Source organism: Henckelia pumila, chromosome 3, assembly GCF_033568475.1.
Source record: "Henckelia pumila isolate YLH828 chromosome 3, ASM3356847v2, whole genome shotgun sequence".
Lineage (NCBI taxonomy): Eukaryota > Viridiplantae > Streptophyta > Magnoliopsida > Lamiales > Gesneriaceae > Henckelia > Henckelia pumila.
The window spans coordinates 172,555,682-172,627,770 of record NC_133122.1 but is presented as its reverse complement, the minus strand read 5'-3'; the positions used below and the strand labels follow the sequence as shown (position 1 = coordinate 172,627,770).

General features: G+C 37.8%; 4 protein-coding genes, 2 long non-coding RNA genes and 1 pseudogene across 21 annotated transcripts; 5 read left to right on the top strand and 2 right to left on the bottom strand.

Annotated features, from left to right (window-relative positions):
- Positions 1–13,210: 13,210 nt before the first annotated feature.
- LOC140893064 (uncharacterized) lies at positions 13,211–36,289 on the bottom strand. Its single transcript, XR_012152998.1, has 4 exons — positions 36,128–36,289; positions 15,245–15,299; positions 13,476–13,638; positions 13,211–13,235 (listed from the first exon to the last, which is right to left on the bottom strand). It is a non-coding gene; the product is annotated as an uncharacterized lncRNA (long non-coding RNA).
- A 2,340-nt stretch (positions 36,290–38,629) lies between these two features.
- Positions 38,630–44,545, top strand: LOC140893565 (chorismate synthase 1, chloroplastic-like). Of its 2 annotated transcripts, XM_073302647.1 has the most exons (8): positions 38,630–38,766; positions 38,886–38,975; positions 39,207–39,284; positions 42,581–42,712; positions 42,836–42,938; positions 43,062–43,210; positions 43,872–43,956; positions 44,163–44,545. In XM_073302647.1, the coding sequence occupies exons 1-8, from the start codon at positions 38,686–38,688 to the stop codon at positions 44,390–44,392; spliced, it is 948 nt and encodes a 315-aa protein (XP_073158748.1). In that variant the 5' UTR covers positions 38,630–38,685; the 3' UTR covers positions 44,393–44,545. The 2 variants fall into 2 exon arrangements, with proteins under 2 accessions (XP_073158748.1, XP_073158749.1); XM_073302648.1 differs by lacking the exon at positions 42,581–42,712.
- Positions 44,546–48,813: 4,268 nt separating this feature from the next.
- On the top strand, positions 48,814–49,485 carry LOC140889966 (uncharacterized). Its single transcript, XM_073297712.1, has one exon. It carries the CDS (start codon positions 48,814–48,816, stop codon positions 49,483–49,485), a length of 672 nt encoding a protein of 223 aa, XP_073153813.1.
- Positions 49,486–49,593: 108 nt separating this feature from the next.
- Positions 49,594–50,238, top strand: LOC140889965 (uncharacterized). The gene is made up of 2 exons (XM_073297711.1): positions 49,594–49,732; positions 49,967–50,238. Exons 1-2 carry the CDS (start codon positions 49,594–49,596, stop codon positions 50,236–50,238), a joined length of 411 nt encoding a protein of 136 aa, XP_073153812.1.
- Positions 50,239–52,963: 2,725 nt separating this feature from the next.
- On the top strand, positions 52,964–53,344 carry LOC140889964 (uncharacterized). The gene has a single exon (XM_073297710.1). The coding sequence runs from the start codon at positions 52,964–52,966 to the stop codon at positions 53,342–53,344; it is 381 nt and encodes a 126-aa protein (XP_073153811.1).
- A 2,134-nt stretch (positions 53,345–55,478) lies between these two features.
- Positions 55,479–57,736, bottom strand: LOC140889963 (uncharacterized; annotated as a pseudogene).
- Positions 57,737–58,142: 406 nt separating this feature from the next.
- Positions 58,143–64,779, top strand: LOC140887540 (uncharacterized). Of its 15 annotated transcripts, none has more exons than XR_012151926.1 (13): positions 58,143–58,404; positions 58,840–59,070; positions 59,636–60,116; positions 60,182–60,282; positions 60,976–62,419; positions 62,549–62,667; positions 63,176–63,256; positions 63,444–63,518; positions 63,760–63,851; positions 64,067–64,168; positions 64,317–64,372; positions 64,471–64,513; positions 64,603–64,779. It is a non-coding gene; the product is annotated as an uncharacterized lncRNA (long non-coding RNA). The 15 variants fall into 15 exon arrangements; XR_012151937.1 differs by having other exon boundaries at positions 58,840–60,116; positions 60,976–61,066; positions 61,270–62,419; XR_012151934.1 differs by having other exon boundaries at positions 58,840–60,116; positions 60,976–61,066; positions 61,170–62,419.
- Positions 64,780–72,089: the final 7,310 nt, after the last annotated feature.

Genomic DNA, 72,089 nt, shown 5'->3' with positions numbered 1-72,089 from the left:
CTGAATCCGAATTCAGTGGTTTCCAAAAATGTACATCCCTATGTCATTTTAGGAAATCCTACTCCCTTACTCTTAAGAAGTCCAACTTCTTTATTCATTAAATTTAACTCTTTAAATTTAACTATCTCAACGGGGATTAAAACTCCATTACACTGTGTGACCCTCAATGGTTCAGGGATACAGCTAGCCGTGGGCTCACAACTCCTTGTGACTCGGAACAACACTTTCCGACTTGCCCAACGAATCATGGTAAAGCGCCTAGCAACATCGCCCCATGATTCCCTAGGTATCACTGATAGTGCCTACAAGAACCAGTAGATTTTGGTTAGCGTACAGTACGGTCCCTTCATCCATATATCCCGATCGAATCAACAATCATTGGTATATCGAGAGTCGCTCAAGATTCGATATCTATGCAATACATCTTGAAGATCAAATTAGTGACATCGCATGTGCTACTAAGAAACCATTTCTTAAATCACATCAAGTACTCTGGCCAGAGATTTGTCACACTAATATCTCCTCAGATCGCATAGGATATCCACACTCGCAAGTATGTGGTGAATCCTTGACAACAATGCATTGACTCCTATATGTGTCGTAACTGTACCCAATCTCGACACCTGATGACCCCCTCAGAGTCGGTAAACGAGTCAAAGCACAGTACTAGCATATAGAGTCTCCATGATGTTTCAAGTCGTAAGGACTAATGGTGTACAACCAAAACCGCGGACTTTATCCACTCGATAAGTGATAACCACTTGGAAAGTCCGGATAGGGTAGTTCGACTATTCATCCTATGAATATCCATTTGCATGCTTCGAACATCTCCATGTTCCCTACCAATGAAACGTGGTACTCCGCATCGCAAATGCTAGTCTCAAACTCGAGCGATCCTTATCCTTATTATCGGACGGCTCAATTGACTAGGAACGGTTTTAGAACATACAGTGACTATAAGATGTATTTCATGATAGACATCTCCATGTTCTACCACATCTTACATACACTATAGTATATTCAAGGTCTTTATCAAAACAACAATAGTATATCACAATATAACAATATGAAGTAATATAAAGTCATTGCCATAAAAGTGTAAATAATATTAAACAAAAGATTGTTTATACAAAGAGTCAACAAAGCCCATAGCCACACAGTTGGCTCACTGGGCACCCACTCTTACAGGAATTGTAACAGCCACATTGAGTATGCAGATTAATGTTGCATGTATCAGCCAAGGATTGCAACAGCTAGAAACCAAGAGGTTGTAATAGCTGAAATAATGAGGAATAATGGTTGTTAATGAACATTATTGGTCATGAATGAGGAGACCCTTCACCTGTTGATTTTTTCCTATAAATAGTGGCAGAAACCCCAAGGAAATCACACAAAATTCGAGCACCACCACTCCACATTTCGGGTTTCAGCTCTGTCATTCGAAGCAGCATAATTCTTGCAGACTTCTGTCCAAGTATTGAGCAGAATTTCTGTCAAGGTTGGAGCAGAAACTCTGTCCAAATTCGAGCATACTTCTTGTTCCAGTTTCAAGCAATCATCTACAGCAAGGCTAAGCCAAGAAGCTGACCGAGGTTGATCTAAGAAGCAGTGCCAAAGTTGATCAGGGAACCACATTTTCTGTCCAGAACCGAGCAACTCAAACTTCTGCACGATTTGTTATAAATCGAATACTGTAAGAGGGCTTATACCTATATATGTTTTAAAAACGTTCATGATCTTGTTTGTGAAAGTTCAATCGTACATCTCTTGTTTCATATGTCTTTGAATTATGTACAAGTTATTCCATGAAACTCCTTGTTATGCACTGTTAGAAATCAACTTAAGAAGTGGTAAAGAATTCTGAAAACATGATAAGATATTATATGGCCCTGATGCGGTGGGTTATAATAACAGTTTATGGCCTCGCCCCCTTAGGGGAGTAAAAATTAGGGACTGATCAGTAGCCATGATTAACGAGATGAATAACAGTGCTATGTCTAAGTTTATGTTCCATTCATGATATGTATTGATGCTCAGTTTCAAGTTTTGCCTTGTCTTGATTTATGTTGCGACATGTGTTGGAACATGCTCCCTTTGAACTCCTATATATATGTATATTCAACTTTTGCATGTACGATTGGCCCCCCTCTTGCTGAGTGTTTCCCAAAACACTCATCCCCCTTACTTCCCTTCCTAGATACCGAAGAGCAGTTGGATGATGATGAGCAACACACTTTCTGGGGTTGGTGATCAAGTCTAGAATGATGAAAATGCTAGCAGTCTTACTAGTTTTATTATCTTTTATATTTCGTTTCCGCTACTGTTATGTTTTGATATTGTAAAGACGTTTATGGATTTGTAAAAGACTGGTTGAAGGCTATTTTTACACTACAAGGCTTGTTGTTTTACGATTTAAAATTGTTTTTAACGCCGATGCTATGTTCCGATCTCGGGGCGTGACACACATGGCCCACAATGTTTGTCCTACAATTGGAACACATTGTTCTCGATTTAATAATATTTATCCCATCCATGCGTACTAGTTGTGCTCGATCCCTCACTGACTTGTTCTTAAAGATGTGTGAAATTATAGCAAATGTTAGTCCTTAAAGTCGAGAAAACATCATATTAAACAAGTTATGAGTTAGGATTTTGGACAATATACCCTTACTATATACATTGGGTGTCAATGAACATCCCCAAATGGTGCTCTCATTGGTTTATGGTCAATGTCTTTCTCCTACACCTTAGACAATGTAGAGCACAATACATTACTAGACAAACACTTGGAAAAAATTGGTTCCTATCAATCTCTAAGGATTGAAAACTCCTCTCCACTTGTGTCATGCAGTGTAGTATATGATTTTGGTGCATGTTAACATGGGCATGCCTTATTGTTCCTCAAATCAAAAATATTATTCTTTATAAGGCTAAGATTGTTCCTAATACATGAAATTTTGCTCCAAAGACACTTTCACTAGGAGTGTGTGATCCACATGGCCCACAATGTTTGTCCTACAATTGGAACACATTGTTCTCGATTTAATAATATTTATCCCATCCATGCGTACTAGTTGTGCTCGATCCCTCACTGTTTTGTTCTTAAAAATGTGTGAAATTATAGCAAATGGTAGTCCTGAAAGACGAGAAAACATCATATTAAACAAGTTATGAGTTAGGAATTTGGACAATATACCCTTACCATATACATTGGGTGTCAATGGACATCCCCAAATGGTGCTCTCATTGGTTCATGGTCAATTGAAATACATTGTATTCGATTTAATAATATTTATCTCATCCATGCGTACTAGTTGTTTCAATGACATGTCATCTTGTGCCTTAAATCAAACAAATTATTCTGAATATGTCTTGTCCAAATATCTGACATTTAGACCCGATATAAATTTCACTAAGAGAGAATGATCTCGATGACCCAAATGATAGTCCTCAAATTTGGGACAAATTGTGCTCGATTAAATCTAATGTGTCCTATTACCGAGTACTAGTTGTGCCAGAACTCACTAATCATATTCTATATGATTAGTGGTATTGAAGTACATGATTCTGAGTTATTTACCATTCCTTCTTAATTTTTCTAAATCTATGATACTTTTATCCTAAATTGAATTTGACAAAATATGAGTTTAATCCAACTTGTTTTATCCCAAATAGAGTTTTACAAAATAATTTAAACATACTTAAGTATTGTATCTCCATAAACCATAAAAGCATAGAAAGATTATACATGTTAATCAAAGTTGTTTTTCAGCATTCCCCTTTCGTGACATAAAATACTTGCAGCTACTCTTGCACGGTAGGTGTCCATCTTCACAGTCTTTTGATATGTTCACATTTCATCTGAGTCACGGGCTAGACACTCTACCCATATACATGCATAAACACCACAGTCAAGTGTTTCGCCTTGATGATGCATACGCTCCCTCAACACATCAGAGTCGGGTATGATGAAATTTGAATGATGATGAACCCAACCAACCAAAAAACGTGCCTTCAAAGATAAATATTATCAAAATACATTTATACAATTCACATAACATGACACAACGAAGACTCACCAAAGTTCTACATGCCCCTAGGCTGAACGAATCGGGAAGTGAATTCCACATTTTGAATATCCCTTCTTTTGCGTGAAACAGTAGCAGAAACCAATGCACTCTGCTATTGATTGGAAAAATGAGGTATTTGCATCTCTTAAACAAATCACCATTCATTTTCTGCAAAAATAACTTCGAGGCAGAAGAGAGTCGCGAAAAAAAGGAGCCGTAATCATTGTTTTGAACCTTCATTTTTTTTCCAAATTTTTTGAGGTGCTCAAACAATTCTGCCTGCAAACAAAAGATTAAGAAAATTGAAAAACTAACTCAAGTGTATAGTATATCAAACGTAAAACATTTAAATTTTACTAACCTGCACCAAAGTGTCCATGCAAAATATTTCATTTCCATTGTCCACACTGTATTTTTCCATCATGCGCATTTGAACATTTATAATCTCATGACTAACAATCTTACCAAACAAGAAATCACATAAAACGGACCCTGGTAAATGGACAATTTCGTCTTGCCAAACATCAACACTACAAGAAAATAAGAATTATTTTGTATTCAAAAAAGATCCCAAAAAAAAAAATTAAAAAATACACGATCTTTCAGATAAAAAGTCATACGCTATGTCATCACTCGAAAGATATTATGTCAGCAAATTTTTCTCATCGTCAGTGGCTTCTTCATGTCCATAGAAATCTGTCATGATATTCACAAGTCCAAGCCTTACTCAATTCGTTATCAGGTAGCTCCTCAACATCAATTACTTTATTTGCCTACGCCAGAATACACAAAGATGGTAAAAAACAATAAAGATTTTCAAGAATTAAAATATAGGACTTCAATATCAAATAATCAAGGTTAAAGTAGGTTCCTATCAAAGTCACACCTTTTTTCTGCCCTTCCTCTTTGGCGTGGTACTGGGTGGAGTCACGAACATTGACGATTTTCTTTTCTTTACCCGATCACCCCTCGTTCTGACATTATCGACAATAAAAGATTGGAAATTATTGACTTTCTCAACCTTCTCAAAATTATCGTCAGTCTCGTCCAGCCCACCACTTTTGTCTGAAGTATCCTCATCAATACGAATTTCAACCACATTGGTTGAAATATCACCCGCAGAAACATTATTCTCTTTAACCACTTTTGTTACAATATTATCCAACAACTTATCAATCTCATTCAGATCTTCACTACTACCGTCACATGATCCGTTAAGAGAATTCTCTCCATCGGCTTTGCTTTTTTCCATTTCCATGTCACCACTTTCTTCATTTTTATCCCTCTCAAGCTCAGCACCAACAACACCTTTTTCATCCCCCAAGTCATCAATACCTATACTTTTTTTCATCTTAAATTCGACACAAGCCACACTCTTTCCCTTATCCAATCCATCAGCACATACATCTTTACCCTTCTTAAATTCACAAATATCTGGAATTTTGGTCTCAACCAATTTCTGAACAACCTCACCTTCTTCATTCACATTTTCAGATAAACCAACACTTTTGCTCGTAACCATTTGGTCATCATCTGCCCTTTTTTCCTTCAACGAGTAATCAACAGAATTATGGATAGGCACATCAAAAAAATCAAAAAAATTACCACCTTGGTCATGTCTCAAAATCAACTCTTCTTCTTCAATTGTCTTATCGGCCCCATCAACACCGTCATCAGAACTCGGATCATTGTCAACTACAACATCCTTTCCTTTGCGATTTTGAGCAACTTTCTTCTCCAATACTACATTTTTTTTCACATCAAACAGCTTCCTCTTCGCTCCAACTCTTTCACGTTTCAACTGTGCACAAATGTGTTTCAACATTTTTATCTAAGCCATTTGTTTCTTCACTGTTTTGTCGAGTTCACAATTATCTGGACTGCCTCCTTGTTCCTTCAAAAGCGGCAACACCAACTACAATAATAAACAAATTATAATACAAAATGATTTTTTATTTCTAAAAATATCAAATAAAGGATGCTACTAGAATTACCTTGTTGTCCAATAACATTTTCTCTGGAAAGGGATATATTGACAAAACCTGATCCAAAAATAAATATATATATTAATGCTCCTACATTCAAAATAGGATAAGTAATATGAAAGATACCTTGGTTGAAGATATGGAATCGAAAACCGATTCAGCTTTGACAGCATCCAAATGGATCTTGCTTTTTCCAAAACGAAACAAACGAGGAAAGATATGAACACCACGTGGTACACCTAATGATGACACTCTCTCGTAAAACCAAGCCTAAGCCAAAAATTATATATTTAAACAAATTAAAAAAATTATATATTTAAACAAATTCAAAAAATTAATAGCATAATAACTGATAGAACTTAATACTCACCATCAATCCATCTGTGCAACCATCCAAGTAAAGTTTGCTTCCTTGATTATCTAATTCTCGGTAAAGAAACCGAAACGCAGCATCTCCCCAAGCAAACTTAAAAAATGTGATCAGATCATCCATATAAGGAAAAATAAAACCAGGAGTAATATAATTACCGGTGGAGAATATTACACAATTGAATACAAACAAAATAAACATCCGAACAAAATCATTAATGTCAGCTTCGACATTACTACTCGCAAGTGAAACAAGCTTCTTTTTTATAACAATCTTGTGAGTGTTGCTTATTTTTCCTCCGAAGTGTCGAGACAGGAAGCTTGATTCAAGCTTGAGGTCCAAATCAACTTGTTAACCTCTCTGATGCAAACCAAGCACGATGGAGAAGTCTCTTGACGTGAAAAGAATGGAAATATCACCACCAACAATGAAAGAGCACGAAGGGCTATCAAATCTTTCAAAGAGATAGTTTACTCTGCCACTACTCACAAGAAGAACTGACATGTCTATCCATTTACCAACTGGAGTATCATTTATCCTACTGAGTTGTTTGTTCCCTACAATCGGCTTCACCTCTTCCATGATTTTTTTACAATAAGTAGGGAAACATCGTGTAAATATTACCTTTCCACTATTCATCAACTCAACGTCATCATTTATCTCCTCTTCATCGGCCATTTCTAATATTTAAAAATTTGTACAAAATATTATCATTATCAAATCAAATAATAAAATATGAAATGGTCAAGAACAACCCAATCATATTTGGGAACAATTTACAATATATTTTCAAAAACTGGTCATTTGTCGAATTAGCTATATAAAACTATCCAATATAAATTCACAACAACAAAACCGTCAAATTTCATAACAAAATGTCATTCATTGAAAAAGATTGATGTTCTAAATCAAGATATACTTTAACAAACATCTTCAAGAACAAAATCCTAACAATTGGGGATAAAAATATATATCATGAAGAACTGTAACAAATAAATACGAAATTCAGAATAATCATTTCAATTTTTCGACAAAAATATCAATCAAAACATAACAAATTATGCAAAAAATAAAAGTACCAACACATTTGACAACAAAACCCTAAAAAATTGGGACAAAACGAAACTAGAAAAGATAATTTTAAAAATTAATTGAGACCAAAATTATTCATCAAAACGATAAAATTGTGGGTTACTCGCGAAAAATAATAGATTGTGGTCGATTTCAATAATAGAATACATGTTTAACCTGTTTCGGATTTCTTCTTCTTCTTCATCATCATATTTGACGATTTTTTTCCTTTCTCACTTTACCAGTGCCTGAACCTGACTTCTCTTTCGAATGTTTGCCTCTCCTCGTCATCGGTGCCATCATCAAGACTAAGCAGATTGTCGCTAAAGATCAGTGCTTTCTGTCGTCGAAGAAGAATTGGTTGATGAAGGAGGGAAATAAACGTCTGACTCTGATAATATTAAGTATTTTAAAAATGAAGAAATGGTATTATGGGGTTATCAAAGAAATTGGGGGTAGTTTTGTCAATTGGTCATGAATAGGGATCTCAAACATATTGCAGGCATTTGTCAGGGAGCTAGAGCACATAAACTCTTACACAGGGACTGAGGAATCATTTGAGATTGCTCGTGAGGATTTATCGAAACTTTTCCCTTATATATTCTTACATGAATATATTATTAATATAATGTGAATTTCCTTCACACATATTATAGAAGTTTGTTTCAAAGCTGGTTCTTACTGTCAAGTTTGCTTTCATTTCTCAAACTCAAACATAATTTGTTTCCGTTCTCCTTGTCAGAACAAAACTATGCTTGAATTCCATGATTCAAACAAAAATATTTCTGAATTTCCTGGACCCAATGTTTGTTTACGAATAAATTAAAATCAATAAAAAAAACACTAAAAATATAGTATTAATATGATATACGGAGTACTGTTTGATTTAGATTTTATACAAAAAATAAAATTTGGGTATAAAATTTGAGCAACTATATTTATATATACAACTGCAACACATGTTTGAATAATAAAAAATTATATATTAATATACCTAAAATAATTTATAATCCAATATCATATATTAATATCATATTTTTAATATTTTATACCATCGTTCAACTAATACAAACAAATATAAAATTAATATCAATACTTACACAAATATTTTATTATTCAAAAAACATACATGAATATCAACTTTAAAATAATTTATGTTCAAATATCATTATTAATATTGTATATATACCGTACACATCTTTCTGTCAAATTTTTTCTCTCGATATTATTCGTACTATCATTCACATACATCAATTAATCTCTCACGCTGTCGAGAATAATTTTGCTAAGAGTTTTATATGTTCGCGACCGTGATTTATTTGTCCATTTTTTAAATTTGTGTATATAGTCTATTAGACACAATTCTTTCGAATTATTGATCAGTTCTAAATTTGCACACGTGCATAATTATAAAGCATCGGCATTGAACTCACAATTTTATTTATTCAAATTTATTCACTGTTAAATTTCTTTCATTTATTTTCCTTTGTTACTTGCGTCAGTTATATACATGCAGGATAACAACTTTAATTTGTTTTGCGTAAATAATATTGGTGATCATATATGGCAAAAACTCATATGTGTTATCCATTAAAAAATATTATAATTTATGCCAAAAATATTACTTATTATTATAAATATGGGTAAGATTAACCCGTCTCACGAATAAGACTGTTTCACAAGAGTATTACTCATCATATATAGTACGTCTGCAAACTTCATATATCAGCTTAATATATAAGGGTTAATCCCTTTGTACCTTTTCCCACGTTTGTACAAATAAAAAATTTTATATGCAAAAGAAAAATTTTCAAATGGTTAAGAGTCGGTCTTATGAGTAACGATTTATTTGTATATTTCTCAATTGGAATTCGTGATCGAATTGTTCCAACACACATGAATGGGTCGCCCATGATTTCTAAAACAAACAAAACAAGTGGGTATATAATTAGTCATACGTAAAAGGAGGCCCAAAATCAAATAGTTAATTCACTGACCCGTTTCATTGTGAGGTCCGGGCCGCTTTTACCCGGTCCTTCGCAATTTTAATATTCTTTTGACCGAAAAAATGAGTTTTAACACATTTGAGGAGGTCGATTACGAGCACAAATAAATTGAATCGAGGCGAATGATGGTAAAATTTTAAGACTTGAATTTGGCTCGATAAGAGTATATCCGAGTTCGAACTCGAAATGAAGTTTGAGTTCGAGTTCAGCTCGAAACATTCGAACCTATTCGTGAGCTATTATTTGGATATATTATGGTTCGAAAATCTCAAAATGTTCGAAAATGTACGAAATGTATATATATATATATATAAGTATATTATATTAATTAAAAAAAAGAATTGGGAGAGGAAGAAAAGAGGATCTGAGCTTTTAATCGCGCTAGGGCGCAAAAATTTGCGCGCTCCAGCGCGACTTTGCGAAAAAAAAATTTAGTAAACTTTGCGAAAAAAAAATTAGGCAGGGTGCCTCGCCCTCGAGCAGGTGGAATTGTTCGCTCGAGCGCATCCAATGCAAATTTAAATGGGTGGGGCAGAAACATTCTCGCTTGAGCGGGAGAAAAAATAAAAATAAAAAGAGAAAAATAAAAATAAAAAAACGAAGGGTAAGGAATTAGTTCTCAATTTATAGTCTAGAGCTCGACTGTGATCCTCTCATTATTATTCCCGGTCAGTAAAGGTAGTGGTGTTAATCATCGGATCGAATTCACCACCCACGTAGTGCTTTAACCGTTGGGCGTTGACTGTGAACAACTCATCCTTGGCATCCTTCAAAACGACTGCACCCGAAGGGTATACCTTGGCGATCACAAAGGGTTCATACCATCTAGACTTTAAGTTTTCGGGAAATAGTCTCAGGCCCGAATTGTAAAGGAGGACTGCACCACCTTCCTTGAACTCTCTATGTCGTATACGTCTGTCATGAATTCTCTTTGTTCGCTCTTTATATGACAATGCCATATCATAGGCTTGATCACAAAATTTTTCTAATTGATTCAGCTCTAGCAACCTTTTCTCTATGGGACAAAACATAAAATGATGAAAGTTCTTTTTAGAAAAATTCATTTTTAAAGAGATTATTAATTTGTCGAGTATTAAAATATAGAGGTGTTACTGTACCTATATAAATCATACAACTTAGAAATCTGTAATTCGTTTGTAAATTAATATGTATGTTGATCTATTTTGTTTTAGTTGCATGTGCATGTATGTTGATTTGTATTCTTTTTTCTTTGAGTTGTATGGATATATATGTTTTACTAGTACAATTTAACATCTATTTCATTAACGAAACTAGCAAACTCAACATAATCAACCAATCCATAAACGTGTTTTAAATAATTCACAACAAAACATAAACATAATCAAAGTTTTTTTTTTCTTTAATTTGATAAACAACACACACACGGTACAGGAAAACGACACATCCACACAACAAAACATAAACATAAACAAAGTTCTTAAAGCAAAAAAAAAAAAAAAATCATTTAGGATTAAGAATTCTCAAAGTCAAATCTTAATTATTAATGTTGAAATTCAACCACGTAAATCACTCGACATAAAGTCCATTTATCATATATGAGGATAAATAACGTTCAAGATATGTATTGAATTCGAAGCACTTGCTACATACACACAAATTTGTGTGTGTGGGCCAAGGATCTCTTGGTCCCAAGATCAAATAGTGTTGAGTTCAAATCCCACATATCTATCTTGTAGATAGGAAATTCCCCAACACCTATTGTATTTTCAAAAAATAAAAAGAAGAAGAAGAAAAATATTGTGTGTATAATAATAATAATAATAATAATAATAATAATAATAATAATAATAATAATAAAATTCTTATGCTTAGCTAGAAATTCTTCTTTAGATTTTCCATATACTGCATTTATCTTGTATATAGTAAAAATAAAATAATATTATTTACTCAGCAGCTATAGTATTATTTGAGATCTCTCTTTCCATTTTGGAAAAAAAATGAACTAAAATTGGATTCAATTCGAAAAGGATTTAGACTAATTTATATTTTTGGTGAATTTTTTGTTTTGTTTATATATATATATATATATAAATATATCTGTGTGTGTGTGTAGATATAGATATAGATCTTGTAATATCATCTGAAAATAGGTTATACTGTTTGAAAATTTTGAATTTAACACTATCTCATAAAAAATCATGCTATTTTTTAAAAATATCTTGTTATATATTTTTTGATCTTATAGTGTAACATTGTTTTAAATTTTTTTAAATATATAATCTAAAATTATATTATATTGTGGTTTCAAAAAAATTTTATATTATATTATATTGTTAAAAATTTTATGTGTAACAATATATCGTAAAATATTTTGTTGTTTTTAAAATATGATTTTATATATTTTTGTCTTATTAGGTAACATTTTTTTAAATGTGTTTTGAATATATCATCTAAAAATAGATTGGATTCTTATTTTTTAAATAAGTTGAATGTATCATCTAAAAGGGGATTGTATTCCTTTTTTAAAAGATATATATATAATATATATGTCGTTTTATATTTTTTGGTGTCACGTAATATTTTTTTTAAATATACTGTTGAATAGATTATCAATTATGCCGATTATAAATAAAATTTAACATTACTTTATATGAACCCTTATATATATAATATGTATATATATATACACATATATATATATGTTGAACAAGACATCACTTGTTGCCTCAGCCTATTAATTCGACACCCTTCAACAACGCAGGAAACATGTCGGAGTCTCTTGCCAAGCCCTTCCTCGGAACAAGACTTCCATATGCCTCCAACAGATCCCTCCACTCATCGTTTATTCTGTCTCCAAACATCCAGCTTCAAGCCCGCAAATCCCAACTGATCAAACGGCTCGGTATGTATCTAAGACAATGTTTGCAACCTCTAAAAATAAATGATTATGTCAAATACTCGTCTGATTTTCTTCTCTCCAATTCCAACTTTTATATATGACCGTCTCTCACTACAACAAAAATGACTTTTCGCAGCGCGCAAATTAACTATCCGCAGCTTGCATCGCACGCTGCATAACTAAAAGCTGTCGAAACTCATGGGCCATCGACAGCATACAAAGCATGCCACAGAAACTCAAAACAATAGCTTGCAAAGCATGCCGCAGAAACCCACATCAACAGCGTGCAAAAGCACGCTGCGGAAACTCACAACAATAGCTTGCAAAGCTTGCCGCGAAAACCCACATCAACAGCATGCAAAAGCACGCCGCGGGAATGCATATCGACAGCTGGCAAAGCACGTCGTAAAAAATATTATTGACAGCACATATGTGCACGCCGCGGAAAAAGATATTGACATCACACAACAAAAAAAGATATTGACATCACACATGTTGGTCGATGATAGCCTTAAATGATTCCAAGGCAACAGAAACTTCAACCAACTAAACAGATAAATTAAAATGAAGAACTAAACAAAATATTCTAACTTCATTCATGAAAACAAAAAAAATCATATCTTTACAAAAAATTGAGTGCAAGTTTTAACTCTAATCACCATGCAAATTAATAAAACTCACTTTTTTGTTCATCATATACCAACATCGAAATCTCTGACAAACTAGCTACAATCACACAGAAGCTTCAGCTTTCAATAGTGTAACTCCAAAGCCTAATTCGCGTACTTTACCTCGAGCTTCCCTTCCCTGCCAAATAGATTTGTCCATTTTTTCCTTGTGACCTCTTCAATCCTTAAATATAGAAATATATAAAAAAAAATAGAAATATAAAAAAATGGTTAGAAACAAAAGACGTGTTAGTATTAATTTCCAAAAATATTTTATTGCACAAAATTTGAAATTTTAAAAACAAGATTCAACATATATAAGATATTAACTTTATTCCCCCATAAGAATACAAACGACCAACTAAGCCATAAAAAGTTTATAGAAAAGCTCAAAAAGATAACAAAAACAAGATAGAAATCTAACCTGCCCGGAGCTGTTGCAACTTTCTAACCGACCACACTAATGATGATATTACATTGATGCTTTGATCGATCATGTACACTTCAACACAGTAAGCTTACATCCCGGATCATCGTGCGAGTGCAGAACGAAATATATCCTCATTATTTCAGCAAATTTAGTCATTCTAAAATATTCATCACGAACACAAAAACATATTAACAAGTTTGTCAGTCTGAAAAATCATCATAATAATAATAATAATAATAATAATAATAATAATAATAATCTCCGGGAGTTGCATGAGATTTTAATTAATCTAGATATCAACATGCAAAAATAAATCAATAAATAATTAATGAGCATCCTCTATAATGAAAAAGGCAAGACAATTTACGTTTTGAAAAACAGAGCCAAGTAATAGTTACAGCATTGGAAATCTGTGTGGGAATGATGACGGTGTGAAAATATCATTCACTGCTCAGGTTCTTCTCTCACATGTTATCTTGTACATTAAACAAAGTCATGCTTATAAAGGTATTTAATTGAGACTACGTTGAAATTTACTCTAACTATGGCATAGCAGAACTATGCGAAAAGCAGTAATGTGCAACATATGACATTTAAGTCACTGCGGGATCCCATAGTCAGTGAAAGTATACTCATTAAGGTATCTTATGTCTAAAAAGCACAATATCCTATGATTATTATACTATCAATTCATTTTAGATAAGGTAATTGAGATCCAACAAATCTGAGGCATTGAACGAGAAGAGGTGACAAAAAGAAAGCAACCACATTGATTACAAACTCACGTGAACATTCAAGAACATTTGATACATGAGAAGATGCAGCTCTCCCTTTGACAAAAAGAAGGAAATTTGACACACCAATAACTTTATGATAAAACATCCATGGTAAAATTTGCTCCAAGCTAGCAGATGTACTTGTCATGATGCATGTCTGAACATAGCATAGTAAAATAAAATCAATAACCACTAAAGTTTGACGATATGATATTAGGGAATGAAAATATTATGAGGCCTCGAGTTTGAACGGGCTTCACATCACTTTCAAAGCCACCAAATGGCATGAGAAACACATGATGCTCAAGCCATCTATATAAAATAAACATAATTGATCTACAAATTCTGAAAGTTCCAAGAAACCATCCAACCCTCCAATCCCCCTTTTGAGGATTAAAATGTAGCTTTGACGTCTAATGAAAGAGGATTTTAAAAGAGAACTAGTGAAAACTTGGTCAAGCATAAGTGACAATTGTTTAACTATCCCTTATCCCTCATACTCATACATACTTTGATCCCAAAACCAATCTCGAACTCTAGTTCTATTGAACAAGTCAATGTAACCTTATACAACTTACTAATTTTTCACATAATAGTAAGCGGTGTGTTCAAGAAACTAGGAGTCATCTCCACCAATTTTGCATTAAATATAACAAGTCAGAAAATATGAAATGATCCAGAAAAAAATATAAATTGCCATAAATTCCGAACACTTCGTCGGTCATTTTTTGTTTTTCATTTTTCTACTGAATGGTTTTGATCACAAAATAAAACACAAAAAATCCATAAGAGTTTATTAAGTACTTTATATTGGAAAAATGTGAAAACAGAAAATCGTATTTATAAATAAATAATTTATTAAGTACTCTATATCGCACAGTACTTGTTGAAGAACAAATGCTTACAACATAAAAATCCCGAGGATAGATGAATGATGAGACACGTTGAAGCTTTATTAAAAAATGAGGATTAAGATGACGAGTGTACCATGTTCAGCAAATTGACTGACTGATAGCAGCGAGATGACGACAAAATAATAAGCCTGCAACATCGGAAAATTGACTAAACATGATGAAATTGAAGTAAAATCATGTCCTGAATGCATAGTAGAGGTTAACCGGTGGAAAACTGAGCTTATGATTCTCGGGTAGGCGACGATAGAACCTATTTTCTCAACAAAAAAAATTAAAATCCCTTTTAAAAATTCTATCGGACATCCCTTGAGAAAATTCTATTCCAATTCCCAACCCACCCACTGCCTCAGTCTCTCAGTTATTTTTGGACTGAGACTAGAGTACTACAAATTGCAAATATGGATACATATATATTTTCAAAAAATTTATTGCATAGCAACACTCAAATACAAATAAGAAAAGCATAAAATTTTATGGATTATGCCGGAGTGATCATGACGATAATAATAATTGTGGAATAAAACAATCAACAAGAACACCAAGATTTACGTGGTTCACCAGGCTACGTCCACGGAGCTGCTGCAATATTTATAACCGGAGAAATATTACAAGTGTATACAAAACACTATATCTCTCACCAACCCAAACCCTGAGTATTATCGAAAAAATTCTCTAACTCACAAGAGATCTCCGAAAAAAAAAACTCACTTTTTTTTCTCTCTTTTTATTTTCTGGAATTAAGGTTTATTTATAATAGGTTCCTCCGTTTCATTTTCCAGTTTTTCGATGTGGGATGGGATGATTTATTAAATAAATGTGGGCCCCATCGCATTTATTTAATATACCTTCCTGTCTAACAATTCTCCCACTTGAAGACTTGATTTCAATCATGGCTTCACACAGTCAAAGCAGCTCATGCCTCCTCTCTTATACTTGCAGTTCAACTGAAGTTGAACATAACTTCAGTTTGTCAGTGGTCACTACCTTCGTGAACATATCAGCTGGATTTTTGCTTCCAGAAATCTTCTCAAGCATCAAGATTCCATCCTCCAAAACTGATCTGATGAAATGGTACCGTACCTGTATATGCTTCGTCCTAGCATGATAAACAGTATTCTTTGCCAAATTAATAGCACTCTGACTGTCACAGTGTAATGTGCTATCATCAAGATTCTGACCCAACTCCTCAAGGAATGATCTCAACCAGATCATCTCCTAGCTAGCTTCTGTCACTGCAACATACTCAGCTTCAGTATTCGAAAGTGCAACAATCTTTTGCAACTTGGATACCCAACTTACTGCCGTACCACCTAATGTGAACACATATCCAGTAGTACTCTTCCTGTCGTCTAGGTCACCACCCATGTCGGCATCTACATATCCTTGTAAGTCCTGATTAGTCCTTCTGAAGCACAGAGATGAATTGATAGTACCTTTCAAATATCTGAGAATCCACTTCACTTCTTCCCAGTTTTGTTTTCCCGGATTGCTCATAAACCTGCTCACAACTCCCACTGCATGTGTTATGTCTGGTCTGGTGCACACCATTGCATACATGAGGCTTTCGACAGCAGATGCATAAGGAACCTTATTCATATAAGCATGCTCCTGCGCCGTCGATGGTGATTGGGCTTTGGTTAGTTTGAAATGACTAGCCAAATGAGTACTCACCGGTTTAGCTTCATCCATGTTGAATCTGCTAAGCACATTTTTCACGTACTCTGCCTGAGATAGCTTCAAGACTCCATTCACCCTATCTCTCAAGATCCTCATACCAAGAATTTGTTTTGCAGCTCCCAAATCCTTCATATCAAATTCTTTTGATAACTCTCTCTTGAGCTTATCAATCTCTTCCAGACACGCTCCTGCTATTAACATGTCATCCACATATAGCAGTAGAATGATATATGAACCATCAATCTCCTTCACATAACAACAGTGATCCGCCTGGCACCTCAGGAAACCGTTGTTATTCATGAATCCGTCAAACTTCTTGTACCACTGTCTTGGAGCTTGTTTGAGACAGTACAAGCTCTTCTGAAGTTTGCATACCATTTTCTCTTTCCCTCGTACTTCGAATCCCTGTGGCTGTTTCATATAAATTTCTTCATCCAAGTCACCATGAAGAAACGCCGTCTTTACATCCAACTGCTCCAGATGTAAGTTTTCATTCGCCACTAATCCAAGTACAGTTTTGATAGTAGTCTGCTTCACCACTGGAGAGAAAATCTCGGTGTAATCAACGCCTTCCCGCTGTTGAAAACCTTTTACAACAAGTCTTGCCTTGTACCGTTTGCTGCCATCAACTTCTTCTTTGATCCGGTACACCCACTTGTTGTGTAATGCCTTCTTGCCTTCCGGAAGTTTCTTCAACTTCCACGTCTGATTGGATGACAGTGAATCCATCTCATCTTCTATGGCTAACTCCCACTTGGTTGAATCATCATTTTGCATCGCTTCTTCAAAGGTCTCAGGTTCACCTTTATCAGTCAGTAAAATATAGTGAAGTGCAGGGGAGTATTTCTGAGGTGGTCTGATTGTTCTTGACGATCTCCTGAGTTCAATCACCGAAGTTTGTGGATCAACTTCTTGTGCAGTTTTTTCTTCCTGGTTACTATCATCCGACTCATTCATAGGAATATCCATCAATGGTACTTCATCTGTCTTCTTGACTTCAGAACATTTATCTCCAGCTGGAATGTCTTATTTGTCCTTGTACAAAACTTGCTCATTGAAAATGACATCTCTGCTCCGAATGATCTTTAGATTTTGGTCATCCCAGAACTGATAACCAAATTCTTTTTCTCCATAACCAATAAAGAAACACTTCTTTGATTTCGGATCAAGTTTCGTTCTGCTGGCTGAATCGATGTGAACATATGAGAGACAACCAAACACTTTCAAGAACGAAAGGTTTACTCCTTTGCTGCTCCAGACCTCCTCTGGTATTCCGCAATCTAGTGGTACCGAAGGTCCTCTGTTGATCAGATACGCTGCAGTGTTAACTGCATCAGCCCAGAATGATTTCGGTAGTCCAGCGTGCAATCTCATGCTCCTGGCTCGCTCATTCAGGGTCCTGTTCATCCTCTCAGCTATACCATTCTGTTGAGGAGTACTAGGAATGGTTTTCTCCATCTTGTTCCCGTTCTGTGCACAATACTTCTTGAACTCAAAATCTTCATATTCTCCTCCGTTATCAGACCGTAAACACTTCACCTTCAAGTTGGTCTCATTCTCCACCATGAATTTCCACCTCTTAAAGGTTTCATAAACATCAGATTTATTTTTCAAAAAATAAACCCAAAACTTCCTGCCCGAATCATCGATAAATGTGACATAATATCGTAAGCCTCCAAGGGATGTCATAGGAGATGGCCCCCATACGTCAGTATGAACCAACTCCAACTTTGCTGCTTTTGGTTCTCTACCGCCTTTCGAAAAGCTCACTCTTTTCTGCTTTCCAAGAACACAACTTTCACACAGTTTGTGTTCGACGGTTTTTAACTCTGGTAGCTTCCCTTTTGATATCAGCATCTTCATTCCCTTTTCACTCATATGTCCAAGTCTACAATGCCATAGACTTGAGTTAGCTCCAGCATCCACAGCTGCTAACATTTCTCTGCAACTGAAAGTCATGTAGAGGGTTCCAGTTTTTATTCCTCGAGCAACAATCATGGCTCCTTTGCTCACTTTCCAAGAGCCATCACCAAAGGTCACTTTATGACCTTCGTCATCAAGCTGTCCCACTGAGATCAGATTTCGGGTAAACTTTGGTACATGCCTCACTTTGTTGAGCTTCCAGATAGATCCATTTGACATTTTCAAACTGATATCACCCATACCAGCTATTTTCAGAGGTTTTCCACCAGCCAAGAAAACTTTTCTGTAATTACCAGCAATGTAATTACTGAATACCTCACGATCACCGGTGGTATGAAATGAAGCTCCCGAATCCATAACCCATGAATCAATCGGGCTTTCCATGGATAGTACTAAGGCATCATGTACATCCTCTTTAGTAACCCAGATTCCATTTTAAGATAATGATATGTTAAACATGATTAAGGGTTAGTAATTAATCAATTCCAGGGCATAATTGAACTTCAGAATTACCAGAGGGATCGCTGCATATAAGGGTTATAGCCAAGTTCCACTTTTCATGCTATGATATGGCATATAATTTTAAATGTGGAAAAACATGATTAAGGAGTCCTTATTTGGTAAAAATAAGTGGAAAATCAGCTTCGGAACGTCCGAAAATGGTAGGAAGGGTCCCGGGGGTCTCGGACAGTTCGGAGGCACCGAAATGAGTTCGGACCATCCGAACTCAAAGACCAAGTTCGGACCATCCGAACCTGGGTTCGGAGGATCCGAACCCAGCACTTAGGAGGCTCCGAACTCAGCCAGTTCGGAGGCTCCGAACTCCCCCAAACAGCAATGCTAGATGACTAATCCGCGATTTTCGACAAGTGTCGGGCATGCAGGTTCGGAGGGCCCGAACCCCAGTTCGGAGGCTCCGAACTCCGGCATATTTTGCCTATAAATAGGGCCATTCAGACGAGAAATTAGATATAAATCAAGTATTCCGAGTGTTCAGTTATATAGTGTGAGTTATACACTTGAGGGCCCTATCGGTTATAATAGAGGTTCTGGAATAACCAAGAAGTGGTTATAGTCATTCGGGACTAGCGACTCCAAAGGGCTATCTACGAACGAAGGTATGGTCGGGAAATCTATTTAAGTTTTGGGAGTACTTATTAGCTTAGTTAAGGCTTATAGAATTTATGTAGTAATATGGTGAACTTTTGAATATAGGCTTGGAACCTAGGATCCTACTATACTTGAACTAGCCTAGAGGTACGTACACATTGACAGAGATTGCCATCAAGTATACATGTTTATATGTTGCATTTATTTGGCATTATTATATGGCATGATGTATGATTTACCGTTTTCTATACTCATATGTCATGTGCATATACACGTTGAGCCTATACCTTGTTATACCTGACTATAGAGCCGCTCAGCTCTATACTCGATAGTCTGTCACTGAGAGTACCGCGACGGCGGGGGCATTTATGTCTGTCTACTCTAGTGTACTAGACAAGTGTGGTTGCACCCAGAGGTTGATCCGTGCGGTGGCAGCACACATGTGGCACCGGTACTGAACATGACTTTTCAGATGACCCTTTACCAGTCATCATGTTGCATGCATCATATTTATACGTGTACTCATGTTTATGTACTGGGCGTTAGCGCTCACGTCCTAGTTGTTATCTTGGACACCCTATTCCATGGGGCAGGTCGCAGGATGGACGGAGCGGGTAGTTCAAGGCAGGACTAGAGAGCAGGAGCCTTGAGGAGTTTATTATACAGCAGGATTCGATATGGCTGTATAATGTTTACTTTTAAGTTTTCGATATAGTTGTGTCACTACAGATTTAAACCTGGATTATGTTACTAAGCTGATATGTAAATTATGGTTATGTTTCCGCACGTTTTACTCTGTTAAGTTATTTGGCTGTATTAAGTTTAATGCATGCTATTAGTTGCCAGTTAGTAGGTGATACTGTAGTGACCCTGCATGGAATCACCTACTAACTGGCAACTAATATCATGCATTAATTTTAATACAGAAAAATACTTAACAGAGTAAAATGTACGGAAACAAAACCATAATTTACATATCAGCTTAGTAACATAATCCAGGCTTAAATCTGTAGTGATACAACCAAATCGAAATCTTAAACAGTAAACATTATACAGCTATATCAGATCCTGCCGTATAATAAAATCCTCAAGGCTCCTACTCCCTAGTCCTGCCTTGAACTACCAGCTCCGTCCATCCTGTGACCTGCCCCATGGAATAGGGTGCCCAAGATAACAACTAGGACGTGAGCGCTAACGCCCAGTACATAGACATGAGTAAACATATGTATATAATGCATGCAACATGATGACTGGTACAGGGTCATCTGAAAAATCATGCTCAGAACCGGCGCCACATGAGTGCTGCCACCGCACGGATCAACCTCTGGGTGCAACCACACTCGTCTAGTACACCAGAGTAGACAGACATAAATGCTCCCGCCGTCGCGGTACTCTCAGTGACAGACTATCGAGTATAGAGCTGAGCGGCTCTATAGTCAGGTATAACAAGGTATAGGCTCAACGTGTATATTTACATGACATATGAATATATAAAGCAGTAAATCATATATCATGCCATATAATAATGCCAAGTAAATGCCACATATAGACATGTATACTCGCTGGCAATCTCAGTCAATGTGTACGTACCTCTAGGCTAGTTCAAGTAAAGTAGGATCCTAGGTTCCAAGCCTATATTCAAAAGTTTACCGTATCACTACATAAATTCTATAAGCCTTAACTAAGCTAATAAGTACTCCCAAAACTTAAATAGATTCCCGGACCATACCTTCGTCCGTAGTTAGCCCTTTGAAGTCGCTAGTCCCGGATGACTATAACCACACCTTGGTTATTCCAGAACCTCTATTATAACCGATAGGGCCCTCAAGTGTATATCTCACACTATATAACTGTAGAAGGAAACTCGGGAATTCGTATTTCAAAATGAAATCGAACGAGCCCTATTTATAGGCACAATTCCCGGCCAGGATCGGAACTTCCGATTTCGGGATTGGAGCTTCCGATCCAGCTCATTGCATGCATGTGTGACACGTCGGGATCGAAACTTCCGATCGGGCGATCGGAGCTTCCGATCTGCTCTACATTCAACACTTGTCAAAACTCGCGGCTGAGTCATCGAACATTGCTGGCAGCTGGAGATCGGAAATTCCGTTCCAGGATCGGAGCTTCCGATCTCTGTGCTTCCGATGAGCTTCCGAAGTGGCTAGGATCGGAACTTCCGATCTGGGTTCGGATCTTTCGATCCGGCCCAAAGTCAAAATCCCATATTCTCTTCCGAAGTCCAATAACACTCCGAAATTGATTAATTACCAACTCTTAATCATGTTTAACATATTATTATATTAAAATGGAATCTGGGTTACTACATTCTCCCCATCTTTAGATATTTCGTCCGCGAAATAACATCTAAAGACAAAATAAAGATAATAATATGAAACATCAAACCATGTTTTATTACAACAACTGTAATTACATCTTACATGGTAAATCAAAAGTACAAAGCAAACAACTCAGGATATTCCGCTTGCATACGACTTTCAGTTTCCCAAGTTGCTTCTTCAACGCCTCGGTGCTGCCACTGTACCATCATCAGTGGTATAGTCTTGTTCCGAAGAACTTTCTCCTTCCTATCTAGAATACGGATTGGTCGTTCAACAAAAGACAGATCTGGCTCTAGCTGAATATCAGTAGACTGAATCACATGAGATTCATCAGCTATATACTGTCGAAGCAACGACACATGAAAAACATTATGTATACTGGAAAGATTTGGCGGTAAAGTCAAACGATATGCAACATCTCCGATCTTTTCCAGTATCTGGAAAGGCCCAATGAATCGAGGAGACAACTTGTCTTTCACGCCGAATCTCATCACCTTCCTGAAAGGTGATACTCGAAGAAACACATATTCACCAGACTCAAACTAAAGTGGTCTGCGGCGAATATTAGCATAACTGACTTGTCTATCTTGAGAAACTTTGATCCTATGCTTGATCAAATCTACCTTGTCTACAATCTGCTGCACCAATTCAGGACCCTCGACTTGTCGTTCCCCGACTTCATCCCAGAATAACGGAGTACGACACCGTCGACCGTACAATGCCTCGAAAGGTGCCATATCAATACTACGATGATAACTGTTATTGTAGGCAAATTCGATCAAAGGTAACTGATCCTGCCAAGATAAGCCAAAATCCATGACAGAAGAATGTAGCATATCCTCCAGCGTACGAATCGTCCGTTCTGACTGCCCGTCAGTCTTCGGATGATATACAGTGCTCAAACTCAGAGTGGTACCCAACGCCTCCTGAAAACTACCCCAAAAACGTGAGGTAAATCGCGGGTCTCTATCACTGACTATGCTCACTGGAATCCCATGTAATCGCACTATCTCTTGGATGTATAAACGTTTCATGCGATCATAAGAATACTCCCGGTTATAAGGAATAAAGTGTGCTGATTTCGTCAAACGATCAACAACGACCCAGATAGCATCACACTGTCATGACGTCATAGGTAAATGGGTAACAAAGTCCATAGTCACATGCTCCCACTTCCATTCGGAAATCTCAAGATTCTGCAGTAATCCACCTGGTCGTCGATGTTCAGCCTTGACCTGTTGACAAACCAAACATCTAGAAACAAATTAATACACACTCCTCTTCATCCCTTTCCACCAGAATCTAGTTCTCAAGTCCTTATACATTTTCATGCTACCAGGATGAACTGATAATCGACTTCTGTGAGCTTGAGATAGAATATCATTTTTGAGCTCCGCATCATTAGGTACAACCACTCGATTAGATAGGCACAATAAACCATCTGCCTGAAAATGGAATCCAGATGTATTAACTCCATTGGCCAGACGTGCCAAACGCTGAGTCTTAACATCAGATATCTGAGCATCTCTGATCCGAGAATACAATGCTGGCTCAGATAGAATAGTATACAAAAGAATCTCATTCCTCTCTTTCTTGTGCTTGAGCGTAAAACTCAATGAACAGCACTCTTGAATCATATGAGATACTTCACTAGTCTGAAGTGCAGAAAATCTCACCTGCCAACTTAAGGCATCAGCAGTAAGATTAACAGAACCTGGATGATGTTTGATTTCACAATCATAATCCTTCAGGAGATCCATCCAGCATCTCTGTCGCATATTCAACTCCGCCTGAGTGAATAAATACTTCAAACTCTTGTGATCTGTGAATATCTCAAATTTCTCGCCATAAAGATAATGCCTCCAGATCCTGAGTGCAAATACAATGGCGGCTAACTCGAGATCATGCACTGGATAATTATTCTCATGCGTCTTCAACTGTCGAGAAGCATAGGCAATAACATGTCCATACTGTGTCAAAACACATCCTAACCCCTGACCAGAGGCATCAGTATAGACAACATAACCTCCTGATTCAGAAGGTAGAGCTAGCACAGGTGCAGTAGTAAGACGTCCACGCAGCTCGTGAAATGACTCCTCACAATCCTAGGACCATATGAAGGCAACATCTTTCTGTGTAAGCTGTGTCAAAGGTCTTGCCAACTGTGCAAAATTCTCGATGAACCGACGGTAATATCCAGCTAGACCCAAGAAACTACGAATCTCAGTAACCGTCGTCGGACGAGACCAGTTCAGCACTGCCTCTATCTTATTAGGATCAACAGATATCCCTTGATTAGAAATCACATGACCGAGAAACACTACCCGATCAAGCCAGAATTCACACTTGCTCAATTTCGCATACAGCTGCTTATCTCGTAACGTCTGCAACACAATCCTCAGATGTTGTGCATGTTCATCCTTGTCATGAGAATAGACAAGAATATCATCAATGAAGAGGATGACAAATCTATCCAGATACTCTCGAAATATCTGATTCATCAGATTCATAAAGACTGCCGGTGCATTCGTCAAACCGAATGGCATTACCAGAAAATCATAATGCCCATATCTGGTTCTGAAAGTAGTCGTAGATATATCTGAGTCTCGTACCCGCATCTGATGGTATCTAGATCTCAGATCTATCTTCGATTAAACAGAAGTACCCTGTAATTGATCGAACAGATCATCAATCCGTGGCAAAGGATACTTATTCTTGATGGTGACACGATTCAACTGCCTATAATCAATACATAATCGCATCGATCCATCCTTCTTCTTGACAAATAAAACAGATGCTCCCCACGGAGAAACACTCGGACGAATATATCCCTTATCAAGCAGATCCTGTAACTGCTGTTTCAATTCCCTCATCTCTGACGGTGCCAGACGATAAGGTGCTCGGGATATAGGCAAATTTCCTGGTACTAGGTCAATACCAAATTCAACTTCTCGAACCGGAGGAAAACCAGGAATCTCATTAGGGAATACGTCAGGAAACTCGCTGACAACCGGTAACTGATCAATACCCGTACTACTCGTGGACATATCAACTGCATAGATGAGGTAGCCCTCCCCACCTGACTCCAAGACATGACATGCCTTCAGAGCCGAAACAAGTGGCATCGGAGGTCGCGCACCCTCACCATAAAAATACCAGCTATCACCCTCATCCGGATGAAACTGTACCAGACGCTGATAACAATCCACAGTAGCATGATACAAAGTCAGCATATCTATTCCCAAGATACAGTCAAAATCTGTCATCGCTAATATCATCAAATTAGCTATTAACACATTACCCTCAAACTCCAGAAGGCAACCCATCACTAGACGCTTAGTTACTATCTCTTGATCCAACGGAGTAGATACAACTAAATCCATATCTAATGATACATAAGGTAATCTATGTCTCTTAACAAAGTGACTAGAAATAAAGGAATGCGATGCTCCAGTATCAATTAATACAAGTGCAGGAATACCACATAACAGAAAGGTACCTGCCAACATGCGATCGCTTCCCTCTGTAGCCTGCTCTTGAGATAGAGCAAACACCTGCCCTTGAGTCTGGGGACGATAACCAGAAGAACTCTGTGGTGCTGGCTGCTGACGTGGAACATTAGAAGCCTGAGATCCAACCTGTGATCCCGATCCACTAGCAGAACCCATGCGCTGAGGACAATCTCTCCGCAGATGTCCCTGCTGACCGCAAATATAACAAGCACCAGTAGCTCTCCGACATGAAGCTGCAGGATGCTTCCCTCCACAATGGCTACAAAATTTCTCCTTATTCTTCTTCTTCTTCCCAAAACGGAACATACCTCGTGAACCACGAGATCCAGATTAAGTAGTAGGAGTAGAAGAAGATTTAGGTCCAGATTGCACAACAGATTGAGCTCGAGGCTCAAAAGATCCACTAGGCTGTGCTGGCATCATCAACTGTGCCCGCCTGTTGCTAGTCTCCACAAGACGGCAACGGTTCACTAAAGTCTCAAAATATACCGGGTCATCACAGACGACAACCTGAGAGTAGATATCTTGGTTCAAACCTTGTAGAAAGATATCATACTTCGATGCATCACTCTCATTGATATGAGGACTGAAAGGTAGCAGATCAAGAAATCGTTGCTGATATTGATCAATAGTCATTGATCATTGCCTCAGAGTAAGCAACTCCATCGATCGTGCTTGGCGAACAGCCAGAGGAAAATACAATTTCTGGAACTCCCGACAGAAATCCCCCCAAGTCACCTGTCCTCTCTCAGTACGTGCCTGAGCAGCTTTGGCATCCCACCAAAAACGTTCTCGATCCTCTAGAACGAATTCTAGAACTTCCAATTTCTGATCCTCAATACAATCGAAAGCACGAAAAGTACTCTCGAGTTTAGACATCCAACTCCTCGCCTGTTCAGGATTCTCGCCTCCCACCAAGGGTTTCGGTCCTACTTGCATGAACTTATTGATAGAGTAGCGACGTCTACCCTCATGATGACGATGATGATCATCATGATGATGATGGCGACGATGATGATGACCACCTCCCTGGCCAACACTACCGCGACTCTCGTCAGCCATATCCTGAAAAGATTTGCACATTAAAATCCCAAATGCGCAAGAATTACACAAAACTAATTCTAAATCCCAAGTACTAATCCCAAAATCTAAGCATGCTTTGATACCAAAAATGTAGTGACCCTGCATGGAATCATCTACTAACTGGCAACTAATAGCATGCATTAATTTTAATACAGAAAAATACTTAACAGAGTAAAATGTACGAAAACAAAACCATAATTTACATATCAGCTTAGTTACATAATCCAGGCTTAAATATGTAGTGATACAACCAAATCGAAATCTTAAACAGTAAACATTATACAGCTATATCAGATCCTGCTGTATAATAAAATCCTCAAGGCTCCTGCTCCCTAGTCCTGCCTTGAACTACCAGCTCCGTCCATCCTGCGACCTGCCCCATGGAATAGGGTGTCCAAGATAACAACTAGGACGTGAGCGCTAATGCCCAGTACATAGACATGAGTAAACATATGTATATAATGCATGCAACATGATGACTGGTACAGGGTCATCTGAAAAATCATGCTCAGAACCGGCGCCACATGAGTGCTGCCACCGCAAGGATCAACCTCTGGGTGCAACCACACTCGTCTAGTACACCAGAGTAGACAGACATAAATGCCCCCGCCGTCGCAGTACTCTCAGTGACAGACTATCGAGTATAGAGCTGAGCGGCTCTATAGTCAAGTATAACAAGGTATAGGCTCAACGTGTATATGCACATGACATATGAATATATAAAGCAGTAAATCATATATCATGCCATATAATAATGCCAAGTAAATGCAACATATAGACATGTATACTCGCTGGCAATCTCAGTCAATGTGTACGTACCTCTAGGCTAGTTCAAGTAAAGTAGGATCCTAGGTTCCAAGCCTATATTCAAAAGTTCACCGTATCACTACATAAATTTTATAAGCCTTAACTAAGCTAATAAGTACTCCCAAAATTTAAATAGATTCCCGGACCATACCTTCGTCCGTAGTTAGCCCTTTGAAGTCGCTAGTCCCGGATGACTATAACCACACCTTGGTTATTCCAGAACCTCTATTATAACCGATAGGGCCCTCAAGTGTATATCTCACACTATATAACTGTAGAAGGAAACTCGGGAATTCGTATTTCAAAATGAAATCGAACGAGCCCTATTTATAGGCACAATTCCCGGCCAGGATCGGAACTTCCGATTTTGGGATCGGAGCTTCCGATCCAGCTCATTGCATGCATGTGTGACACGTCGGGATCGGAACTTCCGATCGGGCGATCGGAGCTTCCGATCTGCTCTACATTCAACACTTGTCAAAACTCGCGGCTGAGTCATCGAACATTGCTGGCAGCTGGAGATCGGAACTTCCGTTCCAGGATCAGAGCTTCCGATCTCTGTGCTTCCGATGAGCTTCCGAAGTGGCTAGGATCGGAACTTTCGATCTGGGTTCGGAGCTTCCGATCCGGCCCAAAGTCAAAAGCCCATATTCTCTTCCGAAGTCCAATAACACTCCGAAATTTATTAATTACCAACCCTTAATCATGTTTAACATATTATTATCTTAAAATGGAATCTGGGTTACTACAGATACCATGCAGGGTCACTACATTTTTGGTATCAGAGCATGCTTAGATTTTGGGATTAGTACTTGGGATTTATAATTAGTAATTCTTGCGCATTTGGGATTTTAATGTGCAATTCTTTTCAGGATATGGCTGACGAGAGTCACGGTAGTGTTGGCCAGGGAGGTGGTCATCATCATCGTCATCACCGCCATCATGATGATCAACATCGTCATCATGAGGGTAAACGTCACTACTCTATCAATAAATTCATGCAAGTAGGACCGAAACTTTTGGTGGGAGGCGAGAATCCTGAACAAGCAAGAAGTTGGATGTCTAAACTCGAGAGTACTTTTCGTGCTTTCGATTGTACTGAGGATCAGAAATTGGAAGTTCTAGAATTTGTTCTAGAGGATCGAGCACGTTTTTGGTGGGATCCCAAAGCTGCTCAGGCACGTACTGAGAGAGGACAGGTGACTTGGGGAGATTTCTGTCAGCAGTTCCAGAAACTGTATTTTCCTCCAGCTGTTCGCCAAGCACGATCGATGGAGTTGCTTACTCTGAGACAAGGATCAATGACTATTGATCAATATCAGCAACGATTTCTTGATCTGCTACCTTTCAATCCTCATATTAATGAGAGTGATGCATCGAAGTATGATCTCTTTTTACAAGGCCTGAACCAAGATATCAACTCACAGGTTGTTGTCTGTGATGACCCAGTATCTTATGAGACTTTGGTAAACCGTTGTCATCTTGTGGAGACCAGCAACAGGCGTGCATAGTTGTTGATGCCAGCACAGCTTAGTGGATCATTTGAGCCTAGAGCTCAATCTGTTGTGCAATCTGGACCTACGTCTTCTTATACTCCTACTACTTCATCTGGATCTCGTGGTTCACGAGGTATGTTCCGTTTTGGGAAAAAGAAGAAGAAGGAGGAGTTTTGTAGTCACTGTGGAGGGAAGCATCATGCAGCTTCATGTCGGAGAGCTACTGGTGCTTGTTATATTTGTGGTCAGCGGGGACATCCGCGGAGAGATTGTCCTCAGCGCATGGGTTCTGCTGGTGGATCGGGATCACAGGTTGGATCTCAGGCTTCTACTTTTTCACGACAGCAGCCAGCACCACAGAGTTCTTCTGGTTACCGTCCCCAGACTCAAGGGCAGGTATTTGCTCTGTCTCAAGAACAGGCTACTGAGGGGAGCGATCGCATGTTGGCAGGTATTTTTTTGTTATGTGGTATTCCTGCACTTGTTTTAATTGATACTGGAGCATCGCATTCCTTTATTTCTAGTCTCTTTGTTAAGAGACATAGATTACCTTATGTATCATTAGATATGGATTTAGTTGTATCTACTCCGCTAGAGCAGGAGATAGTAACTAAGCGTCTGGTAATGGGTTGTTTTCTAGAGTTTGAGGGTAATGTATTGTCAGCTAATCTGGTGATATTAGCGATGGCAGATTTTGATTGTATTTTGGGAATAGATATACTGACTTTGTATCACGCTACTGTGGATTGTTATCAGCGTCTGGTACAGTTTTATCCTGCTAAGGGTGATAGCTGGTATTTTTATGGTGAGGGTGCGCGACCTCCGATGCCACTTGTTTCGGCTCTGAAGGCATGTCATGTCTTGGAGTCAGGTGGGGAGGGCTACCTTATCTATGCAGTTGATATGTCCATGAGTAGTACGGATATTGATCAGTTACCGGTAGTCAGTGAGTTTCCTGATGTATTCCCTGATGAGATTCCTGGTTTTCCTCCGGTGCGAGAAGTTGAATTTGGTATTGATTTAGTACCAGGAACTACGCCTATATCCCGAGCGCCTTATCGTTTAGCACCATCAGAGATGAGGGAATTGAAACAGCAGTTACAGGATCTGCTTGATAAGGGATATATTCGTCCGAGTGTTTCTCCGTGGGGAGCACCTGTTTTGTTCGTCAAGAAGAAGGATGGATCGATGCGATTATGTATTGACTACAGGCAGTTGAATTGTGTCACCATCAAGAATAAGTATCCTTTGCCACGGATTGATGATCTGTTCGATCAATTACAGGGTACTTCTATTTACTCCAAGATAGATCTGAGATCTGGATACCACCAGATGCGGGTACGAGACTCAGATATTTCTACGACTGCTTTCAGGACCAGATACGGGCATTATGAATTTCTGGTGATGCCATTCGGTTTGACGAATGCACCGGCAGTCTTTATGAATCTGATGAATCAGGTATTTCAAGAATATCTGGATAGATTTGTCATCGTCTTCATTGATAATATTCTTGTCTATTCTCATGACAAGGATGAGCATGCACAGCATTTGAGGATTGTTTTACAGACGTTACGAGATAAGCAGTTGTATGCGAAATTAAGCAAGTGTGAATTCTGGCTTGATCGGGTAGTGTTTTTTGGTCATGTGATTTCTAATGAAGGGATATCTGTTGATCCTAGTAAGATAGAGGCAGTGCTAAACTGGTCTCGCCCGACGACGGTTGCTGAGATTCGTAGTTTCTTGGGTCTAGCTGGATATTACCGTCGGTTCATCGAGAATTTTGCACAGTTGGCCAGACCTTTGACACAGCTTACACGGAAATATGTTACCTTCATATGGTCCACGGATTGTGAGGAGTCATTTCACGAGCTGCGTGGACGTCTTACTACTGCACCTATGCTAGCTCTACCTTCTGGATCAGGAGGTTATGTTGTCTATACTGATGCCTCTGGTCAGGGGTTAGGATGTGTTCTGACACAGCATGGACATGTTATTGCCTATGCTTATCGACAGTTGAAGACACATGAGAGTAATTATCCAGTACATGATCTCGAGTTAGCTGTCATTGTATTTGCACTCAAGATCTGGAGCCATTATCTTTATGGCGAGAAATTTGAGATATTCACGGATCACAAGAGTTTGAAGTATTTATTCACTCAGGCGGAGTTGAATATGCGACAGAGACGCTGGATGGATCTTCTGAAGGATTATGATTGTGAAATCAAATATCATCCAGGTTCTGTTAATCTTACTGCTGATGCCTTGAGTCGGCAGGTGAGACTTTCTGCACTTCAGACTAGTGAAGTATCTCATATGATTCAAGAGTGTTGTTCATTGAGTTTTACGCTCAAGCACAAGAAAGGGAGAAATGGGATTCGGTTGTATACTATTTTGTCTGAGCCAACATTGTATTCTCGGATCAGAGATGCTCAGATATCTGATGTTAAGACTCAGCGTTTGGCACGTTTAGCCAATGGAGTTAATACATCTGGATTTCATTTTCAGGCAGATGGTTTATTGTACTTATCTAATCGAGTGGTTGTACCTAATGTTGTGGAGCTCAGGAATGATATTCTATCTCAAGCTCACAAGAGTCGATTATCAGTTCATCCTGGAAGCATGAAAATGTATAAGGACTTGCGAACTAGATTCTGGTGGAAGGGGATGAAGCGTAGTATGTATCAATTTGTTTCTCGATGTTTGGTTTGTCAACAGGTCAAGGCTGAACACCGACGACCAGGTGGATTATTGCAGAATCTTGAGACTCCCAAATGGAAGTGGGAGCACGTAACTATGGATTTTGTTACCCACTTACCTATGACTTCACGTCAGTGTGATGCTATCTGGGTCGTTGTTGACTGTTTGATAAAATCAGCACACTTTATTCCTTATAACCGGGAGTATTCTTATAATCGCATGGCACGTTTATACATCCAGGAGATAGTGCGATTGCATGGGATTCCAGTTAGCATAGTCAGTGATAGAGACCCGCGATTTACCTCACGTTTTTGGGGTAGTTTTCAGGAGGCGTTGGGTACCACTCTGAGTTTAGCACTGCATATCATCCGGAGACTGACGGACAGTCAGAGCGGACGATTCGTACATTGGAGGATATGCTACGTTCTTCTGTCATGGACTATGGCTTATCTTGGCAGGATCAGTTACCTTTGATCGAATTTGCCTACAATAACAGTTATCATCGTAGTATTGATATGGCACCTTTCGAGGCATTGTACGGTCGATGGTGTCATACTCCGTTATTCTGGGATGAAGTCGGGGAACGACAAGTCGAGGGTCCTGAATTGGTGCAGCAGATTGTAGACAAGGTAGATTTGATCAAACATAGGATCAAAGTTGCTCAAGATAGACAAGCCAGTTATGCTAATATTCGTCGCAGGCCACTTCAGTTTGAGCCTGGTGAATATGTGTTTCTACGAGTATCACCTTTCAGGAAGGTGATGAGATTCGGCGTGAAAGGCAAGTTGTCTCCTCGTTTTATTGGACCTTTCCAGATACTGGAAAAGATCGGAGATGTTGCATATCGTTTGGCGTTACCACCAAATCTTTCCATTATACATAATGTTTTTCATGTGTCGTTACTTCGACAGTATATAGCTGATGAATCTTATGTGATTCAGTCTACTGATATTCAGCTAGAGCCAGATCTGTCTTTTGTTGAACGATCAATCCGTATCTTAGACAGAAAAGAGAAAGTTCTTCGGAACAAGACTATACCACTTGTGATGGTACAGTGGCAGCGCCGAGGTGTTGAAGAAGCAACTTGGAAAACTGAGAGTCGTATGCAAGCAGAATATCTTGAGTTGTTTGCTTTGTATTTTTGATTACCATGTAGTTTTAATTACAGTTGTTATAATAAAACATGGTTTGATGTTTCATATTATTATCTTGATTTGTCTTTAGATTTTATTTCGCGGACGAAATATCTAAAGGTGGGGAGAATGTAGTAACCCAGATTCTATTTTAAGATAATGATTTGTTAAACATGATTAAGGGTTAGTAATTAACCAATTCCAGGGCATAATTGGACTTCAAAATTACCAGAGGGATCGCTGCATATAAGGGTGATAGCCAAGTTCCACTTTCCATGCTATGATATGGCATATAATTTTAAATGTGGCAAAACATGATTAAGGAGTTCTTATTTGGTAAAAATAAGTGGAAAATCAGCTCCAGAACGTCCGAAAATGGTAGGAAGGGTCTCGGGGGTCTCGGACAGTTCGGAGGCACCGAAATGAGTTCGGACCATCCGAACTCAAAAACCAAGTTCGGGCCATCCAAACCTGGGTTCGGAGGATCCGAACCCAGCACTTAGGAGGCTCCGAACTCCCCCAGACAGCAATGCTAGATGACTAATCTGCGATTTTCGACAAGTGTCGGGCATGCAGGTTCGGAGGGCCCGAACCCCAGTTCGGAGGCTCCGAACTCCGGCATATTTTGCCTATAAATAGGGCCATTCGGACGAGAAATTAGATATAAATCAAGTATTCCGAGTGTTCAGTTATATAGTGTGAGTTATACACTTGAAGGCCCTATCGGTTATAATAGAGGTTCTGGAATAACCGAGGAGTGGTTATAGTCATCCGGGACTAGCGACTCCAAAGGGCTATCTACGGACGAAGGTATGGTCCGGGAATCTATTTAAGTTTTGGGAGTACTTATTAGCTTAGTTAAGGCTTATAGAATTTATGTAGTGATACGGTGAACTTTTGAATATAGGCTTGGAACCTAGGATCCTACTATACTTGAACTAGCCTAGAGGTACGTACACATTGACTGAGATTTCCAGCGAGTATACATGTTTATATGTTGCATTTATTTGGCATTATTATATGGCATGATGTATGATTTACCGTTTTCTATACTCATATGTCATGTGCATATACACGTTGAGCCTATACCTTGTTATACCTGACTATAGAGCCGCTCAGCTCTATAATCAATAGTCTGTCACTGAGAGTACCGCGACGGCGGAGGCATTTATGTCTGTCTACTCTGGTGTACTAGACGAGTGTGGTTGCAACCAGAGGTTGATCCGTGCGGTGGCAGCACTCATGTGGCACGGGTACTGAGCATGACTTTTCAGATGACCCTTTACCAGTAATTATGTTGCATGCATCATATTTATACGTGTACTCATGTTTATGTACTGGGTGTTAGCGCTCACGTCCTAGTTTTTATCTTGGACACCCTATTCCATGGGGCAGGTCGCAGGATGGACGGAGCTGGTAGTTCAAGGCAGGACTAGAGAGCAGGAGCCTTGAGGAGTTTATTATACAGCAGGATTTGATATAGTTGTATAATGTTTACTTTTAAGTTTTCGATATAGTTGTGTCACTACAGATTTAAGCCTGGATTATGTTACTAAGCTGATATGTAAATTATGGTTATGTTTCCGCACGTTTTACTCTGTTAAGTTATTTGGCTGTATTAAGTTTAATGCATGCTATTAGTTGCCAGTTAGTATGTGATACCATGCAGGGTCACTACATCCTCAGTAACAACATTTGCATTATTCTTGGGTGACCTGCAGTTCTTTTTCATGTGACCAGTTTCACCACAGCTCCAGCACTTCAATTTCTTATCAAATATATTTTTGTCTTTTCCACTCCTTGATTTGGATCTGCCACGCCATCGGTTAGAACTTTTTTCGCTACTCCTGCCCCTACTTCTGTTTTCAAGATTTAGGGCAGATCTCGATGATGTTGCTTCTCCCGAATCCATTCTGCGAACTTCTTCATCAAGGATTCGATCTCTGACATCATTAAATTGTAACTTTTCTTTTCCAGCAGAATTGCTAACCGCTGCCCGCATCGGCTCCCAAACATTTGGTAAAGACGCCAAAAGAATAAGTGCACGAATCTCATCATCAAATTTGATTTCAACCGATGTTAGCTGGGAAACAATCGTGTTGAATTCATTGATGTGTGCCGCCACCGAAGCACCTTCCTCCATCTTCAAGTTGAATAACTTTTTCATGAGGAATACTTTATTATTTGCTGATGGCTTCTCGTACATATCCGACAAAATGGACATCATCTCCTCCGTGGTTTTTGCCTCCGCCACGTTGTGCACCACGTTCTTTGTTAGGGTCAATCGTATTACCCCTAACACTTGTCGGTCAAGAAGCTCCCACTCATCATCCTCCATCTTTTCTGGCTTCACCCCGGAAAGAGGTTGATGTAGCTTCTTGCTGTATAGATAATCTTTAATCTGTAACCGCCAGAACGTGAAATCTGTACCATCGAACTTATTGATTCCCGGTCCCGATCCGTCACTTCCGGCCATCGCTTCTACTGCCTTAATAAAATTTCAAAAAAATCTTTTCTGATGTGGAAGATCAGACAAAGCTGCAACCACAGAGCATACTCAGAATGTTAAGAAATTTTTCACCAAGGCTCCCGGACACCGTAAGTGCTTTGATACCAGTTGTTATGGATTATGCCGGAGTGATCATGACGTTAATAATAATTGCGGAATAAAACAATCAACAAGAACACCAAGATTTACGTGGTTCACCCAATATAGGCTACGTTCACGGAGCTGCTGCAATATTTATAACCGGAGAAATATTACAAGTGTATACAAAACACTATATCTCTCACCAACCCAAACCCCGAGTATTACCGAGAAAATTCTCTAACTCACAAGAGATCTCCGAAAAAAAAAACTCACTTTTTTTCTCTCTTTTTATTTTCTTCTTCTCTCTTTGTTAATACAAAAGAAGAGAAGAATGGGATATTTAAATCGAAGGAATTAATGTCTATTTATAATAGGTTCCTCCATTTCATTTTCCAGTTTTCCGATGTGGGATGTGATGATTTATTAAATAAATGTGGGCCCCACCGCATTTATTTAATATACCTACCTGCCTAACATAAAAAAGCAAGGCTGAAATAGATCGAGACTGGAGAGATAGCATCACAACAGAGTCGAGAAAGAAAGAGGGCTCACTGGTTCAAACTTACAGTGTGTATTCGTAACTTACAACTCACAGTGTTTCCGTCGGTCCGTCACGGCGTGGCGTGGCCCGTGAAGAAGCGAGTGAAGATTTGTTGGATTGTCGATTGAATTGGCTGTTGAGTCTGAGAGAGAAAACGAGAAGGTATCTTAAGCCCTAGCCAATTTTTAAACATTTAACATGAGTGAAATGAAATCAAGAACGCGAATGAGGATTTGGGTTTGGAGATGGGGAAAAAAGAAAGGGGCGCTATTAGATTTGGGATTTGGCTCCCTGCTTTTATTATTATTATTTTTTGAATAAATAAATAATTTTGATAAGCATTTTTAGTGTAGGAGTACAATTTACAGCGTGCAGTCATCGCTGCAGATATTAATTTTAACAGCGTACTTAAAGCACGCTGTTGAAACTTTTTCTTACAGCGACTTTTTTTTTTTGCACGCCGTGGTTATTATAATCTCCAATAAAAAATAGCACACATTAAAGAGCACGCCATTAATATTATTATTAACGGCGTGCTTTTAGTGTGCGCCATTGATATCGTGCTGCGGAAAACTACTTTTCTTGTAGTGTCTTTTGTACTTCAGTTGCTCATCAAAAGTATTGGAACCATATATTTATCAGCAGCGATGACGTTTTAAATGGTTTTAAATTGTGTTGGCGCGATTAAATCTGAAAATGATTTAGACATGTAATTAATGCTTGTTCTATTCTGGAAAAATTGTAATGTACACTACAAAAAAAAAAAATTTCCTTTAACCACGGCAAAAACCGTGGTTAAAACCGTTGTTAAATGTATAAAGCAACGGTTTTAACCACGGTTTACAAAACCGTGGTTAAACTCGCCGTTGTTAAAGTTAGCAACAGATTTAAACCATAAGTAAAATATTACCACGGTTTTATTAAAAACCATGGTTAGATTTACCACGGTTTTTAATAAAACCGTGGTAAAAAATAACAATTTTGTAGGAAGTTTCAAAAGTTTCAATACTGTTATCATAACAATTTTGTAGAGTTGTCTAATTTTATTTTGAATTCTATTACTCCAACACGTGTTTTCACGTGCAACACACGTGCGTTATTGCTAGTAAATATATATATATACACGTGAGTGTGTGTGTGTGTGCGCCCCCATTTACACACACTCACATGTATGTATATATGGGGGTGTATGTACGCGCTAGTGGAGATACTAGGAAGCCGTTCTTTTCTTAATCTTGCCGGATGAGCCACCCTTCTAGAAAAGCGTGGCTTACTTTAACAAGTTTTTTTGACATTATATAAAAAAGTTTACCTATTAACTTTTTTCTTGCAATGTGTTTTTAATAAGAAATAATTTATTAACCACAAATAAATATCCACATACGATATATAATCCAAACCATTTATCAATTGAAAACAGATCTTGTCAACAAATTAATTTGGAATAAATATTTTATTAACGAAATATAAATTAATTCGCAAAACAAAATGATAATGAAATAAAACTAATTTTGACAATAATTATATAAAATAATTAATCAATAACAATAATATATTCGATAAGTGTTTTTTTAAACGACTTGTTTATAATAATAATAACAATAATAAGAATAAGGAGAATATTATTTACACTCTAAAATATACTAATCAATAACAATTTATATTTTTTATTATATATATTGGCAATATTATCCTTTCATATGTTTAGTAGGTTTTTAAATCATTCTAAAAATTTTAACACATACCTAATATAATAAGCAATCAATTAATTTTAAAAAAAATAAATCAGTAAATAACCACGGTTCATTAAAAACCGTGGTTAATTTAACCACTGTTTTATTAAAATCGTGGCTAAAACTAGCCACGGTTGATTTAAACCGTGGCTAAATTAACCACGGTTAAAAAAACCGTTGCTAATTTAGCCACGGTTTTTTAAAGCAGTGGTTATTCATCCACGGTTTGAAAAAACGTGGCTAAATTTAGCCATGGTTTATAAGAAACCGTTGTTAATTAATCACGGTTTAAAAAATAGTGGTTAATTTAGCCACGATTTTTTCAAACCGTGGCTATTTTTAGCCACGGTTTTACGGTTTAAATAAAACCGTGGCTAAACAACCACGGTTAACAAAAACGTGGTTAAATTTAGCCACGGTTTTTTATAACCGTTATTACTTAACCACGGTTTTTTCAAACCGTGGTTAAGTTCTGCCACGGATTAAAAAAACCGTGGTTAATCATACACGGTTTTAAAAAACCGTGGTTAAATTAGCCACGGTTTTCTAAAACCGTGACTAAATAGCCACGATTTTTAAAAACCGTGGCTAATTAACCACGGTTTTTTTAAACCGTTGAGTTTAACCACGGTTTTTATAAAACCGTGGCTAAATAGCTTGTTTTTTTGTAGTAACAAATATCATGTACTTTCGACAGGGCTCATCACTGGATCTCCAATCAAGGTAAAGTCCCCAATTCGGATGATCAAGTAGTGCATAAATTGGCAAGTGTACCACTTCAAATAATGAAAGGCCGCTGAATGATGAATTTTCCGTCGATTTTCAAGACAAGATCATGCATGCTTATGGAGCTAGCTAGCATAATTTTTTATGTTGTTTCAGGACTCCGGTGAAATTTTCCAAGATTTTATACGATCTCGTGCATATAATAAAGGTGTGAGATCAATGCAGGTAGCATCTCTTACAATCCACACCATTTAATCCGTGGTTGAAAATCAATTCAATTGATGAGTCTTAGATCATACTCCATTTAATTTTTTGGTTTCATTAATGATCAGGGACGGAACTAGGATGGGAGAGCTTTTTTCACAGAAACTACAGAAAGAATTGCTGCCGGAGTCGCCGCCCAATATATTTTAAAACGTTATTCAAAGATTGAAGTAAGTTTTGGATTATGTTGAAAATTAGATCGCAAAATAAATTCCGGATGCACGTGTCTTGTTATTTTTCTCAGTCTTCATGTTTCTTGTTCTTGTTATTTGTTTTTCCTTCTTGCATTTTAGTGAAATTAGCTATAAAGATATATCATGAAAATGATTATTTGATTATGCAACTGCGGTTTTTTTTTTTCTTTTTTCCCTTCATTTTAACAATTTGTGTTTTGTCTTTAGGTTCTTGGTTATGTTTCACAAGTGCACAACCTTGTACTTCCTCAAGGTTTGGTTGATCATACCTTGACACTTGATCAGGTATATATCTTTCTATTATAAATATGTGAGTTTCGTTGTGATTTATATGGTTATTTTTTTATTATTATATAATATTAATGTGTTTTTTCTTCATTTATTTATTCGTGTGACTTTTCAATTAACTTATTTACTTAAAAATTATACTATGAACTCTTTCAAATAAAAAATTAAAATATTGTTAGTATTTTTAAAAATATATATATAAATATGTGAGTTTAACACTCGACTCTTCAATTAAATTATTTATTTAAGCATTATGCTATAAACTCTTTCAAAAAAAAATTAAAATGCAATTAATATTTTTAAAATATTTTTTCACTATGAATATGTGATTTTCATTGTGAATTTGCGTGACTACCGTTTTTCTTATTACATAATGAATGTCTTTTTCTTAATTATTTATTCACGTGACTCTTCAATTAAATTATTTGTTTAAAAATTATACTATGTACTCTTTCAAATAAAATTTTTAAAAAAATATTTTACTTTGATTTCTAATTTATCGTATTTGATTATTTACTTCACAGATGAAAACCAACACATGGAATACTAATAATAATAATAAATTTTATTATCTTACAAGATAGTATATGTATACTTAAATAAAAAAAATCCATATCGTTCGTACTTTATTTTTCATATTAATCTATCTTTTATCTATTTTATTACTATTATGAGTATAGGAGAGTAAGAATTATGATTAACTTAAATATTTTCTTACACACTAATTTTCTGAAGTTCACTTTTATATTTTATACATCTACTATTTATTATTTGCTCATTTTATTATTTGAGTTTTTCCTACAAAATGTATTTAAATTATTTAATTCACACTATTTTTCTAGATCTTACAAGATATTTTATGAACACTTAAAATTTAAAATTTACATCGTGTAATTTATTTTTTCTATTAATCTGTCGATGGTCTATTCTATTATGATTATAAATATATAAATAAAAATTATGAATTAAATTAAATATTTTTTACACACTATTTTATTTTTTTCACTTTCATATTTTGTGTATATACTATTTATTATTTGCTCATTTTTTTATTTGAGTTTTTCTTTCAAAATATATCTAATTTATTTAATCTACACTATTTTTTTATTAATCTTATATGAGTACTTAAAATAAAAAAAAGTTACATAGTCCTACAAATATATTTAACTTATTTAATGCAAATTATTTTTCTATTAATCTTACAAGATAATAATAATAATAATAATAATAATAATAATAATAATAATAATAATAATAATAATAATAATAATATATGGATATATACTTAAAATATAAAAATGTACACAATGTAATTTATTTTTTACACATTATTTTTTCTGTTAATATATTAGTTATTATAAATTATATATTAATTACTATTACAAAATATAATCAATTTATATATCCTTTTTTAATCACTGTTTGTGTTCTAATTATGAGTTTAATTAATATTCTTATTTTTCATACACTATTTTTCTATAAATTTTACAATATATTATATGAATATTTAAATAAAAAATTGTATAATGTACTGCATACTTAAATGTCTATGTTATTTACACATTGTTTATCTACTAATATTAATTACAAAATAATATATGGATATTAAAAATAAATAAATGAAATAATTCAAACATATATGAAATATAAATATTGCGCAACAAATACAATCAAATAATTTTACTTATATTTTGTTATTCTACGTTATTTTTCTTGTCAAACTCATTGAATATGAGTTCAAAATATATTAAATTAGCAAACTAATGATGTCACTAATTAAACACAAATATTAAAAAAATTCTAATTAATTAAACTAACGTCATTTATAATTATCATATTTTGTCTTTGAACTAACATCATTTATTATTCAGATTTTTATCATAATTTTATGTCAGCATGTTAATCTTGAATCTTAATTATGATGTATATTTTAGTTTGTAAATAGTTCTTAAACTATGATATTTGGAATATAATTAATTGTAGATGTATATTGTATGCATGCAATACATATACTCATTAATATAAAAGTTCAAAAAAAAACCATAAAACGTGAACTACACAAGATATATAAAAAAACTACACAATTAAACAAAAAGTAACACAAGTAAAAACTAAATAATTGTCTATTACCTATAGCTTACTAATATTTAATTCTCAAAATTGGGGAAAGTAAAAGGCTTTATTTAGTTAAAAAAAAAAATGAAAACTAACATTTGATTGAGCTACAATGATTCACTACAAAGTTAGTGGAGTAAAATATATATGCAACACAACGTGAACTATTGAAAATATTAAATGAGTTAAGTTGTATAAAACTCAAATATACAAGTATCTCTTTTAGTGTAAATTAAGAGTTCACTCACCTTAAGTAGTTATGTTGCATCATTGCAAAAAGTCAAAGTTTATAGACTGTACTTGTGATGTCCGAGACTGACAAGAGGGTGGAGAGTAATCGTCGGTGTCAAGAAGTTAAAAGAATTAAGCGGCTCTTGACATACTTCTAGGAGAAGAAGAACTTGAATGAACCGATTTTATACCAAAATGAGAGGTCTGAGACTACGTAGGTATGTGACTGAACGGTTTGGGCTTGAAAATTTTGATAGAAACTACTCATATCATCAAGGTGAATATCTTCTTTTCGAGATCTCATCGTATGAGAACTCAAAAGTTAAGCATGCTTGACTTGAGACAATTATAGGATGAGCGACCCCCTGAGAAGTTTCAGAGGATGTGTGCGATTGGGGACGTACATAAGCATGCTGAAAAGATCCGTGTTGATATAGTGGGGATAGTCGTCGGATCTGGAATGTTATAGTACGTATCATTGATTGCCCAAAAAAATATATTGAGAGAATAAAACATATAACAAAAAACCCAAAAAAATGCAATGAAATCCATAATAAGACAAACAAAAGAAAATGATACGATAAAAAAACATTACAAAATTTAGTCCATTTTTTTAAAAATAATTAAACAAATATGTTTATTTCAAGATCGATTTGAGAGTAATTATTTAACATGAATTGTCAAAAGTTTCAATACTGTTGTCATAACAATTTTGTAGAGTTGTCTAATTTTATTTTGAATTCTATTACTTCAACACGTGTTTTCACTGCGTTATTGCTAGTAAATATATATATATACACGTGAGTGTGTGTGTGTGTGCGCCCCCCCGCTAGTGGAGATACTAGGAAGCCGTTCTTTTCTTCATCTTGCCGGATGAGTACTCTTTTATCTCATATTTTTGTAAACTTTGTGTGTTAATTTTTTTTAAACCAACAAAATGTTGTCAGATAATGAAGAGTGATGTAAGGTGCCCGAATCCAGAGTATGCGGAGAAAATGATTGCCGCTATTAACTCTGCTAGAGTGATAGGTGATTCTGTTGGAGGCGTTGTGACTTGCGTTGTTCGGAATGTTCCATGGGTAACCCTTTCATCCCCACCATATATCAACAACCCCAAGTGAATGTGAATGTGAATGTGAATGGGTTAACATAATTTAGCTAAATAATTTTAGAATTTACGGCATATATGCTTGTCATTTCAGAGGTACGGATCTCTGTCCTTTCACGAAATTGGAGCAAAATTGGCTAAAGCGGTTATATCTTTACCTTCAACAACAGGTTTCGAGTTTGGCAGTGGATTCGGAGGTGCTCTGACCTGATGATACTAATTGTTTTCAAGAATGTTGTAAAATTAATGTTCGAGTACTTAGCAAAGAGCATGCATGCATGCATTTAAATTCTAATGTTCTTTCATTGGAACTCTACCAGGTACATTCAAAACTGGGAGCGAGTATAATGATTTCTTGGACGTGGATGACTCTGGCCAAGTTAAGACAAGGACAAACCAATCCGGTGGAATATCAAATGAAGAAACCATTAAAATGAGAATAGCTTTCAAGCCTTTACCCACAATCTCTGTATGTCATCTCTCTTTCTCTCTTACACCAACACCGTTAGCTCTAGCCCGCAGAAAGTCGACACGAAAAGATTAAGAGCTCTCGAACAGTTCATATCACTAGACTCTAGATATGCATTGCTTGGGTGAGTGACCCAAGTTGAAGTGAGCTTTTGTCTGCTCGAGCTAGCCTAAAAAATTTATTAGCAATCGGCAATATTAACTAATTTACCTAATGAGTCGGTCTCTTCTTCATCAAAAATCAAAAGACGGATCTTGAATTGCATAAACAGATATGAGAAAAAGGCTTGGTCAAGCTCCTATACATCATGTAAAAATTTTGTCATAAATATTTGGCTTTGCCATAGATAGTCACCATTACCATTGAAGCCAGGTGAATTGCATCTAATGAATATGCAATGTTGACCATATCGACATAATCTTATTTTATAATGAAAATGCCTTTATATTATGTCCCAAAAAAAATAAAATAAAATAAAATTGTGTCAAACAATCGATGAGGTTTCTATATTACCTACCTTGTGCAATTCTCTCGTCAATAAGCTAGCTTTTGCAAGTTTCTTGCATATTGTGGACTCTCGTTTTTTATGCAATTTTGAGGGTGTAATGCTTGAATATCAATTCCCTTTGATTGATATATATCTGGTGGCATGCCTACGCAGACCATGCAAAATCCCGTGAGTTTGGACAAAGACGAGAGGGAACTCGGACCACTAAGATACCATGCTTCTTGTGTTGTTCCTGGAGGTTAGTCATTAGCTATATATATATATATATATATGCTCCAAATTTTCTTTTCCGATCATTATTTTTTTTTTCTTTAAAAAAGTAAAAAACCAAGAAGCGGGTTCCCACTTATTTAGTTCCAACTTTGGTCGTCACAAAGATGATCATAAACTATATATTTCTGGCCTGATTCTCATAAATGTATTTGCTATGTATCCATAATGCAGCTGTTATTGTGGTGGAGGCAATGGTGGCACAAGTGCTTCTTGGTCAATTATTTAAAGAATTTTTACCGTGGTTGAAGTCTCAAATTAATGCTGTATTGGAGGAATCCCTCAAATCGACCAAGAGTGGAGAAACACATACAGATTCCCATTCAATAATTAATGCTGCATTGGAGGAATTCCTCAAATGGACCAAAAATGGAGAAACACGTACAGATGAATCCCTTGAATAATTGCTACCAGTTAATTGGCTTTGCTCCGCTCAATCTGCCACCACCACACCTTTTAAGTCCTATATATTTACCGCTTTGCTCCTTTGTTTTGCTTCCGGCATGAGGACGACTTTAATTTATTTTTGGACGTTTTTTGGGCTCTTCTAATTTGCTATGTCATTTGTTCCAGATTTTCATGATTATATTCAGATTATATATATATATATATATAACAATTTTAAAAGTATGAATAGTGAATAAAATTTTTGCGATGTATATTTATTATATCATCCAATAATTATGAATAATAAGTATTAATGGCATGAACATTGTGTGAAAAAATGGTGTGAAAATTAAGGTCAAATTTGGAATATTCAATTTGTGAAGAATCAATGTGTTGTTTATTCATTAAATTAATATATTTAATTTTTAAACATTGCATATAATATTTTAATTGATTTTCATCATATTCACGGAGTCATTTTTAAAAACACATGCCAAAAACCAATATGAATCAAATATTTTGAATGATGTAGTCTATTGGATACTACTGGACTAGTGGATCTAGTCGGGGTTTGGATGCTCTAGTGATAGGGGCTATCTAGGAGCTGGTTTTGTGAACTGTATGGAACGTTGACTCGGGTGAGAGTATTTTTCAGCAATGATGGTTTCCTTCAGTGAAAGATTATATCTGATGCTAAGGATTGTACATGATTATTTGAGGCGTGAGGAAAGCGTGACTTATGCCAGTGTACACTTGGTTATGATTCCAGGTGGGACATCGTGGTAGGTTTTCTCAGTCTCGATTTGTCGCAGTCTTAGCAAGAGATATAGAGCATGTTCAGCGATAGCTGGAATTTTTCAGATTTGTATTGCGGCTTAGGTTGGACAAGTCCTTTTGGTCATTTTGAATGAATTTAGACAGTGGATAGTATGTCTAGACTGGTGCAGGCTTAGCACTAGTGACTACTTGTAACTGTTGTCTGACTCTGTCGAAGACAAGTGATTGAATCAGCGGTGTTTCTTTTGATTCCAAAAGTATTTGGGATCTGCGGGCGTATGACAATGGGATCATCGATAGTGATCGATCCATGAGAGTTTCATTGATCAGTGATTGTTTGATTAAGGGTTGATATCGTCAGGCATGTCAAAAGCTTCGGTAGATCAATTCAATTGATCAGATTATTCCAATCGGTGCTGATTGGGATTCAGTGAATCAAGAAGTGCTGGGAATAGTACTATAAGTATGATATACTCTGACATAAGCGATTCAAGTGCATTTAGGAAATTCCTTAGTCGCTAAGGAATCTCCAGGGATATGGGAATCGAGGCTGTTTGAATTCTATGGATCTTGAAAGTGGTCATAGGGTGACTCTTGTGATTGTAGTTCGTTGACAGCGTTGCTGAGATTACCAGTGATAGATTTTGATCTAAACATTGCTTGGCGTTAGCAATGATTGATCCAGCATGTGGAATAGGATTCAGTGATTGTCCAAGGATTGTAAGTGGACAAATTTTGAAGACTGTTAATCGGAATGATTAGTTTGGATGCTTCCAGTGGAATTTTTTTTTTTTTTGAGATTGTTATTTGGAGGCGCATCGCGCTAAGTTAAGTATTCATCCGGGGGAGCAGCAAGATGTACAAGGATCTACGTACTCGGTTCATATGAAAGGGAATGAAATGCAATGTTTATCAGTTTGTTTCGAGATGTTTGGTGTGTCAGCAGGTCAAGGAAGAGCAACGACGACCTGGAGGTTTGTTTCACAGTCTACCTATTCCTGAGTGGGAAATGGGGGTTATCACGGTGGACTTTTGTGACCCTATTTCCGATATTCTTGAAGAATTGTGACGCTATCTGGGTGTGGTGGACCGACTCACCAAGTCAGCACATTTCACTTCCTGTAGCCGAGAGTACAATGTGGATCGCATGGCTTGAGTATACATTCAGGAGGTCGTTTGACTTCATAGAGTTCCTGTAAGCATTGTCAGCAATCGAGACCCCAGGTTTACTTCCAGGTTCTGGGGGAGTGTTCAGCATGCGATGGGCACTACTCTCAGTCTGAGTTTTGCCTATCATCTGGAGTCAGATGGTCAGTTAGAGCGCACTATTCATACTTTGGAGGTTATGCTTCAAGCGTGTGTTATAGATTTTGGTTCAGCCTGGCAGGATCAGTTGCCATTGATTGAGTTCGCGTACAACAACCACTATCATAGTAGCATTGGTATGACACCATTTGAGGTGTTGTACGGGCGACGTTGTCATACTTCACACTTCTAGGGAAGAAGTGGGGGAGAGACGGACTGAAGAACTAGAGCTAATCCAGCAGACAGCAGATGTTGTTGATCAGATCAAGAAACGGAGTAAGACTGCACATGATCGACAGGCCAGCTATGTTAACACGAAGCGTAGGCCTTTGCAATTTGATGTTGGGGAGAAAGTGTTTTTGAGAGTTTCACACTTTTCGTATGGTTTTCAGGTGTAGCCTTAGAGACAAGTTGTCTCCCAGATTTATCGGCCCGTTCGAGATTTTGAGAAGCATTGGCGATTTGGCTTATCGGCTAGCTTCGCCAGCGTATCCGTCCAGTATTCACGATGTATTTCACGTATCTCTGTTGCGACGGTACGTGGTAGATCAGTCCCATATTCTGTAGCCGTCTGAGGTTCAAGAGGACACTGATTTGACTTACGTGGAAAGACCTACTTGTATCCTGGATCATGAGTATAAGGTCTTACGTAATAAAGTTATCCCTCTGATTTTAGTTCAGTGACGGCATTGAGTCACTGAGGAAGCTACTTGGGAATTGAGAGCAGGATGCATTCAGAACACCCTGAGTTGTTTTAATTCTTGAGTGATATTCAGTTGTAAACTCTGAAATCGTTTGATTTGAATAAAGAATGTTTCTGAATTTTGTTTTACATTCGGTACTTAAGATCTGATTTCGAGGACGAAATATCTTAAGTGGGAGAGAATGTAGTAGCCCGTATCCAGTTTTAGTAATTAATCATATAATCATGTCGAGATTAAGTAAAACATGATTATGGAAATTCCAGATGAATTAACGGACTTCGGAAATGGATCCAGAACACTCGGAAATGGTCCAGAGGGACCCAAGACTCGAGCAGGATCGGAGCCACCGATCCAGGATCGGAGCTTCCGATCTTGGTGAGTTCGGAACCACATCGGAAGCATGGAGATCGGAACTTCCGATCAGCGATCGGAGCTTCCGATCGGCTGTCGGTAACAGGTGTGTGGTTGCATGTAAAGGAATTGACGCGTGGCGTTCGGAGCCTCCGATCGGGGGAACGGAGTTTCCGATCTGCACGTTCGGAGCTTCCGATCGGGAACGGAGCTTCCGATCGTTGTCTATAAATATAGGTGCAAGGGCTTCATTTCAAAGCGCACCGAGTTCCTCTCCTTGCCCTAGTGGCTCTATTTTAGGGCTTTGGGTACTCTTATTTTAGAGTTGGAGTAGTGAACATATTTTAGTATAGTCGGACAGTGTCTGACTTAGTAGCGGAGTAGTGCTCGTATAGCGGAGCAGTGCTCGAGGCTGTGGAGCTGCAACAGGGGTGTGCCCCTAGGTTCGGGGTAGTCGCCATCAGTGGGCTGACGACGGATGCAGGTATAGCTATGGTCTCCTTAAATTATTTAGGAGTATACAATAGCTTAGTTAAGGCTTTTAGAGCTTATTGAATGATGCATGGATATTTGCATTGTAGACTTGATGATAGGCTTGGAACCTAGAGTGGGACTACTAGAACTGCCCTAGAAAGGTATGTAAGTACTGACTGAGATTGCCAGCGGATATGCATGCTTATATGTTGCATTTATGTGTTTGCATGTTATTATTGTTATGCGGCATGTGCATATCATCTTGTGCCTGTACATCTGTATATCTTTTGAGATAAGCTAGTTAGGGTTGCTCAGCCCTATTTGGACGTTTGATATCGAGTACCCTTAGGTACTGATATCTAGTGGATTCCGTGGTCTGCGTCCGGTATTCGGGAATGAGTGGTCGCACACAGTGGTTAGCTACCCCGATGTGACGAGCTCATATCCCAGGCGCCAGTTTGAGCAGTTTTGTATACAGTTATCCCAGATATGGATACCCTGGCATTTGCATGCATCATGTTTGTATGTTTATCCGTGCTTTCGTATTGAGCTTAAAGCTCACGTCCGGTATTTTCTGTATATTTGGATACCCTATTCGACGGGGCAGGTGTAGGTGCAGGATTGAGCACCAGGAGCCTGGAGTGGCCAGTGACCTCAAAGACAACAGGATTAGCTGTAGGTTTTTATTTAATTCGATTGGGTTGTTTAAATCGAGTTGGTTTAGCCGGTTGTATTCCGCCGGTCTATTTGTATTTAAGTCTTCCACAGCTATTTACTTTATGCATGCTTAATTATGCTCTTAACTCTGATTAGGTAGTGGATCCGGAATGGGTCGCTACATGCTAGCTGGCCTGGCTCGTATCTTAGAGCAGCATGCCGAGGCCCCGAGGGCTAGACCTAGCGTGATCTATGAGCAATTCAGGAAGATGGATCCTAAGTACTTCTCTGGTACTACGGATCCGATGGTAGCGGAGGGCTGGATTCGCTCGCTAGAGGCGATTTTCCGCTACATGGATTTGGGAGATGCGGAACGAGTTCGCTGTATGACCTTTCTACTCAAGGATGACGCCACCTTATGGTTTGAGGGTGTGGAGAAGACTGTTGACATTACCACACTGACTTGGGAATCATTCAAGACTCTCTTCTATGAGAAGTACTATACAGCTGAGGTGAGGGCGCAGTTGAAGAAGGAGTTCATGAGTCTCCGGCAGGGAGATCTGACTGTATCCGAGTTTGTTCGGAAATTTGGGAGTGGCTGCCACTTTGTGCCATTGATAGGGAATGACGAGGCGGAGAAGTTGCAGCACTTTGTTGCGTGTCTGAGTCCTACTATCCGTAGGGATGTGATGATGGCTGAGCCAGTGGATTATGCAGCTGCTGTCAGGAAGGCTATGAGGTCCGAGCAGTCCTTGAAGGACATCAGTGCCAAGGCTCATGGCAAGAGGGCCTTTACTCATCAGGGTCACCCGCAGCAGCATGACAAGAAGCCATATCAGTGACAGCAGAGGCCCCAAGGGCACCATCAGGCCCAGAGACCTGCTCCTCCCAGGACTGAGGATAAGCCTATTTGCCAGGCATTCCGTCGTCCGCATTTTGGTAAGTTCTTGATGAATGCAGGAGTTTTCTTAAAAGGCAAGAAGCCGGGTCATGTAGCTAAAGACTGCCCGGAGTTGAGGAGGCTCGTGCAGGGTCGAGTGTTCGTGATGCAGGCCGAGGAGGCTGACCCATACACCACACCCATCACAGGTAAAATCTTAAGTTTTCTTGGGTTAGAGCAGTTGATTGATTTACTGATGCATGTGGTTTTAAGTTTTTTTGTTTGGGGTCAATAATTTTGTAGCGTGTTGCATGTTTGAAGAATTTGACTGTATTAGCATGCGTAGTATCTTGTTTGGGATTTGATTACTTAGAAGGAGCCTAAGTAGAACTTGTGTTATTTAACTTCAATCTTTTCTGTGGATGTATTCACCGTTAATCCAGGTAAGATTGTAGTAGCTGGTGTAGCCACTAGAGCCTTGTTAGATTCGGGAGCTACACATTCTTTCATTTCGGAGGCATTCACTTGTAAGCGGAATATTGAGTATGAGGAGTTGTTGGGTGGTTTCACAGTGACCATCCCATCAGGGGAAGAATTTTCCACAAGGAATATGGTGAAGAATCTTGAGCTCTTGCTGCAAGGGCAATCAGTGAGTGCCGATCTGATAGTGTTGCCCATGCCTGAGTTTGACTTGAACTTGGGATGGATTGGATGACGAAGAATGCTGTGGTAATTGATTTTCAGCAGCGATCAGTGTTGGTCAGACCAGAGGGAGAGGAAGCATTCTGGTTCGAGGCTACTAGGAGTTCGAAGAGGACTCAGCTTATATCTCTCATGCAAGCTAAGAAGTTGGTGCATGATGAATGTGAGGCATTCTTAGCCAGTGTATCTCTGACAGAGTTGCCAGTATGTTCAGATATTTCAGCTGTGGACGTGGTCAGGGATTTTGAGGATGTGTTTCCGGATGAGGTTGCAGGTATTCCACCAGATAGAGAAGTCGAGTTCTCTATCGACTTGATACCGGGTACTGTGCCAATATCTAAGGCACCGTACAGACTAGCTCCCACAGAAATGAAGGAACTGAAGGAACAGATTCAGGAGTTTCTTGATAAGGGATTCATACGCCCTAGTTTCTCTCCATGGGGCGCGCCAGTCCTCTTTGTGAAAAATAAGGACGGAAGCCTAAGGTTGTGCATTGATTACCGAGGGCTGAATGGAGTGACGGTAAAGAACAAGTACCCACTTCCTAGGATCGAGGACCTCTTTGATCAGTTGCAAGAAGCTTCTGTGTTTTGGAAGATTGATCTTCGTTCGGGATATCACCAGTTGCAGGTGAAGGAGTCTGATGTGTTCAAGACAGCATTTAGGACTCGTTATGGCCACTACGAGTTCCTTGTGATGCCGTTCGGGATGACGAATGCGCCCGCGGTCTTCATGGATCTTATGAACCGCGTGTTTCAGCCGTACTTGGATCAGTTTTCATTGTATTTATTGGCGACATCCTCATTTACTCAAAGGATAGAGAAGAACATTCACAACATTTGAAGACTATCCTAGGAGTACTCCGAGAGAGGAAGTTGTATGCTAAGTTCAAAAAGTGCGAATTCTGGTTAGAGAGTGTACCCTTCTTGGATCATATTATTTCTAAGAGTGGAGTGGAAGTGGATCCTTCTAAGGTGCAAGCAGTGAAGGAGTGGTCTGTTCCAAGAAACGCATCGGAGATTCGTAGTTTTCTCGGCTTGGCCGATTACTACCGGAAGTTTATCAAGGGATTTTCATCGATTGCGGTGCCCTTGACAGCGCTGACCAAGAAGAATGCCAAGTTTATTTGGAAGCCAGAGTATCAAGAGAGCTTTGATGTGTTGAAGGAAGCTCTCACGATAGCACCAGTGTTAGCTATGCCATCTGGAGAGGGAGATTTTGTGGTTTACACTGATGCTTCCAAGTTGGGACTTGGGGCAGTACTTATGCACCTAGATAGGGTTATCGCTTATGCTTCTAGGCAGTTGAAGGAGCATGAGAAGAACTACCCTACTCATGATTTGGAGTTAGCAGCGGTGGTGTTCGCTCTCAAGATTTGGAGGCACTATCTCTACGGAGAAAAGTGTAAAATATTCACCAACCATAAAAGCCTCAAATACTTCTTCACCCAGAAGAAGTTGAATATGAGACAACGGAGATGGCTAGAGTTGGTGAAAGACTATGACTACGATATTAGCTACCACCCGGGTAAAGCTAATGTAGTCGCAGATGCATTGAGTAGAAATTCAGCAATGATTGCCTCTTTGACGGTTTCTAAACCTCTGCAGGATGAGATTCAGAGATTCGTACTAGAGCTCTATGTCGAGGGTAGAGCTCCTAGATTGTCAGCTTTGTCAGTGCAGACTTCGCTGTTTGACCGTATCAGAGTTGCTCAAGCAGTTGATGAGCAGTTGGGTAAGTGGAGACAGAGAGCAGAGGAGAAAGACAGTGGTCTGTATTCTGTAGTTGATGGGATTGTGAAGTTCGGAGGTCATTTCTGGATTCCCGCAGGTGATTCTCTGCGAGATACTATCATGGCAGAGACACATACATCATCGTACTCTATCCACCCAGGGAGTACAAAGATGTATAGGGACCTTCAGCAGTTGTACTGGTGGCCAGGCATAAAGCGTGATATCGCTCGTTTCGTGTCCTAGTGCTTGACATGCCAGCAGGTCAAGGCAGAACATCAGAGACCTGCAGGTTTGCTTAAGCCACTCCCTATTCCAGAGTGGAAATGGGAGAATATTACCATGGATTTTGTTGTTGGCTTGCCGAGGACAGTGAGAGGTTCGGATGCTATTTGGGTTATTGTAGACCGTCTCACTAAGTCGGTGCACTTCTTACCTGTGAGGAAGACCTTTACTATGACTCAGTATGTGGAGTTGTATATCCGGGATATAGTCAGACTACATGGTATCCCTGTTTCCATTGTGTCTGATAGAGATCCGTGGTTTACTTCATCTTTTTGGAAGAGTCTTCATTCCGCTTTGGGTACGAAGCTTCTGTTTAGTACAGCCTTTCACCCGCAGACGGATGGCCAGTCTGAGAGGGTGATTAATATTTTGGAAGACCTTTTGAGGGCTTGCGCTATTGATTTTCAGGGTAGTTGGGAGTCGAGGCTACCACTAGTGGAGTTCGCATACAACAACAGTTTTCAGGCCACCATTGGTATGGCGCCTTACGAGGCACTCTATGGGAGACCTTGTAGATCACCGGTATTATGGACCGAGATCGGTGAGACGTCAAAGTTTGGACCCGAGATTGTTCAGCAGACTGCTGAAGTTGTAGCCATGATCCGTGATAGGATGAGGACTGCGCAGAGCAGGCAGAAGAGTTATGCCGATCATAGGAGGAGAGACTTGGAGTTCTCATTGGGTGATCATGTCTTCATCCGGGTCGCTCCTTTGAAAGGCGTGATGAGGTTCGAAAAGAAAGGGAAATTGGCTCCGAGGTTCGTTGGACCTTTTGAGATTCTTGATAGAGTGGGGACATTAGCCTATAGGGTGGCCTTGCCGCCTAGTCTGGCTGGAGTACACAACGTCTTCCACATATCCATGTTGAGGAAGTACATCTCGAATCCTTCTCATGTGCTCAACCTTGAGCCTCTTCAGTTATCGCCTCATATGACTTATCAAGAAAGACCTAACCGGATTATGGAAAAGCAGGAGAGGAGACTCTGTAACAAGACTATTCCAATGGTCAAGGTTAAGTGGTTGAATCATTCAGATGAAGAGGCCACTTGGGAGACAGAGGCAGATATTAGGACTCGCTATCCAGAGCTATTTGTTAACTTCTAATTTTGAGGACAAAATTCTTTATTAGGGAGGGAGGAATTGTAGCACCTAAGATTTCACGATTTAAATTCCATGCCTAAAATTCTTTTTTTTTTTAATAATAATTATGATTTTTATTGCTTGGAATTAATTGCTTAAATTTCTTTTAAAGTTTAATTTCTCAAATATTTTAAGTTCTTTATTATTAAAATCTTTGAGACAGTGGGCTTCCGGTTCCGGCGTATGGCGATGGTGGATTTTGGCGGTAATTCCAAGAATTTCTATTTTAAAATTTTAGTAGGGAGGTAAGAGGAAAATTTAGAAGGGAATTAAAACTTTAGAAATTTTCGGGCATCAGAAATCATTTTTCTCAGTATTGCAATATTGGGCTTATTCTTTGACTTTTTCAAAAATTAGAATTTTCATAAACCCGGATTAGTAAAACCCAATTTAATATTTTTGATTAGGAATTTTTAAACTTAGAAATTTTATTAGTGTAAGTTAGTAGGTAGAGTAGTACTATAAAGTTGTACTATAGAGTTGTACTTTTAAAAGCACATACACACACCCACTTTTACATGCTTACATCTATACATATACACACTTGTACACCTCACACACACCCCTTTTAAACACCAATTAAAAGATTTCACAAACCCTAGCGCCCTCATACCTCAACTAGCCGACCCTTTACTCTCTTTTTTTTTTTTTCCCATTTCCCTCTCAAACCTTCGGCCCCCCTCTTCCCCTTCACTTTTCGGCCGCCGCCAGCCACCTCACGCCGCCGCCGTCACTTGGAGTCCACCTTGGGAAGGTTTCCTATATATTTGTTCGAAGAGTTCAGCTCTCTCCCCTTTCCCTTGGTTTGAAATTTTGGTAGAAAAAGGGTTAAGACAAGTATAAGCATTTCCTTGGGCATTCTAGCAAGCTATTTATGTTCTTGTGCTAAACCATTATTTAAATTTTGAAATGCCTTGTATTTTGAATTGTATGGGTTCGGTTTTTCTGATTTTCCATCTAGGGTTAGGCTTAAATTTCTAAAATTTCATTCATGATGTTGATTGGGAGTTGTATGATGTATTGTGATGGGAAAAATGATGGGTTTTGATGCATATTGGCACACTTGAAAAATTCAGTAGCTCATGCCCTATAAGTTTCAAATTTTTCATGATGTTAGGGCTGGGATTGAAGTATATAAGTGTATTTTATTGTTTGGCATGTGGTCTTGATTGATTATTCATGAATGTGAGGCTTTTGGAGCATAATCTTGTTGATTATGAATTGTGGAGTTGAAGTGTGGTAAGGGGCTGCCTAGGTGTTTGTCTCAAGTCCCAAGAGATGTCATTACGTTTGTTTTGAGTGGGTTTGGTGGTTTGGAAAAAAGTGGAGGTAAGGAAATAAGTCTTGGTGGTGTTTTCTCAAGGTAGAGGTGTTGTAGAGTGAGATTGGATTGGACAGGGCAGTTTGGTTATGGGGCAGGGGAGGATCTGGACGAGGTCTGGGCATGGTTAGGGCTGTTCCAAGGTCCAGTTCTTGATGTTGTGGTCGCGTCGGTATGAAATGGGCTTGTTTCGGTTAAGATTTCATTAAGTTATGGATTTTTGAAGTTAGGGTGTCGGTGCAGAATTTTTAAGAGTAAAGTGGGATGCCCGATTTTAGTTTTTGGTCATTTTGCTTGGGCTTTCAAATGAAGTTACAAATTGGTCCATTGGTTAGTTGGTAGTGTTTGGAGAGTGTCGGTTCAAGCGGAGTCGAATTTGGTTAAGGGATGATAGAGTTAAGAGATTTTCGGTGCGATTGCTCGGGTTGTGCCTTGTATGTGAGGATTTGAGTTAAGGTTGGGTTAGCACCTAGGGGCAGCCATTTTCTCACCTAATACCCACATTTATGTGTTGATTATTCGCTCATATAAATGCATACATGTGTCTTTAAGCCTTGGACTTGGGTCAAGCAAAAAGGTTTCCAAGGTTCTAAAATTCTCTAGGCGCTAGTCGGGCGCCCGACCAGTGCCTATCGCCTAGGCGGGGACTAGGCGCCGCTAGGCGGATTCCACGTTATCAACTAAAAAATCACATTATATAACTCCCAACATAAAAAAACATCAAATTTTAAAATGAGTTCAAAAATTAAACAAATAATAGAATGTCTCAAATTTAGTCTACTGGTCTACTTCATCTTCTCCATAATTTTCAACAACTTGTTCTTCATCAGACACAAACTCAATATCTTCATTGTGATCATCCACTTCGTCGGATGCAAAATCATCCTCGTGAAGTTCTCTCACTCTAGAGCTTCTTCGGAGTTGTATATTTTCATCTGCTCCAGTTGCTTCATCAACTATTTGCCAAGTGAGCCCAGAACCTGGTTCAACTTCATCCTCTTCCCCACCATCTACAATCCAGCTTTGTGCATTTGAAGCATCTTTTGCAAGAAGGACATCGACATTTCTTTCCTTCTCTCTTTTTTGTTTGTTCAACAATCTAGCATTAAATTGGACAAATACTAGATTGTTCAACCTATTGACATCCAATCGATTTCTTTTCTTTGTATGCATCTACAAAAAAAAAAAACATAGAAAGTACATATTATACTATAGTTAGTAACACGAACATGTATATTAAAAATTAATACTTTACATTAATAAAGTTTAAACTTACTCCTTCAAATGCACTCCAATTCCTTTCACATCCAGACGAACTTGTAGTTAATGAAAGAATCCTCAATGCCACTCTTAGCAAGTTGGGTGTGTGAGCACCGTAGGTACTCCACCATGTACATGGATCAAATGCATCATCATTATTCTCACATGCTTTTGCTGCCAATGTTTTCCCAAATAACCCACTCTTGTCTCTATATTTTGCAAATTCCTTGTTAATAATTGTATCTTGTAGTTCAAACTCATTGGAATGAAAAAATTCAATGCATTCAAAAATCCCAGTTGCGACCTCCTCGTAAAGAGCAATAAAACCATCTTTGTAGTAGAAGTAGGGATTCAACACAAAAGCTGTGGTATGCAATGATGTATCAAGTCTATCTTTCATTTTTGACTCGATAATCACTATGACAGGCTGATAATTTGATTCAACATTGTTCAAGGCCACCTTGATATCTTTTTTAGCTTGAAGAAGCTCCCCATATAGAAACCCCATGGATGGCTTTCTATCTCCATCAACCAATCGAAGAACTCTTACCAAAGGAGCAAATATTTTCAAACAAAGTGTCACACCATTCCAAAAACTCATGCTCATTACAGTAAAGTAAGCCAATTTCCCTTTGTTTGTCTTTGCCCATTTACAAGTCTCCCACAATTCACTTGTAAACATGGCCCTTAGACTTGATTTTTTCTCAATCAAACTCTGTAATGTGAGGAAGTTAGATGCAAACCTGGTAACTCATGGTCGGACTATGTCTCTCATTTTTGTAAAACTCCTCATCAATGACAAAGTCTTATGGTGAGCATAAATGAAAATGGTAAAAGTCTTGGCTTGGTCGATAACCTTTTTATATTTTGGAAGCTTGCCAATACTTTCAAGCATGAGATTAATTGTGTGAGCTGCACATGAACTCCAAAAGATCCTAGGCCGCTTTTCTTTTTCATCAATTTAGCTGCAGCCATATTGTTGGTAGCATTGTCTGTTACAATTTGAACAACATTATGAGATCCTACTTGTTCCATATACTTGTCAACATATTCAAATATATGTCTAGCTGTATGGGCCTCGTCTGAAGACTCCTTAGACTCTATAAATGTAGTACCTTCCTTGCAATTGACACACAAATTTAATATGCTTTTTTTTTTATGTCACTCCATGCATCTGTCATAATCGAGCACCCATTCTTTACCCATTCTTCTTCGTGCTTCTTCAACAATTGTTTTGTTCTTTCAACTTCAGCTTTCAAAATTGGCTCCTTAAGTTGATATTGAGTTGGAGGCTTGAACCCTGGTCCAAATTGACCTACTGTCTCCATCAGTTGTTTGAAGCTATCATTGTCAACAGCATTGAATGGGATTACATTTTCAAATGCCCATCTCCCAACATGTTGTTGAACTTGTTGAGTTATCTCTTTGAAAAGAGCCTCGTTTATATTTTTTTGGTGAAGCACTTTATTCCCACTCGAACCTACATTTTCTGAAGAAATCACTGATACATATCTATCCATGGGCCCAAGTGGAAGAGGTTTTTTAGTTCCACTCATCCCTTCAATTTCAAGAACTTCTTCTTCTTCTTCATGATGGATATTCACCTCTGCTCTACATGTTTCTTCAGCCATTCTTTTGTTTTTCTTTCTGTTCCTCGCTTCTGAAATAGCTTCTTTGCACTTATTGCAATCTTCTTGAGATGCTTTTTGACAACCAGATACATTTCCAGGTATATTTCCTATGTGCTCCTTCATCCTATATACTCCCCCCGACATCGTTTTCCCACACAACTTGCACTTAACTCTGTCGACACTACAACAAATATGGTCAAACACAATACTTAAAAGACAACGCTTTTTGTAAAAAGCGTTGTCTTTTATTAAATTACAACGCTTTTAGTGAAAAGCGTTAGCGTTGTCTTTATATATTTTATATTCAACAAAGACAACGCTTTTTGTAAAAGGCGTTGTCTATAAGCGTTTTTTTCAGGTTAAAGACAACGCTTTTAAAAAGCGTTGTCTATCAGCGTTTTTTTTTTATATTCAACAACATTTTTTAAAAAATGTTGTAGATGATTTTTTTTATTTTTTTATTTTTAAATATATATATATATATATTATATTATATTATAAAACTTAAATAAAGTAATATTACCCTCAATTGAACGCAAAATTCCCCAACTCTATTCACGATTTCTCCCTCTCCTCCCGCGGCCCTCTCCTTTTTGCTCTCTCCTTTTTGCTCTCTTGCGATCGTGAAGAATCTCATCTGAGTTTGCTTCTTGGGGATTATCAAGATTTTTGTTGAGAAATTAATATGCTCTTCTCTCGTGTTTTATGTTTTGGCCCGAGGAGGACAACGCTGTTGCTGCTTCTTCTTCGTCCCATTCGACATGGTCGCTGTATAATGGAAGATCACTTAAAGAAAGGGTTTCCTCTTCGTTGTATGTTGTTTCTTGTATTAATTCTTCGTCTAAATTTGATTCTTTAACTACCATGATGCGATCGAAGCAATTTGAGTTTGTAGATATATAAACTTAAGGCAAATCGATTATCTGGTGAAATTTAATTTGCACATTTGGCTAATATATATGCTTATATAAAAAGTCACCAAGCGATATATATGAGTACAAGGTTTCACTCAATCGAGAACCCTAGCTGCGCGATGAAGATTTCAAAGAGCAAGATCCTTCGAATTTTTTGTTCTTCGATTTCTTATCTTCTCTTTCTCAAAATTTGCTCAAATTTCCACTGCTCGGTAGGCAAACTACGTTTAATTGATACCATTTTCTCCCATTTCTCTTTCTCTTGGCCTCGACTCATATGAAAGACTCGATAGGTTAACATATCTTGAATTCTGAAATGTTTTGTTCTTGCAGCAAATGATCCATCTCCATTATGACTGGGAATTATGAATGTTTTCCCATCGAAACCCATGGGTCCAGGACCCATATGAATGTCCTTCCCCCACCCAAAATCAGCGCCGTAGAGTTGCCGAAGTATTTTCTTGGGATAGGTGGGTTCATTTTGTTGCGGAAATCTGCGAGGAAGTGTAGGCTGGTTTGCTACTCAGAGGCGTGGCCGCGTGCTCTGCTTGTGCAGCGCCATATGTGAGCTACGACGACCTCGAATGGATGTTGTTGGTTTTTGTCGTTTTTTTCCCTTTCACTACCCAATAATATACATATGTATATGTGTGTGTATCCTTTGGCAAGTTTTTACATATGGATAGAGAAATGTTCTTGGTTTTGTCGTTTTTTCTCATGTAAGTTGCCAGCTTTATGAAGGGTTTATTTTGTTTGTGGGATACTTTGGATCATTTCAATAGTTCTGAAAGTTGTGTGCATATGTATGGATCATATGAATGTAATGGTTCTATGGGTTTATGATGCGTGTGTGTGTTTGGATGGGGATTCTTGAATGCATGTGGAATTTGGGGTGATATGGATGGTGTCTCACTTTGTTTGCTTCGTTTAAGTACAAAGTTGGTACACTTTGCTTTCTGGGATTTGCTTTGTGGTAGCAAAATGGGCTCTAGGAGTATGGGTTTGATTTCTCATAAATAATAGCATTGATCGTTAATAATTGGATGCATGCCCATTTTGAGATGATGGAGTGATATTTTGTGAGAGAGAATGAATAGAAGTTTAAATTGAAACCTTTTATGCTTCATAGGTTTATTATTCTGCTTTTAAGCACTACCGGATCCTTCTGAAATTATTTCAAAGGGTGATGGGCTTCTTTCTCTGTTCCATGTTGTCCTCTTGGCCGATCAGCTTCGGAGGTAAGAATACTATAAAGAAATGAGAGAAGACAGCCGCATGCTTATATATAATTAGCTAAGGCTTATATATAAAATTTATAAGGGACAAGTAGTTGTGATTATATTATATGAATTATCAAAAATAAATCGGAATATGGGGAGGTCTCCATGTTGTGAGAAATCTCCCACGAACAAAGGAGCATGGACTAAATAAAAAGATGATCGTCTCATCGCATATATTCGAGCACACGGCAAACGATGCTGGCGGTCTCTGCCCAAGTCCACCGGACTCCTCCGCTGGATCAACTATCTCAGGCCAGACCTCAAACGTGGAAACTTCACAGATGCCGAGGATGAACTCGTTATCAAACTCCATAGCTTTCTTGGCAACAAGTACGTAATTATAATATTAACTTGTTTTATTTATTTATAACTGATAGTAATACTGATACAAACAGGTGGTCTATGATCGCTGGAAGATTGCCGGGAAGAAAAAATTACCGAAACACTCATATAAGAAGAAAACTTTGAGCAGAGGGATTGATCCAACAACCCACAGGTCCATAAATAATCATGAGGGTGAAAATTTCTGAACAGCTTAAGTCTAAGTGGTGACATAGGCGGTGACAATGCTACTTAACACGTATAATTCTAAAATCTAATTTATGATCCTTGATAAATTTACTCCAATTCATGATTATGTTATTTTTCCCAATGCCATTTTTCGTTGTACTGTCTTTGATGGTTTGAAGTTTTAAGTTTCAATAGCAGGCTCTCTGTACTTTTGATTCTTATCGGAGCATGTAAGGCTTGTTAAGTAATTCTCATGTTTTCATGCAAAAGCATTTGCAAATTCCTCTTCTTAATTACAGATTAAAATTTTTTTATCGCTTATCTAAACAAACTTTGCAAATAAAAGGGATATTATCAATTAATAGAATTTATTTGGAATTGTTCAGTGGTCTCTTTTCTGAAAATTCTTATTTATAACATGTCGGTAACTTTGTTTTGTTTATATGCCTATGTGCTTCAAGCACAGGGATGCATCTTTGTATTGCCATAAATCTTATCACAATAATTTTCGTCAATTCAGTGGTGCATCTAAATTCCCAATAGAATATGACTTCTTGTTTGCATCTTGGAAGTAACTGCACTTGCTAATATTTATTTTTACTTGCTAACATAGTAAAAGGACGCACTTGCAATTATTTGGTACTTTCATTTTTGTAACATTTGTGTGTGTTTTTGGCAGACTTCTTTAGATTGCAGAAGACACCTTGACAGAGTTCCTTTCAAAGTCTATTGGAGCTGCTGTCGATTGGGGTTAGATGCCTGGGATGAAGGTCTGATCCTATCTAAGCTGAAATAGTTCACCTACACCTTCATTTTTATGTCCCGCAATAAATACAGTAGTTTTATGTAAGCTACCGGTTGAAGCTATAAAAGGTAAGAGCTCGTACTTGGATTCAATTTAATACCAAAATGTTGAGGAATCTAGGGCCAAAGCTCAAACCGTCACGTCCCGTTCGCGATTGGATCTGCGCAGGTTCTTGTTCTTTGCGACTTTGTGATATTTCTGGTCATTTCTTGCTTTTCCAGCTTCACTCAATCGATCATCTCCCCTTCTCTCAATCGATCGTCTCCCCTACTCCCTTTTGCTCTATCTGAAATTAGCCATCGGAAAACTACCGATTGCATAGTTGGATCGACGCTGGGTAAGATTGTTCCTTTGCATTAGTTTTTTTTATGGAGTAACCTCGAGGATTCGATCAGCGGAGAGGTGAGTTTCTCCTCGCGCATTTCGGTTTTTTGAAGTTGTATTTGTTTGTGGCGGATATGATCTGAAATCTGTTGATTCCATAGGTTGATCCCACTGTTTGGCATCATAGTTATCTTTGTTTGGGAAATTGTAGATTTGTGAGTTCACTAAGCAAAGAATGAGCTGTTTTTTAGTTCCTCTGTTTTCTGGTTGTGGTTCTTTCTTGTTTTCTTTTAATTTTGGCTATTGATTTGGTTTCTAGATTAGTTTTAGGGAGTTCTGACCACTGGCCACGAAAATGCATGTTATGAGAAAATAAAAATTTTCCGTTTTCAACACGGGATTAAATTTTTAAAAATTGAAGCACTACTACTGTTTATAACTGAAAAAGGTGAATATGTTATATTTATATGGATCTACACACTAATATTTTAGTTGATTTTACTGTGTCTCCATTATTTTTCTTTTCTTTTTTATTTTGGGAGGAAGGAGATGATCTGTTTCTGCCGAACCTCAATATTATTTATTTTCAAGTGTGTCAGATCAAATTGCACAATCTCTTTGGAAATTATTTGGGGTAGACCTCATATGGAGCTGTGTCTAGTTATTTATCATGTCTAATCAAATCAAGCGTTCCTAGCAGACACATATGTTGGCAGATACAAAACAGTTCTTTTAGCAGCTTCTGTTGTGTTTCTGATTAGTTTTTCATGAATTCAGATGCTTCATTTCTCAAAAACATTATGGTCGCTAAACTTTTCCTTCATTTAGGGACTTGGGCTTCTAGCTCTGCAAGCTCATTATCCAAAACTGATGCCACCTCTCTGCAACATATATGATAAAAACTCTCATTGTGTTCAAGTCAGTGGAACCAGTGGAACATTAATGTCTGGATGGTGGTGTAATAGCTGTACTTCAGTCCTAAATCGATGACGATGTAAGAGATTTTCTTTCCAATGGAATTACGAGTCAGCAAATTCAGTTTTTTTATAAGATGTATGTGCTGAATTTATTTTGAAAAATACATATTCTGAAAAAGAATTTGGTGTCCCATGTATTGTGAAAGATGACTCTTTTTATACGGCAAGCTAGGCGTGTAATATTGATGGAACTCCATTTTTGGTGGCTGGAGGACTTAATGGAATTATCTGTGTTATTGATACTGGTAGTGAGAAGATATACAAGGTACTATTTTGTTATGTAGTTAATTGTTTGCCATCCATACTTGTTGATTGCTTCCTATAGAGCATAGACTATATAGTTGGAAACAGGATAACAATAGGTAAAATAAAGAAAAGTTAGATCCATTTCTGGTTTTCAGGTGGATACATTAAGCTTAGATTTAGTAAAAAGGCAGTTGAGAAACATTAAGAAATATTGGTTATGTTAATGTGATGCCACAGTTTTGATTTTACCTGTTCATGTACTAGTGTCATGCGAATGAATGCGAACTAGTTAACATGAGGTGTATTTTTTGAAATAAAGTAATTAATAACCTTTGCTGAACTCAAAACATATTTTACGGTGACACTATTTGGAATCTAAATTTACTTGAAAACAAAGGTTGTTTATACCTCCCCATCCAAGTAGTATAAGAATATTACATTTCTTTTCCTTTTTCTCTGTGTAGAGATCGATTAGGCATGTAAAGGAATGTAATGCTTTAGTTTTTTTCTACTTATATTTGTTGCAGAGTTTTGTTGGTCACGGGGATTCAATAAATGAAATTAGGACCCAGCCACTGAAACCATCACTAGTGGTGTCAGCAAGAAAAGTAAGTGTATTACTAAAAACTTGTTCTTGTATATGCCAGCCCGTGGCTTCCAGAAAAAAATATTGTATATGTTTATGATAATTAATCTGTCTCTTGTTCTATTGAAAGAAGTTAAGATCATCGTGTAGGACCTTCAGGTAGAACTTACTCTGAGAATCTATCTTTTCATTTGTTATGAATATTGTAGGACCTTCACCCTTCGGACATGTATCGTATTGCAAGCTGTGTAATGGATAAAAATGTTAAAATCTGGTAATTGAAGGTAAGAGTAATTAAAATTTCTGCCAAGATATAGAGAAATTTTTGCTAAAATTTCAAAATGTCTTCGTGCAAGGATCAAGCTATTGAGCCCTTAAATTTAAAAATAGAGGAATTTCATTTCATTTTAATTTATTTTATATTTTATCATAGTTTTGATACATGTCGTGCAAGGATCAAGCTATTGAGCCCTTACATAGTTTTTCTTTTCGCCCCTTTTCTCTTTTTTTTCCCTTGAATGTCAGGTAGCTGGAGTGAGTTATATTTCCCACTGATCCGAATCAACATTCTAACTTCTTGAATCTCTTTGTTGCTGAGTCTATACCTTCCACGCTAAGTTAGTTCATATTCTACTTTATTATTATTATTTTTTGTTTGACACATTCTGAAAATGATTTTCGGTACCGAAAGGTCCATAATTTACCAAAAGAGTTGTCTTGGTTATGATTATGAGAAACCAGTACAAGATTTCCTGATATTTTTTAAAATAGTCGACTGTTTTGGCACTTGAACACCACAAAAACTGATTCATTTTGAGATTCGAGCGAGCAGATTAGAGGAGATGTTCGAATAATTTTCTATGAAAAACTAATTGGAGGGCGTCTCTTCTATGCTTGCTTCAACACAGCTTTCATTACTAGCAGTTTGTTGCAGGTACCTTCTTCACCTGTACTTCTTACATTCCCAACAGACTCTAATATTTACAGATTTATACACATCATAACTGCTGCTGTGAGTTTTAATTTCTGAAGAAATAGTTCATTTGGTGCCATTTCTGCCCACTGACTGATGTTTGGTATAGGTCACGATTGTTGTTGTTGCGGTTCTTGGAGGGCTTCCATTGGCAGTAACCTTGACGTAAGTGTGTCATTAAGTTGTCTGTTATCAGCCACCTACCATTTTTCCATCTCCAATCTTGTTTTTCATGAGCTTGATTTCTCTTTAATTTCCTACAGTCTAGCGTACTCAATGAAGAAAATGATGGCTGACAAGGCCTTGGTATGTCATTAATTATGGTTCTCTCTTAGGCTTTGTTCAGTGTTGATATTGTATTCTTCAAGAAATTGCTGATACAAATTGATCTACAGGTGCGTAGGATTTCAGCTTGTGAAATTATGGGATCAGCAACTACCATTTGCAGTGATAAGATAGGAACTTTGAAATGGCCGAGATGAACATGAAGAATTCGATTATTTGTTATATTTGAATGATTTTTGTTATATTTGAATGATTTATAATATTGAAATATTGTATATTAGATTTAATTTTCAAAAATTTTGAATATTAAGTGATAATATTGAAAATTTGTGAATTAAATTTTTTTTTTGTTTTTTATTTGAGAAAAGACAACGCTTTTTAAACGTTGTCGTAGGTGGAAAAAGCGGTGTCATTACTAAAAAAGACAACGCTTAAAAAGTGTTGTCTTTTTCAAATATCACAACGCTTTTTATGCGTTGTCTTTGCTCAAAACGACAACGCTTAAAAAGCGCTGTCTTTGACCGCGGTTTTTCACAATACTGGTTACGACAACGCTTTTTTGTGACAAAGACAACGTGAAAAAAGCGTTGTCGTTTTTAGATACGACAACGCTTTTCCAAAAACGACAACGCTTTTTTCGCGTTGTCTTTCAGCATGGTCTTTTACAACACTGACTACGACAACGCTTTTTCGGGAACATTAACAACGCGAAAAAAGCGTTGTCTTTGGCCGTTTTTCTTGTAGTGCGAGGTTCTTAGGATCAATCAACATCCCAAACTCCCATCCGATGTCAGTTGACTTTCTCCTAAGGATATCGGATTCGGGTTGAGTGACAGATGCGTTCGAAGATGGATTGCTTGCCATGGGTACCTTTCAAGTGAATAGCAGGAGCCTGGAATCGAGCTTCTATTTTCTGGCTGCCTTCGAATCAAGCTGGTAAGCAAATAAAGGGTCCGACTTAAAGCCTGGAATCAGACATTGAAGGGGAAAAAAACGAGTCGCTTCTTCTATTGATGCCTCTCAAATGACGACTAACGAGGATGAAGTCTGAAGATGTTTTAGGGCAAGCCAACAACAAAAAGCCTGTTTATTTTTTTGACTGCCCGTTTTTTTTTTTGGGCTTTTAATTAAAAGCCCAAAACAAAACCTAATCAAAATCTGCAAGCCGCCTAGGACGCTTATTGCCGCCTAGGCGCTGCCTACTACCGCCTAGGCGGCTGGCCGTCTAGGACGGCTGATTAGATGTTTTCCGTTTCGGTCGGCGGCCGCCTAGCGCCTAGGCCGAAATTTCGAACACTGAAGGTTGCAAAGAAAGTCTCTTTCATGCATGCTAAGTATTTTTAATGTCGAGTCAAAGGAGGAAAAAGGAAAGAAAATATTTTTGAAGAAAGTGAGTTGATTGTGACTGGACAGGGCAATGTGGGTTGAGGGATGCCTCACCCACTTGCCAAAGACGTGTAGTAAGAGGATGGGAGAAATCCCAGCTCCATTACCAAAAGAGACGTGTAGTAAGCAGCCGAGTTCATCTCGGCTCCCCTACCAAAAAGGAAAGTAAAGGGGCAAATCGCGTCGGGAGAAATCTTGGCATCTTGCCGGCATAGTGCACTGCAGCCATGATCATGCAGATGTCGAGGACTGAAACTCTAATGGACAACATGGAGACACATATGTGCAGTTTGGAGGCTATGATGAAATCTATGAAAACACAGATTGAGCAGCTTGCACATGCGTTGAAGGATCAAAATCGAGGACAGTTTCCCAGCAATACTGAAGTGAACCCTAAAGAGCAGTGCAAAGCGGTGGAGTTAAGAAGTGGTAAGAAGTTAGAGGCTGACGAACAGACAAAAACCAAGGAAGTGAAAGATTGGGTGCCCGGTAAGCCAACTTGTGGCTAAGGGCTTTGATGACTCTTTGTATAAACAATCTTTTGTTTAATATAATTTACACTTTTATAAATGGCAATGACTTTATCTTTCTTCATATTGTTATATTGTGATATACTATTGTTGTTTTGATAAAGACCTTGAATATACTATAGTGTATGTAAGATGTGGTAGTACATGGGGATGTCTATCATGAAACACATCTTATAGTCACTGTATATTCTAAACCGTTCCTAGTCGATTGAGCCGTCCGTTAATAAGGATAAGGATCGCTCGAGATTGAGACTAGCATTTGCGATGCCGAGTACCACGTTTCATTGGTATGGAACATAGAGATGTTCAAAGCATGCAAATGGATATTCATACGATGAATGATCGAACTACCCTATCCGGACTTTCCAAGTGGTTATCACTTATCGAGTGGATAAAGTCCGCGGTTTTGGTTGTACACCATTAGTCCTTACTACTTGAAACATCATTGAGACTCTATATGCTAGTACTGTACTTTGACTCGTTTACCGACTCTATTGGGGTCATCAGGTGACTGGATTGGGTACAGTTACAACACATATAGGAGTCGATGCTTTGTTGTCAAGGATTCACCACATACTTGCGAGTGTGGATATCCTATGCAATCTGAGGAGATATTAGTGTGACGAATCTCTGGCCAGAGTACATGATGTGTTTTAAGAAATGATTTCTTAGTAGCACATGCGATGTCACTATTTGATCTTCAAGATGCATTGCATAGTTATCGAATCTCGAACGACTCTCGATTTACCAATGGTTGTTGATTCGATCGGGATATATGGATGAAGGGACCGTACTGTACGCTAACCAAAATCTATTGGTTCTTGCAGGCACTATCAGTGATACCTAGGGAATCATGGGGCGATGTTGCTAGGCGCTCTTACCATGATTCGATGGGCAAGTCGGAAATTGTTGTTTCGAGTCACAAGGAGTTGTGAGCCCACGGCTAGCTGTATCCCTGAACCATTGAGGGTCACACAGAGTAATGGATTTTTAATCCCCGTTGAGATAGTTAAATTTAAAGAGTTAAATTTAATGAACAAAGAAGTGGGACTTCTTATTTAAGAGTAGAGGAGTAAGATTTCCTAAAATGACATAGGGATGGGCATTTTTGGAAATCACTGAATTCGGATTCAGAAAATTTATCTTGACTTTAAAAGGTGCAGAAATGGTTTCTGTGCACATTGGTGAAATTGGTTTATCAATCTGAGTCACGATGAATTTTATATTAATTTCTGAACATGCGGGCTTTGCTTGTCAGGCTTGAACTTATGACTAATGGGCCCTAAGCTGTTAGCAGCCCACATTATAAATAAGTTATTGCAGTACAGAAATTACACAACAGAGGTCACAATTTTCGAAAACCCTGGTTTTTCTCTCTAAAAGTGGCCGCCCCCTCCCCTCTGCTCGGGAAAAATCCAGCCTGTGAATTTTGAATTTACAGTCTGGTTTAACGGATCAAATTCATTAATTCTCTTCGTAGAAACTTCTGATAGATTTTCTAGTGCAATCTATCAGAGGGATTAAATCTCTGTTCGTGGACCTGATTGAAGAACAGTTCGTCCGTCAGTTCCAGGGATATACAACAAGAGCAGAGTAATCTGTTGGTGTCCATAATCTCGATTCGAGATTGGAGGTAAAAATTTATAATTGTTATTTAATTTTTACACACATAATTTAATCGTAAAGTTTTGATACCCATTATGTTCCATATAAAATTTTTAAATTTCCGCTGCACCAGGTATCAATTCTGATTGATCTGATCGCCCTTCTCCAACAGTGGTATCAGAGCCAGGTTGCTCAGATCAAGCGATTAAATTAATCGATTGTACAAAAAAATTTTCCGGGCAAAAACACGGGCAGCGAGAGTCGCTGCCCTGCGCAGCGCTAGGCGCTGTGCAGGTCGGCGCACGGCGCTGCCCAGGGCAGCCGGGCTGCCCGGCCCGAGCCCTTTTGGGGCGCGGGCAGCCCGGGAGCGTCCCGGGCGGCCCGCGAAAAAATTAATTTTTAATTTTAAAATTAAAATTTTAATATGTTAAAATTCTATTTTTGGTCCGATCGAAAATTGTTTTTGATTGGTCCACGAGGCATCGGATCGAATTGTTCGAGTCCGAAAATTTTAAAATTGATTTTTGGATAAATTTGAATTTTTGAAAAAATTATAGATTTTATCCGTTAAATCAGATTTTATGAAATTAATTATTTTTGGTACAATTGATGATAAGATATGATCTTATGGAAATATTGAGTAAAATATGATTTTATGTATAAAATTGGATTTTATATGTAAAATATGATTTTATTTGATAAAAAGATAAAATATGATTTTGTATGTAAAATAAGATTTTATATATGGAATATGATTTTATCCTTTTAATTTAAATTGCCATTGCATGTTATCCAATAAATTAATTTTGAATTAAATATTATTGGATAAGGATGATCGATTGCCATGACCAATTTTGTAGGTGTATGTTAGAAATTTACATTTGTTTTTATTGTTGTTGGATTTATTAATGGGCCTGGTTTATGGCCCAATATGAATTGTCATATTTAATAAAAGTGGGCCTGGTTTATGGCCCGTTCCCACCCCTTGAAATGTATCCCCTACTTGTCATGGTTATTTATTGTAAATACATTAGACTTAGTGGGAGATGAAGATTTGAAGACGGAGGTGGGCCCAGCAGACAATAAAGACTGAAGAAATGTAAATTGGAAGCTCAATGTAATAGGATTGCATTGCATACCTGCATATTACCTAGGATTGGACTTAGACTCGTGATGGGCAACCACGGGTCGATTAGAAATGGAATCGATCATCCTATATAATATATGATATTATAGTTGTATGCATGTTTTAGACAAAATTGTATGAATCCCGCAAGCATACAAATTTTAAAATGATGAGACAAATTTTCAAAATTAAAATCCCTCATTTTAAATATGATTTAAAATTGATATCAAGATAAATAAAGGAAATTTAAATATTGTTTAAATGTTCCTACCTTCCATCAACGATCAATGTATGAGATGCTACCCGCGGATACGGTCCGGCTCATATTATTGGGGGGGCCCGTTCGTCGAAAAGCACACATGTTGTAAGTTGGGTGGAACTGCCATGGGATCGGCTCATATTATTGGGGGATCCACATGGCGACCGTCCATCACAACTTAATATTGATGGGTCATCTTGACATGTCACAATAAACGGCGTTATATTATTGGGCCCTTATTGGACATGAGGTAAAAACGTGGAGGTTGCTTTGGAAGCAATTGGGCTCTACCTTTTGAAAATTATGGTTGGCTGATATTATTCGGGACCATAGTTTGTCAATTGGACTCCATGTTCCCACTAAGGAAAACAGTTTCCCGTTTTCACTAGAGGGTAGTGAAATCGTTAAAATAGTGGGAGTGAGATTCATAAAATAAATTTCGCCTATTTTATGTCTTAGTAAATTAATTAAACAATCACTGATAATTGTCTGTTTCTTTTCAGTATTTCATAAAGATGAATTCGCGTAATCCACTATTTTCTATCCTCGAACAAAATAAACTGACTGGCGCAAACTATACGGAATGGTTCCGTAAGTTGAAGATTGTCTTGACTTCGGAGAAGATGCTCTACGTGTTAGAAAAATCTCCTCCGAAGGAAGCACCAGCTGATGTAAGTCCGGAAGAGTTGGCCAAACTTGATACATGGTGGGACCATGATATCAAGGCCAAATGCTATATGCAAGCCTCGATGTCTGATGAACTCCAGAGGCGATTTGAGGACACCGTGAATGCTGCTGACATTCACGTACAACTCAAGGAACTTTTTGGGGCTCAATCGAGAGCTGAAAGGTTTGCTACTGTAAAAGAGCTAATGACGTGTCACATGCGTGAAGGGACTTCGGTCCGTGATCATGGAGTACGAGTGATTTGGCTCATACAGAAGTTGGTAACGCTTGATTTGGTGTTAGAGCATGAACTCAACGTGGACTTATTACTTCTATCTCTTCCTTCTTCGTTTGACGGATTTGTGGTGAATTTCAATATGAACAAGATAGAGGTCTCCCTTGAAGAGATGGTCAATATGCTTGTAACATATGAATTCACTTTAAAGAAGGATAAACCGGCTTTCTTGGTGGGCTCCTCTTCTTCTGCTAAGAAGGGGCCAAGTACAAAGGGTAAGAAACGTTCTGCCCCACCCAAGAAAACCGAACCCGAGAAGAAGTACAAGACAAAGGCTTCAAACATGGAAAAGTCCAAGGATGTTTGCCATTACTGCAAGAAGCCCGGTCATTGGAAACGTAACTGCAAGGAATATCTAGAGCAGTTGCGAACTGCGAAGGGTATGTTCTATATTGAAATAAATGTTTCACTTAATACCACTTCTTGGGTATTGGATACCGGATGTGGATCTCACATTTGCAATGATTTGCAGGTGATGATAAGAAGTCGCAAGCTTAGAATGGGTGAGACCCAGCTGAGGCTCGGAAATGGTTCTAGAGTTGAAGCTAAAGCTGTAGGAGACGTTTATTTAATTTTGCAGAACGATTTTAAGTTACTTTTGAGAGATGTTTTATTTGTTCCAGATTTGATTAAAAACATTATTTTTGTTTCTATGCTTGATAGAGATGGTTATTCTTGCAATTTTGTGAATGAGATTTGCAATATTTACAAGAATGAATGTTTGATTGGAAATGGACAACTTGAAAACGATCTATATAACTTAAAATTAAAAGACGTTCCAATAAATTATGTTGATAAGCCGGTAACAACAAACAAAAGAAAAATCGATAGTCAAAACCCGGCAAACCTTTGGCATGCTAGGCTAGGTCATATTTCCTCAAGGAGGATGAACAAGCTAGTGGGAGAGGGCATGTTTGATATGTCTGATATTAACTCTCTACCTACTTGTGAATCCTGCCTGAAAGGAAAAATGACTAAATCTCCTTTTAAGGGGAAACCTGAGCGTAGTCAAAATCTGTTGGATTTGATCCATACAGACGTTTGTGGTCCATTTAGAATTGGTACTCAATATGGCCACACCTACTTCATTATCTTTACTGATGATTATTCAAGGTATGGGTAATTATATTTAATGAAATATAAGTCTGAAGCATTTGAAAAGTTCAAAGAATTCAAGGCTAAAGTAGAAAACAAGCTAGGTAAAAGTATTAAAGCACTTCGATCGGATCGAGTTGGAGAATACTTAAGTACCGAGTTTTTGGACTATCTGAAAGAGAATGGGATTCTCTCTCAGTGAACTCCTCCTATGACACCTCAGCTAAATGGTGTATCGGAGCGTCGTAATCGAACTTTGTTGGACATGGTTCGATCCATGATGAGCTTCACTGAGCTTCCACCTTCGTTTTGGGGCTACGCGCTTGAAACGGCGGTGTTGTTGTTGAAAAACGTCCACACCAAAGCAGTGGACAAAACACCATACGAGTTATGGAATGGCAAAGCTCCTAAGTATTCGTACTTGAGGATTTGGGGATGTCCTGCTTACGTGAAGCATACAGTGGGAGATAAGTTGGATAGTCGATCCACCTTATGTTATTTTGTAGGGTATCTGAAGAATTCAATCGGATATTATTTCTATCATCCTGCTGAAACAAAGGTGTTTGTTTCAAGAAATGCCACCTTCTTGGAGAAGGAGTTCTTATTGGATAAGAAAGGCGAGATGATGGAACTCG

Bases quoted from the DNA above. Each gene is read 5' to 3' on its own strand.
- LOC140893565 (XM_073302647.1), top strand. From the start codon at position 38,686: ATGTTGTTTCAGGACTCCGGTGAAATTTTCCAAGATTTTATACGATCT. The intron at 39,285-42,580 runs GTATATATCTTT...AAATGTTGTCAG, and splicing joins ATACCTTGACACTTGATCAG to ATAATGAAGAGTGATGTAAG. The intron at 42,939-43,061 runs GTGCTCTGACCT...GAACTCTACCAG, and splicing joins GTTTGGCAGTGGATTCGGAG to GTACATTCAAAACTGGGAGC.
- LOC140889964 (XM_073297710.1), top strand. From the start codon at position 52,964: ATGAGGTTCGAAAAGAAAGGGAAATTGGCTCCGAGGTTCGTTGGACCT.
- LOC140889966 (XM_073297712.1), top strand. From the start codon at position 48,814: ATGGGTCGCTACATGCTAGCTGGCCTGGCTCGTATCTTAGAGCAGCAT.
- LOC140889965 (XM_073297711.1), top strand. From the start codon at position 49,594: ATGAATGCAGGAGTTTTCTTAAAAGGCAAGAAGCCGGGTCATGTAGCT. The intron at 49,733-49,966 runs GTAAAATCTTAA...CCGTTAATCCAG, and splicing joins ATACACCACACCCATCACAG to GTAAGATTGTAGTAGCTGGT.